General features: G+C 39.5%; 1 non-coding gene across 1 annotated transcript; it reads right to left on the minus strand.

Moving 5' to 3' along the window:
- Positions 1-20,898: 20,898 nt before the first annotated feature.
- On the minus strand, positions 20,899-21,006 carry LOC112798737 (small nucleolar RNA R71). The gene has a single exon (XR_003200334.1). It is a non-coding gene; the product is annotated as a small nucleolar RNA R71 (small nucleolar RNA).
- Between the last annotated feature and the right edge of the window lie 51,083 nt (positions 21,007-72,089).

Raw genomic sequence — 72,089 nt, forward strand, 5'->3', positions numbered from 1 at the left:
TCCCTCGTCACCGGAGGGTGATGGTACCTGCAAGAGACTCCGATGCTTAAGTTAGCAAGGGTATTAAGCAGGTTTTTTATTAGAATCAGAGTATGAGTTATACCTGGGTGCTCCAATGTATTTATAATGGTGTGGGGTGATCTTCATTTGGGATAAGATAGTTATCTTATCTTATCTTCTGAGTGAAGTCATCCTATCTTTCAGGGAATCGTCCTTATCTCTCTAGGCTTGGGCTGCCTTTGGACTTGGGTCGTGTTCCTCTGTTTGGGCCCTTTTTGGGCTTCTGTAGCGGTTTGGCCGAGCTCTTTGAGAAGAGGTCAGATAATCCTGACCTAAAGAGGTCGGTCGATTTGTGGTCACTCAGCCCGCGTCATAGAGCTCGACTCAGGGCATGAACAGTGCCCCTGCTTGAGCGTGGTCTTCCTCTTGAGGTTGTGTCCTTTCAGACTTCCGACCTCTTCTTGAGAAGCCGAGCTTGAGCATTTTTTGTTGGGTTTGTTTGTAGAACTTCGATTTAGTAGCTTTAAATGCGGACCATTTCTCTTTGTAGCGCGTATTTTTTGCACTTCCTTGGGAACGTGCGAGGGTTTTAAATACCCATTAACTTCCCCCTTCGCCGTTTCCTTTGCTTCCCTACTTTTTTTTCTTCTTTTCAAATTTTTCAAGGAGTCCCTCTTCTCCGTTTCTCCTCTTCTTGCTTCACTGTAACTTCTCTTTCTTGCATTCCCTCTCTTGCTTTTAAAGAGGCAATCGTTACTATTTTTGTTGCTTCCAATCTTTGATCAGTTTATCGATCCTTCTCTACTGTAGGTTGGTCTTCTCTGTTTCTCTTTTCTTCTTTCTACGTCGTTCCTTTTTAACTCTGATTTTATGGAAAGTTTTTATCTTTTGCTTGGAAAAAGTTTGAATCTGCATTAGTTGTGTCTGACTACCGTTGCGTGTTCTGGGAGTTTCTTCCACTTGTATGAGCCTTTTCTAGTTTCCTGCTAGTTAGGGTATTGTTACTATCTCTGATTGTATCTTCTTGATTTGGAACTTTGAAACGATGAACATATTTAATTCTAAGAAAGGTTACGCCTTTGATGATTTCCCTTTTTCATGCTTGATGTTTTGATAGTTCGCCTATTTTGTATGGCCTATTTGATGTTGATGTTGATGACTTTTAGATCAGAAAAACTCTCCGCTGATAAACCGTGAAAAGGTCGTAGCTTTTGATGACTTTGTTGTCAATTTGTATCTTTTCTTATGGAGTGTCTGTTCTGAGGGTTACCTGAAACTGTAGGTAGATCTCGGACGAGATCTTCTGTACTGGTCAGAGCGGTTGCGTCTGACTTGTTGGACTTGGTGGTGGTGCTGATCCTTCGTCACCGGAGAGTGAGGGTACCTGCAAGGGACTCCGATGCTTAAGTTAGCAAAGGTATTAAGCAGGTTTTTAGTAAATCAGAATATGAGTTATACCTGGGTGCTCCAGTGTATTTAGAATAGTATGGAGTGACCTTCTTTAGATAAGATAAGTTAGTTATCTTATCTCATCTTTATCTTTGAGCGAGGTCATCTTATCCTTAAGGGAACCGCCTCTATCCCCATAGGCTTGGGCTGCCCTTGGATTCAGGTCGTGTTCCTCTGTTTGGGCCCTTTAATGGGCTTTCCTGGTAGTTGGGACGAGCTCTCAGAGGAGAGGTCAGATTGTCCTGACCTGAAGAGGTCGGTCGCTTTGTCGGTAGAACATCCCGGGTCGGACAGCTCGACCCAGGGTATGAACAGTGCCCTTGCTCGAGCTCGGCCTTTATTTGGAGGTCGAATCTTAGTTTTAGGACTTCGAACCTTCTCGGGTGAAGCCAAACTCGAGCATTTTGTCGATCTTATCTTTGTAGAGTTCCTTTTTGAATGCGGAACGTTTCTGTTTCATTTTCTCTGAAAGCGCGTGCTTTTACATTAGTGTCCTGGCCTTGGGAATGCGCGAGGGTTTTTAATGCTTGCATTAATTGGTCTTCAATGCCCCATTTCTCTTGCTTCTTTTATTTTGAACTTTACACACAGAAACGGTTTTTTCTCTTCTCTGTAACTTCCCCTTTTCTTTCTCACTTTTGTTGTTTTCGTCTGTCGTCTGCTCCTTCGCGTTTCTCTTTGTGACATTGCTTGGCGATCGTGGGTGCTCCTTTTGCTTTCGACGGCAATTCCTAATCTCTTCGTCTTCGCTCTCCGCATGCTTCTCCTTTTTTAGGTTGGTTCATCTTCTCTTTTTTGCTTGCATTATTCTATTTCCTAGCACAGTAGGGTTTTTGTTTAAGTGTATATTTAGAAAGTTTGAACTTTTTCGCCTTTCTGTATTTTTGTTGCTGTGATTTTTGGCTTTTTCTTCTCTGATGTTCCCTTGGCAGTTGAAGCTTCCTAAGGCTTTTGCATGTTGTTGCCTGTTTCTGTATGAGTAGTGGTTTGTTTGATTTTGAAGAAAATATTGTGCCTTTATCTGTTTTTCCATTTGGCATGTTCTTGCTGTTAGGTAGAATGAGCTTGTAATTTCTATCAACACTTATTTTGATGACTTTATTTGGTTTTGTGACCTCTCCGAGTGTCATTCTTGTAGAAATAGATGCTTTTTGTTGGGACATGTAAAGATGTAGGCTTGTAGGCTTCCCTGAGTCTTTATTTTGCCTCCAAAGGATGCCCCTGGAACCTTTTGGATTGGGTCCTGGGGTTTTCTTTTATTGCTTTACATGGCTTCTTTGACACCTATATGCTTTAGTTTTTCGAGTTGTCTCCGCTTATGCCCGAGTTGTTTAATTAGTGTTCCAAGGTATTTTTTGAGTAATCCAATCTTATTTTCTTCTTGTAGGACTAGTTAACCATGCCTTCTCGCAAAAATATTGTTGAGACGTCTTCCCAGGTCCTTGAGGGCATGGCCGGTTGGGTGGATTCTATGGTCCTCTTATGCGTCTCGTTGGTTGACTCTAAGTTTTGTCAGCAACTTAGGCAGTTTCATAGGATTTATAGCAACAATAGTGATGAGAAGAATTATGAGCTCGTATCTCCAACTTCTGACGAAAGGGTTTGCATTTCTACCCGGATTGCTGGAGAGCGCCCCTTTTTCTATGCATATGAAACCAACCTGTTATGGTCCTGTAATGTAGCTCCATCCCAACTTCACCCCAATTCCTGGGGTTTTATAAAAATATTTCCGCTGCTGTGCCGTGAGTTTGGCATCCCTGCTTCGCAATCTCTCTTATTTTATCTTTTTGTTTTGACAAAGCCTGGTGTAGTGAAGAAGAAAGCCACTTAGGTTTCTTTCCGAGCTTCACAGGGGAAAAATATTTTCTCCATGTTTGATGAGTCTTTTTGCGACTTCAAAAATTACCTTTTTAGGGTTCGAGCTGTTGAAGGAGCTCAGCCCTTTTTTCTGGATGAGAATGATGAGTCCACCTTTTCTTTAGAGTGGTAAAAGAATGTAGTGGTATCAAGATACTCGTGGGAGATGTTAGATGAGGCTGAACAAGCTTTTGTGATTGTGCTGGAAGAAAACTGCGTGGAGCCTCCTCATCTTGACACAAAGAAATTTTTAGCTAACCCCTTTCTCCTTCGAGCTGAGCTGGGTAGTGGTCAATTTTTTCTATTGGTTTGCTTGTCGTGTTTGTCTCTTGTGAGATCTTTTTTTGACTCGTAGTTTGGTTTCCTGTTTGTGATGTTTGTTTGCAGAGATGATTAAGAACAATGAATCCATGAAGGCCTTTAAGAGGGCAAGGAAGGCTACTGCAGCTCAAAATGCTTTGGCCAAGGCGGTCGGGGAGGGAACTTCTCAGGTTTCGTCTAAGCCTTTGGTTACAAGTTCTCTTGGGCCAAGGAAGGTTATCCCCACTCCTCGAGTTTATTTGATTGATCCTTCACAATCTTCTGCTGGTACTTCCTCTCCTTCTGCCACCCCTCCTCCAAAAAGACCTCAGACTGTCGAGTCTTTTAATCTTGGTGCTCCCGACTTTGATGCAGTTGGGTTTGTAGATCAAAAGATTGCTCCCTATGGTGTCATGCCTATCGACGATGTATCCATTCTTCGTCATTTAGACTTTATTACTCGGAGTGGTATTACACTGGCACACATGGGAGCGGCTTTATACCGGACTGCTCAAGATCTTCCTATCCATGCTACCAAGGCCTTTATGGAGGAGGCGAAATTGGAGTTTGACCGAATTAAGGGTTTGAAGGAGGAGCTCCAGGTGAAAGTGGCCGAGCTGGAAAAGGAGCTGAAGGGGAAAAAGGCTCGGGCTGTTGGTCTGGCGGCTGCTGCGCAACTGGCCGAGGATACGGCGATAAAGCATAAGGACAGCTATGTTACTACTTATAGAGAGATGATGGAGCTCAGGAGTAGCTTGGAATCTGTTCAGGCCGATTATACCGAACTTCAAAGTCATCTTGTAGGTAGTGTTACTGCTGCTTATGAGAATCTGAAAGAGCAATTCCGAGTTCTTGCGCCAGATCTCGACCTTTCCCTTATTAGCCTGGACAATATTGTTAAGGATGGTAAGATTCTCCCTACGATCCTGATGATGATGATGATGATCGTCCTTCACTGCCTGCTACCAAAACTTCTGCTGTGCCGACTTCTCCAACTTCTATTGCTGGGATCAATCGCCCAGGGGGGAACCGGATTGCCAAATCTTAAACTAGGATGACGGGACGGTGGATGCGGTGCCTCTTCAGACTCGTCCTCCCTCACTCCGAGTTGATGCTACTGAGAAGACTTTGAATGTTAGCTGAATTTCCTTCTTGCTTTGTTGTAGATTGCCCGGCTTGTGGGATTTGTTTTTAGAACTTTTTATGATGTTTTGACGCTTTTCTAGTTGCTTGTTTAGCAACTTTATTTTGATAAACAAAATAGTTTCCAGGCTTTGCGGGCTGAACCTGGTGGCCTCTGAAGCTAGCTATCATTATAACTTTGTTTTCATATCATACTTGTCTGCGTTTGTCTTGATATCTTCGTAGTCTTTTCACATGATCGGCTTGAATCCCTTGTCTAATGCTGCTTTCAACAGTTCTGACTTTGTTCATGTCTTCGTTAGGAATTATAATGTCGATTTCTTCAACTCGGGTTGAGTTGTTTGTATGTGACCCTCTTTTTTGGACTTTATTTTAGGTCTCTTTCACGGGTAGCTTTATCGTGTCGGATCTTGTCGAGTTAATTGGTGATCCTCTTTCTTGGACCTTGTGCAGGTCTCTTTCAGGGATTTCCTTTGTAACTTTTATGTTTTGGGCCGACTTTATCATGTCAGGCCCTTATAAGTTATTTTTTGTAATCCTCTTTCTTGGACCTTGTGCAGGTCTCTTTCAGGGATTACTTCTATAACTTTACGTTTTGGGCCGACTTCATCATGTCGGGCCCTTCTAAGTTATTTTTGTAATCCTCTTTCTTGGACCTTGTGCAGGTCTCTTTCAGGGATTACTTCTATAACTCTATGTTTTGGGCCGACTTCATCATGTCGGGCCTTTCTAAGTTATTTTTGTAATCCTCTTTCTTGGACCTTCTGCAGGTCTCTTTCAAGGATTACTTCTATAACTTTATGTTTTGGGCCGACTTCATCATGTCGGGCCCTTCTAAGTTAAAGTAATCCTCTTTTATAGGGTTGGCCAGACCTCTTTCCAGGGTTTACTTGTAACTTTGGTTGACTTGGTCCGACATCTTAGCGTCGGCCAGTCTTTTAAGTTATTATTTAGCAATCCATTAGAACCTCGTCAGGTCCTTTCTTTGGATCTCTTTCGATAACTTCTTGCATTATCCTATTTTCATCTTTGCCAATTTGTAGAAGGTGGGTTAAATCCTCGTGTAGTCGACCTTTAGATGAATTTGGTTTTCATCTCTGTTGGTCTTTATCGTGATTGCGCAGTGAATTTGTTTTTCACTTTCTGCCAATCTGTTGCTTTATAATCAGAGATGAATGTTTTAGATTAATGCGTCTTGAAAACTTGTAGAATTGTCTAATATATTTTATTTAAAAGACAGTGAAAAATATGTACACAGTGATTTTTTTTTCCTTTTGAGTCAGATAGTTTTTGGATCTCAGCATGGTGCCTCATTAAAAAACTTTTTTAGTAAAAAGAGTGCATTTCATGCTGGTATCCTACCTTCTTAGGTTGCAGGCGTGCCATGATCTAGGGAGCTCTCGCCCGTTGAGTTCGGATAGTGTGTAGTAGCCCTTCCCAAGTACTTCTATGACTCGGTAGGGTCCTTTCCAATTTACTGCCAGCTTTCCTTCTCCGGGTCGACTTGTTTCGATGTCATTTCGGATTAGGATGATATCATTCTTAGCAAAACCTCTCGGCACTACTTTTTGATTATATCTGGAAGCCATTCAACATTTTAGTGCTTCTTCCCTGATCCGAGCTCTTTCTTGGATCTTAGGAAGTAGGTCGAGTTATTCTCTTTGAAGTTGGAAGTTGGCTTCTTCATTATAATAGACCACTCTAAGCGACCCTTCCTCGATCTCTATTGGAATCATTGCCTCTGTTCTGTATGCTAATCGGAAGGGTGATTCCTTTGTGGTGGAATGTGGTGTTGTTCGATATGCCCAGAGGACTTGTGGAAGTTCTTCGGCCCAAGCTCCCTTTGCGTCTTGTAATCTCCGTTTTAGCCCGGCTAATATGACTTTGTTGGCTGCTTCGGCTTGTCCATTGGCTTGGGGATGTTTCACAGAGGTGAATCGATGTTTTATGTTCAAGTCGGCTACTAACTCTTGGAAGCCTGCGTCTGTGAATTGGGTGCCATTGTCCATGGTGATGGAGTACGGAACCCCAAATCTTGTGACAATGTTCCTATATAGGAATTTTTGACTTCTTTGAGCAGTGGCATTAGCTAGTGGTTCTGCCTCGATCCATTTTGTGAAATAGTCTACCCTTACTTTGAGGAATTTAACTTGTCCCAATACCTGGGGAAAAGGTCCGAGAAAATCGAGTCCCCATTTTGCACATGGCCAAGGTAGGTTACAATGATGAGCTCTTCCGGTGGGGCGATGTGAAAATTGGCATGTTTTTGGCATGGTGGACATGTCTTTACGAACTCTGTGGCCTCCTTTTGTAGAGTTGGCCAATAAAATCCTACCCAAAGTACTTTTTTGGTGAGTGCTTGTGCTCCGAGATGATTACCACAGATGCCACTATGTATTTCTTCTAGAACTTCCTTCGTGTTTGAAGTCGGTACACATTTTAGCAATGGCATTGAAATTCCTCTTTTGTATAGAGTATTGTTTATAATAGTGTAGTATTGTGCCTCCCATTTTAACCTTTTTGCCTCCTTCTCATCTTTAGGAAGTGTTTCTATTTTGAGGTAGTTAATTATGGGAGCCATCCATCCTTGAGCTAGACCTGTTATGGCTAGGATTTTTTTCTCTTCCGACATTGATGGGTTCTGCAGTATTTCCTGGATGAGGCTTCTATTGTTGCCCCCTAGTTTGGTGCTGGCTAGCTTTGAGAGTGCATCAGCTCTGGCATTTTGTTCGCGGGGTATGTGGCAGATCTCGTATTCCCTGAGTTGTCTGAGCTGCTCCTTGGTTTTACAAATACTTTTTCATGGTAGGATCCTTGGCTTGATAACTCCTTGTTATTTGTGAGGTGACCACCTGTGAGTCACTGAAGACGATGAGTTTTTGAGCTCCAACCTCTTTAGCCAGCTTCAAACCAGCTAGTAATGCCTCATATTCCGCCTGGTTATTTGAAGCAGGGAACCCAAATTTGAGGAAAAGTTCAATTTGGGTTCCTTGGTTGCTTTCGATTATCACACCTGTGCCGCTTCCAGTTTTATTTGAGGAATCATCCACGTAAAGATTCCATTCTGTGGGGGTTTCTAGGGTGTCTGTAAATTCTACAATGAAGTTGGCTAAGTATTGTGATTTGATGGCTGTCCGAGCTTCGTATTGAAGGTCGAATTCGGACAACTCGACTGCCCATTGTAGGATTCTACCTGCCATATCTGTTTTTTGCAATATCCCTTTTTTGGGCTGGTTGGTCCGAACCTTAATGGTGTGAGCTTGGAAGTATGGGCAAAGTCATCAAGACATTAGTCTGAGTGCATAGGCAAATTTTTCTATTTTTTGGTAGTTCAGCTCGGACCCCTGTAGTGCTTTACTAATGAAGTATACAGGTTGTTGCCCCTTGTCGTCATCTCGAACTAGTGCTGAGGCTATTGCCCGACTTCCTACTACGAGGTATAATATGAGTGGTTCTTCCTCTCGTGGTCGAGTTAGGATAGGTGGTTGTCCAAGGAAACTTTTGAAATCTTGGAAGGTTTTTTCGCACTCTGTTGTCCATTCAAACTTTTTTCCTTTCCTTAGAGTGGCGTAGAAAGGGAGAGACTTTATTGCTGATCCCGCTAGAAATCTAGACAGGGCTGCCAACTTCCCATTAAGTTGTTGTACCTTTTTGAGACAAGTTGGGCTCTTCATGTCGAGTATGGCCCGATGATGAGCGGATAATTTATACGCTTTTTGGCATTGTTTTTAGGTAGTTTTTAGTAAGTTTAAGCTACTTTTAGGGATGTTTTCATTAGTTTTTAGGCAAAAATCATATTTCTGGACTTTACTATGAGTGTGTATATTTTTTTGTGATTTCAGGTATTTTCTGGCTGAAATTGAGGGAGTTGAGCAAAAATCTGACTTAGGCTGAAAAAGGACTGTTGATGCTGTTGGATCCTGACCTCTCTGCACTCGGAATGGATTTTCTGGAGCTACAGGAATCCAATTAGCGCGCTCTCAACGGCGTTGGAAATTAGACATCCAGGGCTTTCCAGCAATATATAATAGTCCATACTTTGCGCGAAGATAGACGACGTAACTTGGCGTTGAACGCCAAGTTCATGCTGCTGTCTGAAGTTAAACGCCAGAAAAACGTCATGATCCGGAGTTGAACGCCCAAAACACGTCATAACTTGGAGTTTAACGCCAAGAAAGGCCTCTACTCGTGGATGGCTTTAGTCTCAGCCCCAGCACACACCAAGTGGGCCCCAAAAGTGGATTTCTGCACCAATTATCTTAGTTTACTCATTTTCTGTAAACCTAGGTTACTAGTTTACTATTTAAACAACTTTTAGAGACTTATCTTGTACCTCATGACATTTTCAGATCTGAATTACATACTTTTTGACGGCATGAGTCTCTAAACTCCATTGTTGGGGGTAAGGAGCTCTGCAGCGTCTCGATGAATTAATGCAATTGTTTCTATTTCTCCATTCAAACGTGTGTGTTCCTATCTAAGATGTTCATTCGCGCTTAATTATGAAGGAGGTGATGATCCGTGACACTCATCACCTTCCTCAATCCATGAACGTGTGCCTGACAACCACCTCCGTTCTACATCAGATTGAATGAGCTTCTCTTAGATTCTTTAATCAGAATCTTCGTGGTATAAGCTAGATTGATGGCGGCATTCATGAGAATCCGGAAAGTCTAAACCTTGTCCGTGGTATTCCGAGTAGGATTCCGGGATTGAATGACTGTGACGAGCTTCAAACTCCTGAAGGCTGGGCGTTAGTGACAGATGCAAAAGAATCAATAGATTCTATTCCAACCTGATTGAGAACCGACAGATGATTAGCCGTGCTGTGACAGAGCATAGGAACGTTTTCACTGAGAGGATGGGAAGTAGCCATTGACAACGGTGACACCCTACATACAGCTTGCCATGGAGGGAACTTTGCACTTTTCCATGGATGGAATATTACATTACAGGAATAAATCAGACAAAGCATCTCCAAAACTCCAACACGTTCTCCATTACTGAATAACAAGTATTTATTTTATGCCCTTTTTCCTTTCTTCACTGAACTTGAAAAACACTGTTGTTTGTATCCTAACTAGGATTAATAAAATAAACATAGATTGTTTCAAACCAATAATCTCCGTGGGATCGACCCTTACTCACGTAAGGTATTACTACTTGGACGACCCAGTGCACTTGCTGGTTAGTTGTACGGATCACAAATTCGTGCACCAAGTTTTTGGCGCCGTTGCCGGGGATTATTGAGTTTGAACAATTGAAGGCATATTTTATTTCTTAGATTAGGAATAATTTGTTTTTATAGAGTCATTAAATTCTGATAGGATAGTTTCTTTTCAAAAAAAAATTATTTTTCTTAATTAATTGTTAATTTTTCGTGAGTTTAGTGTCTTATTTTAAGTTTGGTGGTAATTGCATATTTGATATTTTTCTTTAAATTTTCGAACTTGTGTTCTTTGTTCTTCATTGATCTTCAAGTTGTTCTTGGTTATTTTTCTTGTTTGATCTTGAGTTTTTCTTGTTTTGTGTCTTTTCTTGTTTTTCTTGTGCTTTTTCAAAACATTAACCTTCAAAAATTATACTTTTATCCACAAAAATAATACATTTTTAAAATACATTACATTTTTAACTCAGTTGGTTATAGCGTTGGCTTATGTTCTTGGCAATTGGGCACCAGTTCTTTTGAAAATCTTTTTCAAAAATAATTTTTCTTGATTTAATCTGTGCCAAACTTTAAGTTTGGTGTTTTCTTGTTAATCTTTTTATAATTTTCGAAAATTTTATTAAAGTTTCCTAAAAATTTTAAGTTTGGTATTCCTTGTTTTGTTCTTGGTGTTCTTGTGAATCTTCAAGGTGTTCTTGAGTTTTCTTGTTTCTTGATCTTAAAATTTTTAAGTTTGGTGTTCCTTGGTGTTTTCCCTCCAAAAATTTTCGAAAATAAGGAGCACTAGATCTAAAAATTTTAAGTCTTGTGTCTTTTGTGTGTTTTTCTCTTTCATCATAAAATTCAAAATTCAAAAAAAAAAATTTTCTATTTTCTAATTAATTTTGAACTACTTTTTCGAAATTTTTTTTTACAAAATTCAGATTTCAATTTCAAATTATTTTTCAATTGCTTTTGTTTCGTTTTTATTTTATTTTATAAAAATTAATTTTTTTTAGACAATAGCAACATACATACCATCTCTTTTATTCCATTATGGAATTAAGGGGGAATGATCAGTCTAGGAGGACTCTGGGGTCATATGCTAACCCCACTACTGCTTCATATGGGGGTAGTATCTGTATACCCTCCATTGGAGTTAGTAGCTTTGAGTTGAATCCTCAGCTCATTATCATGGTGCAGCAAAACTGCCAGTATTCTGGTCTTCCACATGAAGAGCCTACAGAGTTTCTGGCACAATTTTTACAATTTGCTGACACAGTACATGATAAAGAAGTGGATCAGGATGTCTACAGATTATTACTGTTTCCATTTGCTGTAAAAGATCAAGCTAAAAGGTGGTTAAATAACCAACCTAAGAACAGCATAAAAACATGGAAACAGCTGTCAGAAAAATTCCTGAATCACTACTTCCCTCCAAAACGGATGACACAGCTAAGGCTAAGCATCCAAGGCTTCAAACAAGGAGATAATGAATCCCTTTATGATGCCTGGGAGAGATACAGAGAGATGCTAAGAAAATGCCCCTCTGAAATGTTTTCAGAGTGGGTGCAATTAGACATCTTCTACTATGGGCTTACAGAAAAAGCTCAGATTTCTCTAGACCACTCAGCTGGTGGATCTATACATATGAGAAAAACAATTGAAGAAGCTCAAGAGCTTATTGATACAGTTGCCAGAAATCAGCATCTGTACCTAAGCAGTGAATCTTCCATGAAAGAAGAAGCTAAAACAGTAACTGCTGAACTCAGTCCTGTAGATCAGGCTAATGAATTCAATCAGCAATTAGACTTTCTAACTCAACAGCTAGCCGAATTCAAGGAAATACTACAGGAAACAAGAATGGCTAACAGGAATATGGAAGTACAGTTAAGGCAAACAGAAAAGCAACTGTCAAAACAAATAGCAGAAGAATGCCAAGCAGTTCAATTAAGAAGTGGGAAAACATTAAATACCTCACTTCAAAATAGCAGGAAGCCAAAAAATGAACAGATGGCTACTCAAAATCCCTCTGAGGACAATCAGAGCCCAGAGAGGAATAATGTTGGCGCTAAACGCCCAGACCATGCTCATTCCTGGCGTTCAACGCCAGAAACAAGCATGAATTCGGCGTTGAACGCCCAAGGGAAGCATAGTTCTGGCGTTCAGACGCCAGTAACAAATAAGGAGTTGGCGTTTAACGTCACTCCAGCTTCCACCCCTGGCATTCAAACGCCAGTGGGAAATCAGTCACATACAAGTGCTGATAGCAACCCTTCTAAAAAGGCTTCCCAACCCACTTCTACAGGCAATCAACCTGCAGCAACTAAGGTTGAGGAATACAAAGCCAAAATGCCTTATCCTCAAAAACTCCGCCAAGCGGAACAGGATAAACAATTTGCCCGCTTTGCAGACTATCTCAGGACTCTTGAAATAAAGATTCCGTTTGCAGAAGCACTTGAGCAAATACCCTCTTATGCTAAGTTCATGAAAGAGATCTTAAGTCATAAGAAGGATTGGAGGGAGACTGAAAAAGTTTACCTCACTGAAGAATGCAGTGCAGTCATTCTGAAAAGCTTACCTGAGAAGCTTAAAGATCCTGGGAGCTTCATGATACCATGCACATTAAAGGGTAACTGCACCAGGACAGCTCTATGTGATCTTGGGGCAAGCATCAACCTAATCCCTGCATCCACTATCAGAAAGCTTGGCTTGACTGAAGAGGTCAAACCAACCCGGATCTATCTTCAACTTGCTGATGGCTCCATTAAATACCCATCAGGCATAATTGAGGACATGATTATCAAGGTTGGGCCATTTGCCTTCCCTACTGACTTTGTAGTGCTGGAAATGGAGGAGCACAAGAGTGCAACTCTCATTTTAGGAAGACCATTCCTAGCAACTGGACGAACCCTCATTGACGTCCAAAAAGGGGAGATAACCCTGAGAGTCAATGAGGATGAGTTTAAGTTGAATGTTGTCAAAGCTATGCAACATCCAGACACATTAGACGACTGCCTGGGCGTTGATATTATTGACTCCCTGGTGGAAGAGGTCTATATGACTGAGAGTCTCGAATCAGAGCTAGAGGACATTTTTAAAGATGTTCAGCCTGATCTGGAGGAACCAGAGGAAATAAAAGAACCTCTGAAAACTCCTCAGGAAGAGGAGAAACCTCCTAAACCCGAGCTCAAACCACTACCACCATCCCTGAAATATGCATTTCTGGGTGAAGGTGACACTTTTCCTGTAATCATAAGCTCTGCTTTAGGGCCACAGGAAGAGAAAGCATTAATTCAAGTGCTAAGGACACACAAGACAGCTCTTGGGTGGTCCATCAGTGATTTCAAGGGCATTAGCCCAGCCAGATGCATGCACAAGATTTTACTGGAGGGTGACGCCAAGCCAGTGGTTCAACCACAAAGGCGGCTGAATCCAGCCATGAAGGAAGTTGTGCAGAAAGAGGTCACTAAGTTACTAGAGGCTGGGATTATTTATCCTATTTCTGATAGCCCCTGGGTAAGCCCTGTCCAAGTCGTCCCTAAGAAAGGTGGCATGACAGTGGTTCATAATGAAAAAAATGAACTGGTTCCTACAAGAACAGTTACAGGGTGGCGTATGTGTATTGATTATAGAAGGCTCAATACAGCCACCCGAAAGGATCATTTTCCTTTACCATTCATAGATCAGATGCTAGAAAGACTAGCAGGTCATGAATACTACTGCTTCCTGGATGGATATTTAGGTTATAATCAAATTGCAGTAGATCCCCAGGATCAAGAGAAAACGGCATTCACATGTCCATCTGGAGTATTTGCATACAGAAGGATGCCATTTGGCTTGTGCAATGCACCTGCAACCTTTCAAAGGTGCATGCTCTCCATCTTCTCTGATATGGTGGAGAAGTTTCTGGAAGTCTTCATGGATGACTTTTTAGTATTTGGAGACTCATTCAGCTCCTGCCTTAACCATTTAGCACTTGTTCTGAAAAGATGCCAAGAGACCAACCTAGTTTTAAACTGGGAAAAATGTCACTTTATGGTGACTGAAGGGATTGTCCTTGGGCACAAAATTTCAAACAAGGGAATAGAGGTGGATCAAGCTAAGGTAGAGGTAATTGAAAAATTACCACCACCTGCCAATGTTAAGGCAATCAGAAGCTTTCTGGGGCATGCAGGATTCTATAGGAGGTTTATAAAGGATTTTTCAAAAATCGCCAAACCTCTGAGCAATCTGCTAGCTGCAGACACGCCATTTGTGTTTGACACAAAGTGTTTGCAGGCGTTTGAGACCTTGAAAGCTAAGCTGGTCACAGCACCAGTTATTTCTGCACCAGACTGGACATTACCCTTTGAACTAATGTGTGATGCTAGTGACCATACCATCGGTGCAGTATTGGGACAGAGGCATAACAAGCTTCTGCATGTCATTTATTATGCTAGCAGTGTTTTAAATGATGCCCAGAAAAATTACACAACCACAGAAAAAGAATTACTTGCAGTGGTTTATGCCATTGACAAGTTTAGATCCTACTTAGTAGGATCAAAAGTGATTGTGTACACTGACCATGCTGCTCTTAAATATCTACTCACAAAGCAGGATTCAAAGCCCAGGCTTATAAGATGGGTGTTGCTTCTGCAAGAGTTTGATATAGAAATAAGAGACAGAAAAGGAACAGAAAATCAAGTAGCTGATCACCTGTCCCGGATAGAACCAATAGCAGGAGCATCCCTCCCTCCTACTGAGATCTCTGAAACCTTTCCGGATGAGCAATTGTTTGCTGTTCAGGAAGCTCTGTGGTTTGCAGACATTACAAACTATAAGACACAAGGTTCTCCTTTTGTAACCATGGAGAGGAAGCATGAAGAGCTTCTCTCAGTTCAGAGTCAAGAAGAGCCCACACAGTCAAACTCTAAGTTTGGTGTTGTGAGGCCACAACCAAACTCTAAGTTTGGTGTTAAGACACCATATCCAAACTCTAACTTTGGTGTTGGCAACTATACAACATTGACCTGATCACCTTGTGGCTCCATGAGAGCCACTGTCAAGCTATTGACATTAAAGAAGCGCTTGTTGGGAGGCAACCCAATTTTATTTATCTAATTTTTATTTTATTGTTATTTTGTGTTTTATTAGGTACATGATCATGAGGAGTCACGAAAAAAATCAAAAAAATTAAAAACAGAGTCAAAAATAGAAGAAAAAAATTTTTCACCCTGGAGGACGCACGGGCTGGTGTTCAACGCCAGTAAGGTGCATCTGGCCGGCGTTCAACGCCAGAACAGAGCACCATTCTGGCGCTGAACGCCAGAAACAAGCAACATCCTGGCGCTGAACGCCAGGAATGTGCCCAGAGAGGAAAAACTGGCGCTGAACGCCAGTAACAAGCATGAAACTGGCGTTCAACGCCAGAAACATGCTTTACATGGGCGTTGAACACCCAGAACGTGCACCAATGGGCGTTTAAACGCCAGAATGGTGTGCCAAGGCAATTTACATGCCTATTTGGTGCAGGGATGGAATTCCTTGACACCTCAGGATCTGTGGACCTCACAGGATCCCCACCTACCTCGCCCTCTCTCTTTCCATTCATGGTCATTCCTTCTATTTTTCATTCACCACCTACATCTATCCATTCTTCCCCATACACCCCACCTACCTTTACAATTCAACTTCTCTTTCCCACCCAATCCCACCCATATAGCCGAATCCATCTCCCCTCACTCACCTCCATTTTCTTCTTCTTCTTCTTCCTCTCTTCTTTCTTCTCTTGCTCGAGGGCGAGCAATATTTTAAGTTTGGTGTGGTAAAAGCATAGCTTTTTTTGCTTTTCCATTACCATTAATGGCACCTAAGGCCAGAGAAACCTCAAAGGGAAGACAAAAGCTTCCACCTCTGAGTCTTGGGAGATGGAAAGACTATAAGCCGTCATAGCTCAGTGGTAGAACATGTGGCTGCAAATCAAGAGATCCCTGAGATACCTCAGGGAATAAGTTATCCTCCACACAAATATTGGAAGCAACTAAGGGTAGAAACACCAAAATTACTAGGAATCATTCAACAGAAGCAAGGAAGAGACATAGAGGAGCTCAAAAAGCACCATTGGACCTTCAAGAAGGCGCCACCCTCACTCAGGTGGATTCATTCCTTGTTCTTTATTTCTTTCTGTTTTCGGTTTTTAATATTGTGTTTATCTATGTTTTGTGTCTCTACTTCATGATCATTAGTATGTAACCATGCCTTAAAGCTATGAATAAATCCATTAATCCTTCACCTCTCTTAAATGAAAAATGTTTTAATTCAAAAGAACAAGAAGTACATGAATTTTGAATTTATCCTTGAATTTAATTTAATTATATTGATGTGGTGGCAATACTTTTTGTTTTCTGAATGAATGATTGAACAGTGCATATGTCTTTTGATATTGTTGTTTATGAGTGTTAAAATTGTTGGCTCTTGAAAGAATGATGAACAAAGAGAAATGTTATTGATGATCTGAAAAAAATCATGAAATTGACTCTTGAAGCAAGAAAAAGCAGTGAAAAAGCAAAAGCTTACAAAAAAAAATTGGCGAAAATAGAAAGAAAAAGAAGGAGCAGTAGAAAAAGCCAATAGCCCTTAAAACCAAAAGGCAAGGGTAAAAAGGATCCAAGGCTTTGAGCATCAATGGATAGGAGGGCCCAAGGAAATAAAATCCAGGCCTAAGCGGCTAAATCAAGCTGTCCCTAACCATGTGCTTGTGTCATAAAGGTCCAAGTGAAAAGCTTGAGACTGAGTGGTTAAAGTCGTGATCCAAAGCAAAAGAGTGTGCTTAAGAGCTCTAGACACCTCTAACTGGGGACTCTAGCAAAGCTGAGTCACAATCTGAAAAGGTTCACCCAGTTATGTGTCTGTGGCATTTGTGTATCCGGTGGTAATACTGGAAAACAAAATGCTTAGGGCCACGGCCAAGACTCATAAGTAGCTGTGTTCAAGAATCAACATGCTTAACTAGGGAAGTCAATAACACTATCCGAAATTCTAAGTTCCCAGAGAAGCCAATCATTCTGAACTTCAAAGGAAAAAGTGAGATGCCAAAACTGTTCAGAAGCAAAAAGCTACAAGTCCCGCTCATCTAATTATAATTAATATTCATTGATATTTTGAAATTTATAGTATATTCTCTTCTTTTTATCCTAATTGATTTTCAGTTGCTTGGGGACAAGCAACAATTTAAGTTTGGTGTTGTGATGAGCGGATAATTTATACGCTTTTTGGCATTGTTTTTAGGTAGTTTTTAGTAAGTTTAAGCTACTTTTAGGGATGTTTTCATTAGTTTTTACGCAAAAATCATATTTCTGGACTTTACTATGAGTGTGTGTATTTTTCTGTGATTTCAGGTATTTTCTGGCTGAAATTGAGGGAGTTGAGCAAAAATCTGACTTAGGCTGAAAAAGGACTGCTGATGCTGTTGGATCCTGACCTCCCTGCACTCGGAATGGATTTTCTGGAGCTACAGAAGTCCAATTGGCGCGCTCTCAACGGCGTTGGAAAGTAGACATCCAGGGCTCTCCAGCAATATATAATAGTCCATACTTTGCGCGAAGATAGACGACGTAACTTGGCATTGAACGCCAAGTTCATGCTGCTGTCTGGAGTTAAACGCCAGAAAAACGTCATGATCCGGAGTTGAACGCCCAAAACACGTCATAACTTGGAGTTTAACGCCAAGAAAGGCCTCTACTCGTGGATGGCTTTAGTCTCAGCCCCAGCACACACCAAGTGGGCCCCAGAAGTGGATTTCTGCACCAATTATCTTAGTTTACTCATTTTTTGTAAACCTAGGTTACTAGTTTACTATTTAAACAACTTTTAGAGACTTATCTTGTACCTCATGACATTTTCAGATCTGAATTACATACTTTTTGACGGCATGAGTCTCTAAACTCCATTGTTGGGGGTAAGGAGCTCTGCAGCGTCTCGATGAATTAATGTAATTGTTTCTATTTCTCCATTCAAACGTGTGTGTTCCTATCTAAGATGTTCATTCGCGCTTAATTATGAAGGAGGTGATGATCTGTGACACTCATCACCTTCCTCAATCCATGAACGTGTGCCTGACAACCACCTCCGTTCTACATCAGATTGAATGAGCTTCTCTTAGATTCTTTAATCAGAATATTCGTGGTATAAGCTAGATTGATGGCGGCATTCATGAGAATCCGGAAAGTCTAAACCTTGTCCGTGGTATTCCGAGTAGGATCCCGGGATTGAATGACTGTGACGAGCTTCAAACTCCTGAAGGCTGGGCGTTAGTGACAGATGCAAAAGAATCAATGGATTCTATTCCAACCTGATTGAGAACCGACAGATGATTAGCCGTGCTGTGACAGAGCATAGGAACGTTTTCACTGAGAGGATGGGAAGTAGCCATTGACAACGGTGACACCCTACATACAGCTTGCCATGGAGGGAACTTTGCACTTTTCCATGGATGGAATATTACATTACAGGAATAAATCAGACAAAGCATCTCCAAAACTCCAACACGTTCTCCATTACTGCATAACAAGTATTTATTTTATGCCCTTTTTCCTTTCTTCACTGAACTTGAAAAACACTGTTGTTAGTATCCTAACTAGGATTAATAAAATAAACATAGATTGCTTCAAACCAATAATCTCCGTGGGATCGACCCTTACTCACGTAAGGTATTACTTGGACGACCCAGTGCACCTGCTGGTTAGTTGTACGGATCACAAATTCGTGCACCACACACCTACGTTAAGAGTCACGTTAGCTATACTAACGTGGACTCTAACGTAGGAACAAAGAGGCACTAAGCAACGTTAATGGGAAAGTGATTCCCATTAACGTTCGTAAAAGGGGTACAAGCCAACGTTATTGGGAAAAGTGAGTCCCAATAACGTTGGCCAAAATTTGAGAAAGCAACGTTAGTGGTCACGTTAAGACCACTAACGTTGGATTTAACGTGGATATATCAAGGTGGAACGTTAGTGGAAAAAGTTAATGCCACTAACGTTCTCGAACACAAAGTGGCAATCAACATTAAATCTTACCAAATACCCAAAGCCTAAATCATATTTCTCTACAAGTTGGGCCCACTAAAGATGAGAACTGCTTCAACTCAAGATCCAAAGCCCACATCCAAGACTTGAACAACTCACTAGAAGATCAAGAGGAGTAGTATATATAGGAATAGTTTTGAACTATAGAGAAGCTTGGCAATTTTGGGAACTACTCTCTATAGATTTACTTTTCTGCACTTTTAGCATGGATTCTTCTTTTATACCATTTTTCATTTCTAGACCTATGAACAACTAAACCCGTTTCATTGGGTTAGGGAGCTCTGTTGTAATTTGATGGATCAATTATAGTTTTCATTCTTCTTCTTCTTTCTTTTCTCTTGATCTTACTAGAAAGCTTTCGATGTTAATTCAATTGGTTAGTTGTCTAGGAAAAGAAACTCTCCATAATTGGATCTCCTTTGAGCCTTGGAAAAGGGATAAGAAGATCATGCTAGAAATTCTTTCTCATGTTGGACCAAATTGGGCTTTGGGCGGATATAGTGACATGCAATCCTCCCAACACTTTGATTTGGAAATACATGTGGTATAATCAGTGACCACAGTTCATCTCTTCCCATGAGCAATTAAATCAAGGAATTGGGCAATTGTTCAAGCTTAGAGAGATTGGATTGCCAATGAATTGGGATCCAATCACTTAAGATTGCCAATGAGATCAATGAATGCATTGATTGAGGAAGAGATGAGAATGAACTTGATCCGGAGAATGCAACATCTCCTGAACCCAATGATTTCCCCATTTCTGATCTTACCCATTCTCTTTACTTTCTGCCATTTATTTTCATGCTCATTACCCCAAATCCCCATTTAAGATTCTGCACTTTAATTTCTGTTATTTACTTTCTGGCCATTTAAATTTCTACATCTCAATCTAAATTCTGTTTAACTCAACTAGCATATTCTTCTAACTAAAGTTGCTTGACCAATCAATCCTTGTAGGATTCGACCTCACTCTATTGTGAGTTTTACTTGACGACAATTCGGTATACTTGCCGAAGGGAAATTTGTTGAGAGACAAGTTTTCATGCATCAACTTTATGGCGCCGTTGCCGGGGATTGATTTTGAATCAACAATGATTAAGTTTGAAGATTACTAGATTGAGCATTTTTTTTTTGTTTAGTTTATTCAGTTAATTTCTTTTAGTTTATTTTAATTTCTTCCTCACCCCCTGCACCCTCTTTTATTTTTTTCGTTCCTTCTTTCTTTGATTACAATTCTGCTCACTAACCCACTAACTGTTTGATAATTTGCATCACTCACACTAACAATTACTCTAACTAGAATAGTTTCTTCATCGTATCTCTTGTTGTGTAATCTGTCTGTGTATGACAGGGAGAAGAGAAGGAGTTTCAGCATCCTTTGATTCAGAACCTGAAAGAACCCTTTGGAGACTAAGAAGGAAAGCAAGAGGGAAAAGGATTATTGGTGCTGAGGAAGAAGAGGAAGAGTATTTTGAACCCAACATGGAAGAGAATTTGGAGAACAATCATGAAGAAGAAGCCCATAATCATGTCAGAGAAGGCCATGCAAACCGTGCTGGGCAAGAAAGGAGAGTTTTAGGATCCTATATCAATCCTAATCCAGGAAACTGTGGAAGCAGCATTCAGATGCCCACCATTCATGCCAACAATTTTGAGCTAAAACCCCAGCTCATCAGTCTTGTGCAAAATAATTGCTCATTTGGAGGAGGTGCTCAAGAAGATCCTAATCAATATTTAACCACCTTCCTGAGGATTTGTGACACTGTGAAGTCTAATGGAGTCCATCCAGATGTATATAGGTTGCTCTTGTTCCCTTTTTCACTCAGTGACAAGGCATCCAAATGGCTTGAATCCTTCCCAAAGGAAAGCTTAACTAATTGGGAAGAAGTGGTGAACAAGTTTTTGGCAAGATTTTACCCTCCTCAAAGGATCAATAGGCTAAGAACTGAGGTGCAAACTTTTAGACAACAAGATGGCGAGACACTTTATGAAGCATGGGAGAGATTCAAAGACCTAACAAGAAGATGCCCACCAGAGATGTTTAATGAGTGGGTCCAACTTCACATCTTCTATGAAGGTCTTTCCTATGAGTCAAAGAAGGTTGTGGATCATTCATTAGAGGCTCTCTAAACTAGAAGAAAACCATTGAAGAAGCCATTGATGTCATTGAAACAGTTGCTGAAAATGACTACTTCTATGCCTCCGAAAGAAGTAACACCAGAGGAGTAATGGAGCTGAACCACATGGATACATTGTTAGCTCAAAACAAGATGATCACCAAGCAGCTAGCAGACTTTACTAAGAAGGTGGAGGAGAACCAAGTTGCAGCAGCCATCACCTCATCATCAGCTCAAGAAGGAGTAAACATAGGAGAAGAAGGTAACTGGGAGCAAGCCAACTATGTTGGAAACTCACTTAGACAAGTCCATGATCCATACTCCAAAACTTACAACTCTGGATGGAGAAATCATCCCAACTTTGGATGGGGAAACCCACAAGACCAAGGGCAAGATCAGAGACGCCACAACCTCAACTCCAACAACAATGCAACTCATCAAAACACCTCACAGAGATATTACCAACATCCATCTAACCAACCTTCTCAACCACCTAATCTCAACCCACCATCATTAACAAATGATAGGCTCTCAAAGATTGAGGCTCTACTTGAAAACTTATGCAAGGAAATTCAATATAGTAAGGCTTTCCAGGAAGAAGTGAAATCCAACATGCAGAATCAAGATGCTGCCATCAAGAAACTGGAAACACAAATTGAGTTCTTATTTAAGCAAGTCCCTGGACACAACAATTGTAGCAATATTAACTCAATACCAAAGGAGGAATGTCAAGCTATCACCCTCAGAAGTGGGAAGGAATTGAAGGAGACCCACAAGAAACCACCAGAGAAGAAATTGGATGAAGAAAATAAAGGACATGAAGAAGCTCAACCCTCAGACCCTAAGCCACATCAAGAAGGAGAAGCACTCAAACCATGCTTCTCAAAGGCTCCATACCCTCAGCAGCTGCAATTAAAAAAAAGGGGAGAGGACAACCAATTCTCAAGATTCTTGAAAATCTTCAAGAAACTACAAATAAACATACCCTTTGCTGAAGCAATAGAGCAAATGCCACTCTATGCCAAGTTCTTGAAAGAATTGATGACCAAAAAGAGAAGCTGGAAGAATAATGAGACCGTGGTGCTCACGGAATAATGCAACGCCATCATCCAACACAAATTGCCCCATAAATTGAAGGATCCTGGGAGTTTCCAAATCACTTGTATCATTGGGGAAATCACTGTGGAAAAGGCTTTATGTGATCTAGGAGCCAGCATAAACCTAATGTCTCTAGCAATGATGAAAAAAATGAAGATTAAGGAAGCCAAACCAATAAGAATGGCGCTGCAACTAGCAGACAGATCATTCAAATTTCCCCATGGGATAGTAGAAGATCTGCTGGTGAAGGTGGGAGACTTCATCTTTCCAGTAGATTTCGTGGTATTAGACATGGAGGAAGGAGCTAAGACTTCCATCATCTTGGGAAGACCATTCTTAGCCACTGCTGGAGCCATTATTGATGTCCAAAAGGGTGAACTTGTCCTTAGATTACATGAGGAGAATATGACATTCAATGTGTTTAAGGGCATGAGTTACCCACACAACTTATTGGGAGAATGTATGAGGTTGGACTCCGTAGAGGCTTTGGTACAAGAAACTCTTAAAGAAGAACTTGAAGCATCAATAGAAGAAGAATAAGCAGCAAGCGAAGAAGCTGCAGCCGCTGAAATACATGTTCAAGGAATGCTAGAAGAAAAGGAGGAAGGAAAAGAAGTGCCCAAACAGGAGCTTAAAGCACTGCTAACCACTCTTAAATATTCATACTTGGGAGAAAATAAAAGTTATCCAGTGATCATAAATTCAGCCCTCAGCCAAGAACAAGAGGAAGAGTTGCTTCAAGTCTTGTGAAAGCATAAGGATGCCATTGGATGGACACTTGCTGACTTGAAAGGAATCAGTTCAGCCATATGCATGCATAAGATACTCCTGGAAGAAGGTGCCAAACCGTCCATTCAGCCCCAAAGAAGGTTGAATCCATCAATGCAGGAAGTAGTGCAGAAAGAAGTTATGAAATTGTGGCAGGGTGGAGTAATCTATCAAATTTCTGATAGCCAATGGGTCAGTCCAGTTCAAGTGGTTCCCAAGAAAGGAGGAATCACTGTGGTGCCCAATGAAAGGAATGAGCTAATACCTACAAGAACCATCACAGGCTGGAGAATGTGTATTGACTATAGGAAGCTCAATGAAGCCACAAGAACAGATCGTTTTCCACTTCCCTTCATGGATCAAATGTTGGAAAGACTTGCGGGACATGCATATTATTATTTTCTAGATGGTTATTCGGGATATAACCAAATAGTGGTTGATCCAAGAGACCAAGAGAAAACATCATTCACATGCCCATATGGAGTGTTTGCCTATAGGCGCATGCCATTTGTGCTATGTAATGCACCAGCAAATTTTCAATGCTCCGTGCTCTCTATTTTTTCAGATATGATAAAGAAGTTCATTGAAGTTTTCATGGATGACTTCTCAGTATTTGGAGATTCCTTCCCTAATTGCTTAAACCATCTTGCCTTGGTATTGAAAAGATGTCAAGAAACCAATTTAGTCTTGAACTGGGAAAAATGTCATTTCATGGTGACAGAGGGAATAGTTATTGGCCATAAAGTTTCTAATCAAGGCATTGAGGTAGACAGAGCTAAGGTGGAGCTAATTGAAAAGTTACCTCCACCAAATGATGTCAAGGCGATTAGGAGCTTTTTGGGACATATTGGCTTCTACAGAAGGTTTATTAAAGATTTTTAAAAGATAACCAAGCCCTTAAGCAATCTCCTAATGTCTGATACACCATTTATTTTTTATGAGAAATGCATGCTAGCATTTGAAAACTTGAAAAAGAGGCTATCCTCAGCTCCTATCATCACCCCTCCTGATTGGAATTTACCATTCGAACTGATGTGTGATGCATCTGATTTCACAGTTGGGGCAGTGTTAGGACAGAGAAAAGAAAGTTTGGTGCATGTGATATACTATGCCAGCAAGGTCCTTAATGATACTCAAAAGAATTATACCACTATAGAAAAGGAATTGCTGGCAATAGTTTTTGCATTTGACAAATTTATATCATATCTTATTGGCTCTAAAGTTATTATTTTCACTGATCACACAGCACTCAAATATCTATTTACCAAACAAGAGTCAAAACCAAGACTAATCAGATGGATCTTATTGTTGCAGGAGTTCAACATTAAAATTAGAAACAAAAAGGGTGTGGAGAACAAAGTGGCAGACTATCTATCCAGAATCCCTTGTGAGAAGGATGATGCCCATGATACAAGTGTAAATGAATTCTTCCCAGATGAGCAACTAATGATGATTCATAAAGCACCATGGTTTGCGAATATTGCCAATTTTAAAGCAGCCGATGACTTACCCCCTGGAATCAATAAATATCAAAGAAGGAAACTCATCAATGATGCCAAATATTTCATTTGGGATGAACCCTATCTCTTTAAGAAATGCTCAGATGGAATCCTTAGGAGGTGCATCTCAGAAGAAGAATAACGAAGGGTCCTGTGGAGTTGCCATAGTGCTAGTTTGGGGGTCACTTTAGAGGAGAAAGAACTGCCACAAAAGTGTTGCAATGTGGGTTCTTTTGGCCCACTATCTTCAAAGATGCTAAGGAATTGGTGAGAAGCTGCAACGAATGCCAAAGGGCTGGCAACCTACCCAAGAGAAATGAGATGCCACATCAATACATTCTAGAACTTGAACTGTTCGATGTATGGCGAATCAATTTCATGGGACCATTCCCACCCTCATATTCAAACAAGTTTATCTTGGTGGCAGTAGACTATGTATCTAAGTGGGTGGAGGTAGTGGCGACCCCAACTAATGACAACAAGGTGGTCATAAACTTTCTTCGAAGGAATATCTTCACCAGGTTTGGAGTCCCACGAGCCCTCATCAGTAATGGACGGAGCCATTTCTGCAATAGACCATTGGAAGCCCTACTCCTGCGATATGGGGTGAAGCATAAGGTTGCCACACCTTATCATCCCCAAACAAGTGGGCAAACAGAGATATCTAATTGAGAGTTGAAAAGGATTTTAGAAAAGACTGTAGGGATATCAAGAAAGGACTGGGCGAAGAAGCTAGATGATGCTCTTTGGGCATACAGGACAGCCTTCAAAACACCAATTGGGATGTCCCCATATCAACTGGTGTATGGTAAGGCTTGTCACTTGCCGTTAGAGCTGGAGCACAAGGCCTCCTGGGCCCTTAAAACATTAAACCTAGATAGCACTGCTGCTGGTGAAAAAAGGGTTCTGCAGCTTCAAGAATTGGAAGAATTTAGATCTCAAGCCTATGAAAATACCAAGATCTATAAGGAAAAAGCAAAAAGGAGACATGACCTCAATTTGGTACCTAGAAGTTTCGAAGAAGGGCAACATGTGCTTCTCTACAACTCTAGACTGAAACTCTTTCCTGGGAAACTCAAATCAAAATGGTCGAGACCCTTCCTAGTCACAAAATTCTCACCTTATGGACACATAAAAATAATGGAAGAAGTCTCAAAGAGAAGATTCACTGTGAATGGACAAAGACTCAAACACTACTTGGGCAGCATGGGGGAGACCCCCAAACAGAAGTACAACCTCAACTAAGAAAAGAATCGTCGAGCTGGCGATGCTAAAAAAGCGCTTTGTTGGGAGGCAACCCAACCTGAGGTATTTCTCTTTTCATAAGTCTTTTAATAAAAACAATTTTAGGGGTTTGTACTTGTGACAAACAATTTTTTGTATGAAAGGATTGTTTGTTGGTTTAGAAACTATACTTGCAACGAGAATTTATTGTGAAATTCTAAACCATCAATTGTCCATTCATCAAAATGGCGCCGTTGCCGGGGATTTGCAATGGTGTTGTGTTATTGGTTATTGTACATATGTGAATATTGTGAATAGCTTGCTTTTTGGATTGCTTGTTAGTTTTTACTAGTTTTAGGACTTTGTTTCATTCTTTCTTATTAGCTTTTGTTTCTATTTTCTCTTTTCATTATAAATTCTCACTTTGGCTATGAGTTTGGTTCTAACTATGTTATAGGAAATGAGAACTACAATGAAGATATGCACCAAGGATGGGACAATCAAAGGTAGGAGGAGCCATATGCATGTGATCAATCCTCATGGCAATAACCCCCACCAATGCACTATGAGCAAGAGCCATTCTATGATGCATAACAATCCAATGGCTATGGTGAATTATGCGACTTTCAAGAACCACCACCATATGCCTATGGGTCACATCCTCAACCTAACCCTCAACCATACTCACAAGCCTCTTTTCACCAACCACCTCTATATGACCCTAATCCTTACCCACCATTCCAACAACCATATGAGCCATATGAACCATACATAGAGCCACCACCATCCCAACATCACCACTTCCAAGAGCCACCCCTCCATACCATTACCAAGATGAACCACCTACAATGTATGAAAGTTTTCAACCACAAGATGAATTCTACCTTCCACCACAACCTTCCATGGAGGAATACTCATGTCCATCGATCCAAGAGCCACATGATCCTAATCATGTTATCCAAGTGGAACAAGAGTCAAGGGATCATCTCAAGAAAGCATTGGATTAATTTCAAGCAACCATGGAGCGTGTTGTACAACAAGTAGAAAGAGTGGAGAGTGTTGAACCGTCACAACCCTACCAAGAAGAACCACCTTCCTATTATAAACCCTTTCTCCAAGACAATGAATTCTCTTATCCACCCCAATCCTCAATGGATGAAATCCTTGGCCTTATACTTCAAGGGCAAGGAGAAATGTAGGGGGAGGTACTAGAATTCACGGCCACCTTGGCCGAGGTACTAAACCGATTAGCCTTCCAATGCTTGGACACTCAAGGAACTCCCATGGCAACATGTGGAGAATCAAATGAAGAGTGATGGGTGAAAATTAGATTTCCACATAAACTCACCGGTAAGTGTATCGTGTCACATCAAGTAGTAATAATTCACAAGAGTGAGGTCGATCCCACAAGGATTGATAGATTGAGCAATTTTAGTTAGGTGATGAATTTAGTTAAGCGAATAGTTAATGATTTGAGTAATTTTTTATTAACAGAAGCTAAATTGCAAGTAAATGAAAGGGAAAGGGGAAATTAACAGAATATTAGAGTGCAGAATAAGTAAATTTACAAAACTTAAAGTGCAAGAAAGTAAAAGAGTTAAAACTTAAAGTGCAAGAAATATAAATTACTAAAACTTAAAGTGCAAAAAATATAAATTGTTGAATCTAAATTGCTGAGGAATGTAAAATTCTTGAAGAATAAAAGGAATTGGGTGCTGGGATTCAGAATTCAACAAGAAAATGCAAGTTAAAGTATATCAGAGAGCTATGAGATGCAAGAATTCAGATCTGGATCTTAGTAGCAAGAACAGAAATGGAAAATTGCTTTAAGAGACAAATAGCGAGAAAGCTTAACTCAGTTGTGAAATTCTAAAAGAGAAATTGAAGATCGAAGAAGAGCAATGAGATTAGAAGGCAGATCTAGATCTCAATTGGTCCTTCGATCAAACAGAAAAGAAATTGCAAAAGAAATGAAAATGAAAACAGCAAAGGAGATTTAGATCCAATTCTTAGAACAATTGAGAAGAAAAGCAAAAGGTGATTCTCAGAGTTAGAATCAATAGAGATCTTCAATCTCAATTCAAAACACAAAAATAGAAAGTAGAAGTTGCAAAAGAAAAGAAAATGAAAACAGAAAGCTAAACCCAATTCCCAATCCCAAATTCAAAGACAAATGAAAATTAAAAGTGAAAACTAAAAAAATGAGCTAAAGGTCAAACTAGAAAATAAGCAAAAGGTCCTATACAAAATCAAATCTACTCCTATTTATACACCTTCTATTTTAGTTACAAAGCATTTGGAATAGGCTTTTGGCTTTGGATTTGAAGAAGCAATCGATCCGGATGGCATTTCATTGAAAATGGGTTGGAGGCATGGTCCAGTGGAGCGCTCCATTGGCTTTTGTGAATGTTAAGTTCACTTAGCATTGTGTGCCCTGTCATGTGCTAATCCTCCTTGCCCATAGCTCCTTGTACATAGCGTTCACTCTTTGAATGCTACGTTCAAATTGTGAAAACTACACTTGATTGCTTGCTTTCCTTGGCTTAGAGGCACGAAAAAGGTGAAGATAGGGAGCACTACGTTGCCTTTTTCCAATGCTTCCTCTTGGTGAGTCTTCCTCCCAAGGCTTGAAGCACAAAAAATTTGTCTCATGAATGCTACGTTGCCTTTTCCAAACGCTGCTTCCTTGGCTAGTAAATTTGGTGCCCATGGGGTAGCTCTAGTATAGTGCTCCGTTCCTTCCTTTGAACGCTACCTAGCTCCCTTGGTTTGATGCTTAGCCTTGCTTCCTTGACAAAAAGCCACGAGAAAGGGAGGAAATGTGAGCGTAGAGTTCACTTCTATTGAGCACTACCTAGCTTAATTGAGCCCCCCCTTCGAGTCTTGGTGTGAGCACTTAGTGAGTTATTGAGTATGGTTTTTGGGCCTTAAAAATGCCTATCACTTGTGCTTCAATTTTATGCCAAATATAGATTGCTATATATCGTTAGAAATCTCTGAATGTTAGCTTTTCAACGCAACTAGAAGTGCGTCAATTGAAACTCTATAGCTTAAGTTATGGCCCTTTGAAGAAGGCATGCTCGCACTATTTTGGATGCCGAAAATTTTCAATTTAGTGAACGCTGGCTGTCTGGAGGCCAAAGTTTGCGCCAGCTTCCGAGGCCCAAACCTGATGTTCATTGATGAGCGGATAATTTGTACGCTTTTTGGCATTGTTTTTAGTATGTTTTTAGTGTAATCTAGTTAGTTTTTAGTATATTTTTATTAGTTTTTAGCTAAAATTCACTTTTCTGGACTTTACTATGAGTTTGTGTATTTTTCTGTAATTTCAGGTATTTTCTGGCTGAAATTGAGGGTCCTGAGCAAAAATCTGATTCCGAGACCAAAAAGGACTGCAGATGCTGTTGGATTCTGACCTCCCTGCACTCGAAATGGATTTTCTGGAGCTACAGAAGCCCAATTGGCACGCTCTCAACGGCATTGAAAAGTAGACATCCTGGGCTTTCCAGCAATATATGATAGTCCATACTTTGCCCAAAATTTGATGGCCCAAACCGGCGTGGCAAATCAGCCTCAGAAATTCCAGCGTTAAACGCCGGAACTGGCATAAAACTTGGAGTTAAACGCCCAAACTGGCATGAAAGCTGGCGTTTAACTCCAGAAAAGGTCTCTACACGAAAATGCTTCATTGCTCAGCCCAAGCACACACCAAGTGGACCCAGAAGTGGATTTTTACGTCATTTACTCATTTCTATACACCCTAGGCTACTAGTTTACTATTAATAGGATCTTTTGACATTGTATCAGACCTTATGACCTCATGACACTTTACACCTTTCTCATTGTATCTTCCACAGCATGAGTCTCTAAACCCCATGGTTGGGGGTGAGGAGCTCTGCTGTGTCTTGATGGATTAATGCAATTACTACTGTTTCTCATTCAATCATGCTTGCTTCCATTCTAAGATAATACTTGTTCTTAATCCGGATGAATGTGATGATCCGTGACAATCATCATCATTCTCAACTATGAACGCGTGCCTGACAACCACCTCCATTCTACCTTAGATTAAGTAGTTATCTCTTGGGTTCTTTAACTGGAATCTTCGTGGTATAAGCTAGAATTAATGGCGGCATTCAAGAGAATCCGGAAGATCTAAACCTTGTCTGTGGTATTCTGAGTAGGATTCAATGATTGAATGACTGTGACAGGCTTCAAACTCCTGAAGGAGGGGCGTTAGTGACAGACGCAAAAGAATCACTGGATTCTATTCCGGCCTGATTGAGAACCGACAGATGAATTCCGCTATGCTGTGACAGAGCATATGCAATCGCTTTCACTGAGAGGATGGGAGGTAGCCATTGACAACGGTGAAACCCTACATATAGCTTGCCATGGAAGGAGACTTGCGTGTTTGAAGAAGAAGACAGTAGGAAAGCAGAGATTCAGAAGATGGAGCATCTCCAAACCTCAACCTATTCTCCATTACTGCAAAACAAGTAATCATTTCATGTTCTTTTGCTTTTCACAATCAATCCTGATAATTTCTGATATCCTGACTAAGATTTACAAGATAACCATAGCTTGCTTCAAGCCGACAATCTCTGTGGGATCGACCCTTGCTCACGCAAGGTATTACTTGAACGACCCAGTACACTTGCTGGTTAGTTGTGCGGGATTGCAAAAGTGTGATTGCAATTTTGTGCACCAAGTTTTTGGCGCCGTTGCCGGGGATTGTTGAGTTTGGACAACTGACGGCTTATCTTGTTGCTTAGATTAGGACTGTTTTATTTTTGTTGGTTTAGAGTCTTTTAGTTGAGTCTAGTTTCATATTCTAAGTTTGGTGTCAATTGGATGCTTTTGTTTTTCTTTTAATTTTCGATTTTTGCATGTTCTTAGTCCCTTTTTGATTTATAAAAATTCTAAGTTTGGTGTCCTCTTTGTGTTTTTCCCTTAAAAATTTTCGAAAACTGTGTGTTTGATTTTCTAAAAATTTTAAGTTTGGTGTCTTTTTGTGTTTTTCTCTTTCCTCTTTTCAAAATCAAATCTTTTTCATAAAATTTTTCAATCATATCTTTCTAATTGCTATTTTCAAAATCTTTTTAATTAACTCATTGATTCAGTTTTCAATTTGCTTTGATCTTGTTTTCTTTTTCATTTTCGAATTTTTATTTTAATTTTATTGTTTTATTCTATTTTTTTTCTTTTCTTTTTTCGTTAATTCAAAAAAAAAAAAACAAACAAAATTTATCTCTTTGCAATCATTATCATTTCCCTTTTGTCCATTATGGACTTAAGTGGGATTAATCAGTCCAAAAGGACTCTGGGGTCATATGCCAACCCCATTACAGCTGCATATGGGAGTAGCATCTGTACACCTCCCATCAAAGCAAGCAGCTTTGAACTAAATCCTCAACTCATTATCATAGTGCAGCAAAATTGCCAGTATTCCGGGCTTCCACAGGAAGAACCTACTGAGTTTCTGGCACAGTTTTTACAAATTGCTGACAAAGTACATGATAAAGAGGTAGATCAGGATGTCTACAGACTATTACTGTTTCCATTTGCTGTAAAAGATCAAGCTAAAAGGTGGTTGAATAACCAACCTACAGCAAGCATAAAGACATGGAAACAGTTGTCAGACAAATTCCTGAATCATTTTTACCCTCCAAAAAGGATGACACAGTTAAGACTGGACATCCAAGGCTTTAAACAAGAGGATAATGAATCCCTTTATAATGCCTGGGAGAGGTATAGAGGTATGCTGAGGAAATGTCCCTCTGAAATGTTTTCAGAGTGGGTACAGTTAGACATTTTCTACTATGGGCTTACAGAAAAAGCTCAGATGTCTTTAGACCACTCAGCTGGTGGATCTATACACATGAGGAAGACAATTGAAGAAGCTCAAGAGCTTATAGACACTGTTGCTAGAAACCAATATTTGTACTCTAGCAATGAGTTCTCTCCAAAGGAGGAAGCCATGGCAGTAGTCACTGACCCTAGTCCTCAAGAACAAATAATTGAGCTTAATCAACAATTGCTCCTGATGACAGAACAGTTAGCAGACTTTAAAGAGATGCTCCATGAAACTAAAGTTGCTAACAAGAGAATAGAACTGCAGTTGAAGCAAGCAAAACAGCAAATATCCAAACAGATAACAGAGGAATGTCAAGCAGTTCAACTGAGGAGTGGGAAGACACTAAATAACACTGCTCAGAAGAGCAAAAAGCCAAACAAGGAACAATTGACAGAGGACAACCAAACCACTTTTCAAAATCCCTCTGAGGACAGTAAGAGCCCAGAGAGGAATGTTGTTGGCGTTCAAACGCCAGAAAGGGAAGGAAAGCTGGCGTTAAACGCCCATTCCTTGCCCAGTTCTGGTGTTCAAACGCCAGAAAAGGGGGAAAAGTTGGCGTTAAACGCCCAATTTCCTCCCAATCCTGGCGTTCAGACGCCTAGGGAGAATCAGACACCTGAGAGTGCTGACAGTAATCCCTCTAACAAGGCTTCTTCAACCACTTCTGTAAGGAATAAACCTGCAGCATCTAAGGTTGAAGAATATAAAGCCAAGATGCCTTATCCTCAAAAACTCCGCCAAGCGGAACAGGATAAGCAATTTGCCCGCTTTGCAGACTATCTAAGGACTCTTGAAATAAAGATTCCGTTTGCAGAAGCACTTGAGCAAATACCTCCTTATGCTAAGTTCATGAAAGAAATCTTAAGCCATAAGAAGGATTGGAGAGAAACTGAAAAAGTGTTTCTCACTGAAGAATGCAGTGCAGTCATATTAAAAAGCTTACCAGAAAAGCTTCAAGATCCAGGAAGCTTTATGATACCATGCACATTAGAAGGTGCCTGCACCAAGACAGCCCTATGTGATCTTGGAGCAAGCATCAATCTAATACCTGCATCCACTATCAGAAAGCTTGGGTTGACTGGAGAAGTCAAACCAACCCGGATATGCCTCCAACTTGCTGATGGCTCCATTAAATACCCATCAGGCATAATTGAGGACATGATTGTCAAGGTTGGGCCATTCGCCTTTCCAACTGACTTTGTGGTGCTGGAAATGGAGGAGCACAAGAGTGAAACCCTCATTCTAGGAAGACCCTTCCTAGCAACTGGACGAACTCTCATTGATGTACACAAAGGGGAAGTAACCCTAAGAGTCAATGAGGATGAGTTTAAGTTGAATGCTGTAAAAGCTATGCAGCATCCAGACACACCAAATGACTGCATGGGCGCTGACATTATTGACTCTCTGGTAGAAGAGATCAATATGGCTGAAAGCCTAGAATCAGAGCTTGAAGACATCTTCAAAGATGCTCAACCTGATCAAGAAGAACTAGAGGAGGCAAAGGAATTTTCGAAAATTCCTCAGGAGGAGGATAAGCCTCCCAAGTCTGAACTCAAACCACTACCACCATCCCTGAAATATGCATTTCTGGGAGAGGGTGACACTTTTCCAGTGATTATAAGCTCTGCTTTAAATTCATAGGAAGAGGAAGCACTGATTCAAGTGCTAAGGACACACAAGACAGCTCTTGGGTGGTCCATAAGTGATCTTAAGGGCATTAGCCCAGCTAGATGCATGCACAAGATCCTATTGGAGGATAATGCCAAACCAGTGGTCCAACCACAGAGGAGGCTAAATCCTGCCATGAAGGAGGTGGTGCAGAAAGAGGTCACTAAATTACTAGAGGCTGGGATTATTTATCCTATTTCTGATAGCCCCTGGGTGAGCCCTGTCCAAGTTGTTCCCAAAAAGGGAGGCATGACAGTGGTTCATAATGAAAAAAATGAACTGGTTCCTACAAGGACAGTCACAGGGTGGCGCATGTGTATTGACTACAGAAGGCTCAATACAGCCACCAGAAAGGATCATTTTCCTTTACCATTCATAGACCAAATGCTAGAAAGACTAGCTGGCCATGATTATTACTGCTTTTTGGATGGCTATTCAGGCTACAACCAAATTGCAGTAGATCCTCAAGACCAAGAGAAAACAGCATTCACTTGCCCTTCTGGTGTGTTTGCCTACAGGAGGATGCCTTTTGGTCTGTGCAATGCACCTGCAACCTTTCAAAGGTGCATGCTCTCTATCTTTTCAGATATGGTAGAGAAATTTCTGGAAGTCTTCATGGATGACTTTTCAGTATATGGAGACTCATTTAGCTCCTGTCTTAATCACCTAGCACTTGTCCTGAAAAGGTGCCAAGAGACTAACCTGGTTTTAAACTGGGAGAAATGTCACTTTATGGTGACTGAAGGAATTGTCCTTGGACACAAAATTTCAAGCAAGGGAATAGAGGTGGATAAGGCAAAGGTAGAGGTAATTGAAAAATTACCACCACCTGCCAATGTTAAGGCAATCAGAAGCTTTCTGGGGCATGCAGGATTCTACAGAAGGTTTATAAAGGATTTTTCGAAAATTGCAAAACCTCTGAGTAACCTGTTAGCTGCTGACACACCATTTGTGTTTGACACACAGTGTCTGCAGGCATTTGAGACCCTGAAAGCTAAGCTGGTCACAGCACCAGTCATCTCTGCACCAGATTGGATATTGCCATTTGAACTAATGTGTGATGCCAGTGACCATGCCATTGGTGCAGTGTTGGGACAGAGGCATAACAAGCTTCTGCACGTCATTTACTATGCCAGCCGTGTTCTAAATGACGCACAGAAGAACTACACAACCACTGAAAAAGAGTTACTTGCAGTGGTCTATGCCATTGACAAGTTTAGATCCTATCTAGTGGGATCCAAAGTGGTTGTGTACACTGACCATGCTGCTCTTAAATATCTACTCACAAAGCAGGATTCAAAACCCAGGCTCATCAGATGGGTGTTGCTTCTGCAAGAGTTTGATATAGAAATAAGAGACAGAAAAGGGACAGAGAACCAAGTAGCTGATCATCTGTCCCGAATAGAACCAGTAGCTGGGGCGTCCCTCCCTTCTACTGAGATTTCTGAGACTTTCCCAGATGAGCAACTATTTGCCATTCAGGAAGCTCCATGGTTTACAGATATTGCAAATTTTAAAGCTGTGAGGTTCATTCCCAAAGAGTACAGCTACGTGCAGAGAAAGAAATTAATTTCAGATGCCAAGTACTACCTCTGGGATGAACCATATCTCTTTAAGAGATGTGCTGACGGAGTGATCCGCAGATGTGTACCCAGAGAAGAAGCACAAAGGATCCTATGGCATTGCCATGGATCACAGTATAGAGGACATTTTGGAAGTGAGCGAACAGCCACTAAAGTCCTCCAATGTGGCTTCTACTGGCCTACTCTCTATAAAGATTCCCGAGAGTTTGTGCGTAACTGTGACAGTTGCCAAAGAGCTGGCAACTTGCCTCATGGATATGCCATGCCTCAACAAGGGATATTAGAGATAGAATTGTTTGATGTATGGAGAATTGACTTCATGGGGCCATTCCCACCATCATACTCAAACACTTACATTCTGGTGGCAGTGGACTATGTATCTAAGTGGGTAGAAGCGATTGCTACACCCACTAATGATACCAAGACCGTACTGAAATTCCTCCAGAAAAACATTTTCAGCAGGTTTGGCGTTCCCAGAATACTAATCAGTGATGGGGGCACTCATTTCTGCAACAAACAGCTATACTCTGCTATGGTTAGATATGGAATTAGCCACAAAGTGGCAACTCCGTATCATCCACAGACAAATGGGCAAGCTGAAGTCTCTAACAGAGAGCTAAAGAGAATCCTGGAACGGACTGTGATAGCCCGAAGAAAGGATTGGGCAAAGAGCTTGGATGATGCTCTGTGGGCATACAGAACAGCATTCAAGACTCCTATAGGAACCTCTCCATACCAACTGGTGTATGGGAAGGCATGTCATTTGCCTGTGGAACTGGAACATAAAGCCTACTGGGCAACCAGATTCCTAAACATGGATGCACAGTTAGCTGGTGAAAAGAGACTGCTCCAGCTAAATGAGCTAGAGGAGTTCAGACTCAATGCCTTTGAAAATGCAAAAATTTATAAGGAAAAGGCAAAGAAATGGCATGACAAGAAGTTGTCAACCAGAGTCTTTGAGCCAGGACAAAAAGTTCTGCTCTTCAACTCTAGGCTCAGACTGTTTCCAGGAAAACTCAAATCCTGGTGGAGGGGTCCGTATGTGATTACAGGAGTGTCACCATATGGATATGTTGAGCTTCAGGATATTGATTCTAACAAAAAGTTCATTGTTAATGGATAGAGAATCAAACATTATCTTGAAGGCAATTTTGAGCAGGAATGCTCAAAACTGAGACTTGAGTGATTCTCAGTGAAAGTCCAGCTAAAGACAGTAAAGAAGCGCTTGCTGGGAGGCAACCCAGTCATTAGGAAGTTGTATGAATTGTTCTTACAGAGGCAAGTATCAAAAATGAAGGAATTCACAGAGTTACAGAAGGATTCAGCTCAAAAAGCAGAGAAAAAGAGCTTACTGGCGAAAAAACGCCAGTAAGGGGCATTTTGGGCGTTAAACGCCAGAATGGGTACCATTCTGGGCGTTTAACGCCAGGAATGGTGCCATTTTGGGCGTTAAACGCCAGAATGGGCACCATTCAGGGCGTTTAACGCCAGGTGTGCAGCATCCTGGGCGTTCAGAAAAACGCCCAGTGCTAAAGGATTTCTGGCGTTTAACGCCAGCCAGGGCACCTGGCTGGGCGTTAAACGCCCAAAAGGGGTGCCAATTGGGCGTTAAACGCCAGAATGAGTGCCATTCTGGGCGTTTAACGCCAGAAAGGTGGGGGGACCACAATTTTGTTTTCAACTCAGATTTTTTCAAACTTTCCTTTTCTTTCCCATATTTTTCTACAAAAACACATTTCAATCTCTCATCATTCACTTTCAAATTTTCAAAAATTTAAAATCATTCTTCAAATCTTCCAAATCATTCCCAAATTTTGTTCAAAAACTCACCCTTCTTTCAATTTCTTTCCATATCTCCTCAAATCTCCTTTCAAATTTTTCTTTTTTCGAAAATCTCTCCCCCCACTCTATAAATTCATGTTTGGCTCCCCCTTTCCACCACACCATTCGAATTTCCTCTTCCTCTCTCTCTCTCTTTTCTTTTCTTTTGCTTGAGGACAAGCAAACCTCTAAGTTTGGTGTGCTTTTCCGTGATCACTAAGCCAAGATTCATCAAAATCATGGCTCCTAAGGGAAAACAAACCAATTTAAGAGGAAAGAAAGAGACTAATCCAAAGAATCTTTGGAATCAAGAGAAGTTCTTAACCAAAGAACATGAAGACCATTATCACAAAATAATGGGTCTGAAGTCAGTGATCCCGGAAGTCAAATTTGATCTGAAAGAAGATGAATATCCGGGGATCCAAGAGCAAATTCGAAATAGAGGATGGGAAGTTCTAACCAATCTTGAAATAAAGGTTGGAAGGAACATGGTTCAGGAATTCTACTCAAATCTGTGGCTAACAGATAAGCAGAGAATGACTGGAACTGCTTACCATACCTACAGAACCATGGTCAGAGGGAAAGTTATGTACTTCCATCTGGACAAAATAAGAGAAATCTTCAAACTACCTCAACTGCAAGATGATCCTGATTCCTTTAATAGGAGGATGGTGAGAGTAGATAAAGGGTTGGATCAAGTTCTAGAGGACATATGCCTCCCTGGGACTAAGTGGATAACCAATTCAAAGGGTGTCCCAAACCAACTCAAGAGAGGAGACCTCAAACCAATTGCAAGAGGTTGGCTAGACTTTATTGGGCGTTCCATATTGCCCACTAGCAACCATTCTGAGGTCACCATCAAGAGAGCAGTGATGATTCATTGCATTATGCTTGGAAAAGAAGTGGAGGTCCATCATGTGATTGCTTGTGAGATCTACACAATTGCAAATAAGAATTCCACTGAAGCCAAATTGGCTTACCCAAGCTTGATCTCCTTGCTCTGTAAAGAGGCTGGGGTGAAGATGGGAGTAGATGAGTTCATACCCATTGAACACCCAATCACCAAGAAGTCAATGGAAGGACAAGTGCAAGACAACTCTATCAAGAGGAGGGCGCAGGAATTCCTCCCTGAATTCCTAAGAATTGACTACTGGACCAGCATAGAAGCATCTATCTCCAAGCTGCAAGAGACTATGGAGCAACTGAAGGAAGAACAGCAGAATCAGAACTGCATGCTCTGCAAATCGCTGAAGGAACAAGAGAAGCAGGGGCGTGAACTCCAAGAATTGAAACGCCAAAAGTTCTCCTCTCAAGCTGAGGGAGCATCCACTTCTCAAAATCAAGGTTGTTGAGTCCTAACTCTGTGAAAACCTCTATCATTAGAAGCCTATGTTTTTGCGTTTTCTTTTTCTTTTGTTTTGTTTTCTATTTTTATTTTTTAGTCTTATATCTATTTTTGAGTCTTGTTCTTAATTCATAATTAATAAAATTGAAATTTTATGCCTTAAAGATATAAATGTCCTATGAATCCATCACCTCTCTTAAATGAAAAATGCTTTAATCACAAAAGAACAAGAAGTACAGGATTTCGAAATTTATCATTGAAACTAGTTGAATTAGTTTGATGTGGTGACAATACTTTTTGCTTTCTGAATGAATGCTTGAACAGTGCATATGTCTCTTGAATTTGTTATTTTGAGAATGTTAAAATTGTTGGCTCTTGAAAGAATGAGGAAAAAGAGAACTGTTATTGAGGATCTAAAATCATTAGACTGATTCTTGAAGCAAGAAAAAGCAGTGGATACAAAAAAAAAATTTCGAAAAAAAAAGAGAGAAGAAGAAAAGAAAAAGAAAAATAAAGAAATAAAGTTGTGATCCAAGGCAACAAGAGTGTGCTTATGAACCCTGGACACCTCTAATTGGGGACTTTAGCAAAGCTGAGTCACAATCTGAAAAGGTTCACCCAATTATGTGTCTGTGGCATGTATGTATCCAGTGGTAATACTGGAAGACAGAGTGCTTTGGGCCACAGCCAAGACTCATACACTAGCTATGTTCAAGAATCATTATCCTCAATTAAGAGAATCAATAACACTATCTGAGTTCTGAGTTCTTATAGATGCCAATCATTCTAAACTTCAAGGGATAGAGCGAGATGCCAAAACTGTTCGGAGGCAAAAAGCTACTAGTCCCGCTCATCTAATTGGAGCTATGTTTCCTTGATATTTTGGAGTCTATAGTATATTCTCTTCTTTTTATCCTATTTTGATTTTCAGTTGCTTGGGGACAAGCAACAATTTAAGTTTGGTGTTGTGATGAGCGGATAATTTGTACGCTTTTTGGCATTGTTTTTAGTATGTTTTTAGTGTAATCTAGTTAGTTTTTAGTATATTTTTATTAGTTTTTAGCTAAAATTTACTTTTCTGGACTTTACTATGAGTTTGTGTGTTTTTCTGTAATTTCAGGTATTTTCTGGCTGAAATTGAGGGTCCTGAGCAAAAATCTGATTCCGAGACCAAAAAGGACTGCAGATGCTGTTGGATTCTGACCTCCCTGCACTCGAAATGGATTTTCTGGAGCTACAGAGACCCAATTGGCGCGCTCTCAACGGCATTGGAAAGTAGACATCCTGGGCTTTCCAGCAATATATGATAGTTCATACTTTGCCCAAGATTTGATGGCCCAAACCGGCGTGGAAAATCAGCCTCAGAAATTCCAGCGTTAAACGCCGGAACTGGCATAAAACTTGGAGTTAAACGCCCAAACTGGCATGAAAGCTGGCGTTTAACTCCAGAAAAGGTCTCTACACGAAAATGCTTCATTGCTCAGCCCAAGCACACACCAAGTGGACCCAGAAGTGGATTTTTATGTCATTTACTCATTTCTGTACACCCTAGGCTACTAGTTTACTATTAATAGGATCTTTTGACATTGTATCAGACCTTATGACCTCATGACACTTTACACCTTTCTCATTGTATCTTCCACAGCATGAGTCTCTAAACCCCATGGTTGGGGGTGAGGAGCTCTGCTGTGTCTTGATGGATTAATGCAATTACTACTGTTTCTCATTCAATCATGCTTGCTTCCATTCTAAGATAATACTTGTTCTTAATCCGGATGAATGTGATGATCCGTGACAATCATCATCATTCTCAACTATGAACGCGTGCCTGACAACCACCTCCGTTCTACCTTAGATTAAGTAGTTATCTCTTGGGTTCTTTAACCGGAATCTTCGTGGTATAAGCTAGAATTGATGGCGGCATTCAAGAGAATCCGGAAGGTCTAAACCTTGTCTGTGGTATTCTGAGTAGGATTCAATGATTGAATGACTGTGACAGGCTTCAAACTCCTGAAGGTGGGGCGTTAGTGACAAACGCAAAAGAATCACTGGATTCTATTCCGGCCTGATTGAGAACCGACAGATGAATTCCGCTATGCTGTGACAGAGCATATGCAATCGCTTTCACTGAGAGGATGGGAGGTAGCCATTGACAATGGTGAAACCCTACATATAGCTTGCCATGGAAGGAGACTTGCGTGTTTGAAGAAGAAGACAGTAGGAAAGCAGAGATTCAGAAGATGGAGCATCTCCAAACCTCAACCTATTCTCCATTACTGCAAAACAAGTAATCATTTCATGTTCTTTTGCTTTTCACAATCAATCCTGATAATTTCTGATATCCTGACTAAGATTTACAAGATAACCATAGCTTGCTTCAAGCCGACAATCTCTGTGGGATCGACCCTTGCTCACGCAAGGTATTACTTGGACGACCCAGTACACTTGCTGGTTAGTTGTGCGGGATTGCAAAAGTGTGATTGCAATTTCGTGCACCATTCATCCCATACTATTATATATCATTGAAAAGCTATAGATGTCTACTTTCCAATGCATTTGAGAGCGCCTCATTCCAAGCTCTACAGATCAAGTTATTCTCCTTGGAACGTGAAGAGGTCAACTGGCCTTACTGCAGGTTGATACTATGTTCGTCTTTGCACTTTCGGGGAAGGTTTTCTCCCTCAGATTTAGTGTCCACCATCCAGTGCCATATATGTTTGGAAAGCTCTAGATCTCTACTTTTCAATGTCGCTAGAATCACCTCATTTGGAAGTTTGTAGCTCGAGTTATTTTTGTTGGAGTGTAGAGAGGTCAGGGTTGCAAATCCTCTTTGCTCCTCCTTGAGTCTATTTCCGCTCTTTTGCCACCTTGGGTTTATGATTCTTCTTTTAGTGCTTTTATTCCTCCTTCTCCTTCATCTTTTTCACCTATCATCAACCAAACAAATACATCAAAGCCTTGGCATAATCATCAAATCTTGCATCATTCATATTATCAACTAAATCTTGCAAGAAATCTAATGAAAATGCATAAAACTACCAATGTTTGATTGAATCAAGCCAAACATGAAATTCTCACTCAAACACTTACTTATTGCCTAAAAATGCATGAAAACCAAGTGAAAACTAATGAAATAGGCTTGTGAAACTAGTCTAAGATGACTTGTCATCAAAGAGCAAAGCATGAAGGAAGAAGTGGTTGAAGACTTAGGAGATGCAGAATCTCCATTAGAATCTAAGGTCATGGAAGATCCCTCCAACAAGATCGAAGTTGATGTTGAGGAGGAAAGCGCACATCCTCCAAAGCATATTCCAAATGAAGACTTAGAGAGAATGGAGCAAGAATTGAGTTCCCTTGGTGATGAAGATCATGCATCCAATCTTCTTGGTGTTGAATTCTTTGAACTTGAAGAACCTTCTCCCAATGAGATAGAAAGTAATATGGAGGTAGATTTCTCTAATCCTCCCATCTATGACTTGAATGATGGAGAAGAGTTAGATGAAATTGACGAACAAATGATTGAAATTGAAGAAGTTTGTAAAGAGGTGGAGGTAATTAAGGAAAAACACAAGGAAATAGAGCTTGCAAGGACATTGGAAATACCTCTCCCCAAGCCATCACCATCCATTCTTTCATTCAAGTGGGTAAATTCCTTATACTTAAGCTTCATTATTCCACTTGAATATGGTTTGCTTGAGACGAATGGTCATCTTAGAAAATTTTGTGGCTTTAAGAGCAAAAGGGAGATGGTTAGTGGGTGGCAATGTAAATCAAAGCACATGATGGCTACATGGTTAAGGCTTAATTGCAAGGGTTGGTGTATAACTAGATTACTTGGGTCTAGGATGATGTTTGGTTGCTTGATTGAGAATTCATCTTCCATGCCACCTGGATAGAATAGTAATGATCAACTTCAAGATGGGTGTGAAAATAAAGTGTGGGATCCCAGATTACAAGAAGAGGATCGACTTTGGGAGCCCAAACTTGTGAAGAACTCCATCAATACATGGTGCACCTCATGAGAAATCTTGGGGCATAATGGAGAACCAAGCATTGGTGGGAATTCCAAAAAGAATTTAAGCACATGCCACCTTGATAAGGAGCTCCCCATAAGTCCATGGTAAAGTCTTTTCATTATTCTCTTTTGTAAATATTGGTAAAAGTAGTTTAAATTCATGTTTTGTTTGGTTTGTTGAGTTTATTTGGTAGTTTACTATGTTGAATAAGATTTTATGGTGTTTTGGTAGCTGTTTGGGAGGTTTGGAATGCTTGGTTTGGTGCAAAAACATGAAAAATCTTGAAAAATAGAGCACCAACCCACGCGTACGCATCACCTATGCGTACGCGTGCCCAAAGCATTTTTGCCATCCACGCGCACGTGTGCTATACGCGTACACGTGGATCGAGAGGCTTCACCCCTCCATACATTGACCCGAGAGTTGCGCCTGCACTGCGCGAACATTGTGCCTCTAGCACAAACGAACCGTGTACGCGTACACCACACGCACGCATTGCTTCTCTCTGGCACAGCCCACGCGTATGCGTACTCTATGCGTACGCATCACCTCCATTTCGCCACCACCCACGCACATGTGTAACGTACGCGTACGCATGGATCACTTCTTTTCTCATCCTCTTTCCATTTTTTTCCTTCTACTCTCTTCTTCTCTGCCTTCTCCACCCTTTAGCCATCATCCAACACTATCAAATACCATCTGTAACCATTTCTTTTAGTTAGTTAGTTAACTAATCGGTTAGTTAGTTAAATTTTCATTCCATTTCCTCTTTTAGCAAGATACTCTATTGCTAGAGTAAGGTTATGGTTAGTAAAAACAAAATCACAAACAATTAGTGTGCTTAGCAAAAACAAAAGAAAATGCATAATCTAGATTATCACCTTACTTAATCATTGTTAATATAATCAATCCCCGGCAACGGCATCAAAAACTTGTTTGATGTGAAAAACGATTCCTACACAAACTCACCGGCAAGTATACCGAGTCGCATCAAGTAGTAATAACTCACAAGAGTGAGGTCGATCCCACAGGGATTAATGGATCAAGCAATTTTAGTATGGTGGTGAATTTAGTTAAGCTAACAAGTAAAATTTTGATTGGTTTGTGATTAACAGAAAGTAAAGTGCAAGAAATTGAAATACTGGAAGTAAAATAGCAGAAAACTTAAATGGCAAGAAATGTAAATTGCTGAAGCTTAAATTACAAGAAAGTAAAAGAACTGAATCTTAGATTGCAAGAAATAAAAGTGTAGAAATATTAAATATCAAGGAAACTTATATTTCATGAATAATAAAAGGATTTGGGTGATGGGAATCAAAACAGATCTAGTAAGTATAAAGTGCAGCAAGTGCAGAGAGATCAAAGTGAAGGAAATTCAAAGAAAAATGATTCATCAGGGATTGGAGATATTGTAATCCTTCATGAATCAATTGTGTCTCAATTTTTTCTTCAATCATATGCATAGATCTATGGTGGATTGAAATTGATTGGATCCTAATTTCTTGGAAATCCAATCTTTCTAATCACAATCAATCTTGCCAATTCCTTGATCTAATTGTCATGAGAAGAATTAGAGCACATTTCTCTCGTCCATAAGCCATACTAACTCTCAAGATCTCAATTCCTCCTGAATAGTGTTGATCAAGAGACTAGTGAAGGATATAGCTTTAGTTCTACTGAAGGTGATTCCCTTTCCGAGGCTCACATCCACATTCAATTGAGTTAAACCCCCTTCCAGAGTGAATAGTTCATAATCAAAGTGGAAGATACTCAATAGCTACACAATTGAATTGAGAAGAAGAAGAATTTCATTGATTAATTGGAATTACAATAGAGTTCCTCCCCCTAATGAAATTGGGGTTTAGTTCATCATTGCTCTAGTACAAAAATAAAGAAAAGAAAAGTAGCAGAAAATGAAGAACAGAGAGAAAAATAAACCCATATCTAAAATTCTAAAAAGAACTCAAAGAAAAAGTGAAGAAAAAGATATCCTGTAGAGATCAAAAGTCCCTCAACCCCCAAAAGTTCCTCATGAAATCAAATTTTCTTCTTTTTCTACACTTTCAAATTCAGACATCAAGTACTTGGATTGGGATTTTGGCCTCAGATGAAGTGGGTCAGATTGGGTCCTCTGCTGGTGTAGTTGGGAGCTTGCTTCAATAGAACGTAGCATTCTCAAAGTGAACGCTGCGTTCATTCACCGACGCATGTGCGTCCTATGTGCGTACGCGTCCCTTGCACTATTGCAACATCGACGCGTACGCGTACTGCATGCGTACGCATCGATACGATCTTCAGCTTCAACCATGCTTGTGCTTACCATGCGTGCGTGCGCGTACTTGGTAGCGTTCATTAAATGAATGCTACTTTCGCGCCATGAATGCTCTTCATGCGTGCACGCCCTGTGCGCGTGTGCGTGGATGATAAAGTGTCACTTCTGTTTTCTAGCGTCATGTACGCGTTCGCGCCAACCACCAATAATGTCACATCGATGCGTGCGCGTCATGCACGCGTGCACGTCGATGACCAAATTCAAATTCCAAGTCTAAAAGTGTTGCAGGCGTTCACTCAGAGTGAATGTTGCGTTCTTGCCTTGCACGCGTACGCATGGATCTCCAAACCTACTTCCCCACGTGGAAGCGTCTTCTACGCATGCGCGTCACCTATGAACGTAACGTTCATCAAATGAACGCAGCGTTTGTCTGCACCTTGTATTTCTCTGCTTTTCTTTCTTCATCTTTTTACCTGCCATCAACCAAACAAGCAATCAAAGCCTAGCCAAAATCAAGAGGTTTTGCATTATTCATAATAATCAACTAAATTGTGCATAAATCATATGATTTTGCATAAAATCAACAGTGTTTGGTTGAGTCAAGACAATCATGAAATTCCACACCAATCACTTACTTATTGTGCAAGAAAGTGCATAAACCCCTATTAAAAATAAGTAAAAATGCTAGTAAAACTAGCCCTAGATGACTTGTCATCACAATACCAAACTTAAATCTTGCTTGCCCCTAAGCAAGCACCAAATCATGAGAAAAAGGAATGAAGACAGATAAGCATATATATCTTTATTACAAGTAATTGAATGTGGATCATGGGGTTTTATGCAGACAGAGTGTATAGCTCAATTATTATTAACTTCCAGATATGAAATGTCTCTCTCAATGCCAACTAGAGTTACTAATGTGAATCTTTTTATTTACTGATCCTTGTTAGATTTTTCTTTTCTTCCTTTTTGCTTCAGAAACTTATTCTTCAATTGTTGCTCAGTGTCATGTGTTGTGGTAACTTTTTTAGCTCAATTTTCAATCAACACATCTTTACTACAGACACTTGGCTCATAATTCTTCTTAAGACATTGGTGCCCAACACCTTTTTGGGTCACTAACTGTCTTGTAACTTGGTTGCTCTTGATAGTGGACTTTTGGTTGATAATCCTGGGTTAGTTAACCCAAGTTACCAAGTGTTAAAACATTCCTTAGAACCTGATCATCCAAGCAGATCCCAGTACATAGACAACACAGGCATGTGTCTTAAGGTCCAAGCTATTGGTGTCTAGCTTTATTTGTTTCTTTCCTTTGTTTTTTTTTTCAATTCTAGGCTTTTCTTTCTTTCTTACTTTTCTTCTCATTCAACAATACTCATTTATCAAAGATTCACAGTAGCACCTAAGTTAACACTAAAAAGAGATATTCTTTATCCTACAACTTTATTTTTGAACTTGTTAGTCTAGTCAAGCACATACCACCACTGATCCCTATTCTAGTTCCTACCACATTGGACTTTTACTTTGTATTTCAAACATTTCTCTTATTCTAGCAAAAGGGTACAAGTCATATATTTAAGTTGAGAAAGATGAAAACAGCCATACTTATTTGACAATTAAAGGAAACAAACCATAGAACGCAGACTACTCAATGTTAAAATGAGAACACGTTCTTTCTTTTTGATAGACAAAGAGTAACACCACCTTTTAATCTTCTGGTTGCTTCCCTTTGCCTTTTGCATCTTACTTATTCTTCTTTCTTCTTTCTTCTAACTCCTTTGTAGTCCTAAATCTCTCCTCATTCCACAGTCTAACATCCACCAATTGTTGCTTCATTCTTTCCTGATTGCTTTTTGCTTTGGCCATTTGCACCTCCTATAATTCAGTACATTCCGAATATGCTTTGATTTTTTCGTTCATCAGTGGTATGCCGCGGGTGAGATAGTCTAGACTTGCTTGAGTGTTTACATCATATTCCACTCTATCCATGTTCTTAGCCTCCCCAGCTGTATGATACAAATTCTTCCATTGCACCAAATCTTGGAGATGTGCCTGAAGCAGATCTTGTCGCTCTATCACTTTTAGCTGCCAGCCCTCTTGCTGCTCTGGAGCTCTCATATATTGCTCGTGTTGAGCATTTAGGAATTTCTCATATCGCTGCTCTGGAGCCCTTGGATATTGCTGGGACATTTCTACAATGGCACTCTGAATTTGGCTTAAATCCATTGTCCTAGGAGCTTATCCATCTTCCATTTGTGGCCCAGAGGCATGCCCTTCTTCTATTTGTGGTCTCCTTCTTCTTTCCTGAGGTCTTTTCTCACTCTGTTCATTAGTAGCACCTTCTATTCTCTACCTGGTGAGTGCCCTTCCATCTTGTACCCAATCTGTGTCTGAATCTTCAAAAAGTACCCCTGCTCTATTGCATAAACGCAATATGGTACTTGGATGACCAAGTCTGGCTGACTTGCTGTTGCTTTCAGTCATCTCTTGGATGCTATCTGTAATTAGTTAAGGGATATTTATTTCTCCTCCTTTTAGTATGTAATGTACCATGATTGCTCTTCTTATGGTAACTTCCGAGAGGTTTCCAGTGGGGAGGATTGATCTCCTCACTATTTTGTACCAACCTTTGGCCTCAGGTGAGAGATCCAACCTTTTTAGGTGGCATGGATTCCCGTTCAAATCCCTCACCCAATCCTTGCCATCCAAACATATATCATTTATGAGCTCATTTGGGTCATTCTCACCATTTGTTCTTTCATCAAAATTGGGCTCTCTGAAAGGTATTGTTCTTATTTGCAGAACTCGCATGATTGTGGCTGGGTTGAAATCCACTTCAACTCCCCTCACATAACTTTTGTAAGGGGGTTTAGTTTTGCTTTATTTCATTGCATTTGCATAGAACTTCCTTATCATAGTTGCACTTATGTTTGTGAGGGATTCACAGAGGAGTTCACATCTTCTCTTTTCAATGATTTCCCTCATCATGGGATACTCACCCTCCTTCATTCTAAATCTGACCTTTGGGATTATTTTCTTTTCCTCCATCCAACCATGATATTGGCACTCATGAAAATGAGATTTAAATCTCCTGTTCTCAAAAGTGGGTGGTTCGGCTTCAACTAGTTACTTTCCTTTCCTTCTTCTAAAACTTGAAGAAGCCATTTGAATGGAAAAGGAGTAACACATGATACTTTAGGTTAGAGCATCGTTCAGGGGGTAAAGATGGAGAAATATGGGTACCGTGTGATGTTTTAGGTTGGAAGAAGATTGTTGTAGCTTATATGAAAGGGTTATACGAATAAGGCAAAGGTTTGTGGCCTCAAGAGGTGTTGTTGGCCAATTTATAGTAAGGACATGAATTATTGCAACAAAACAATGGATTTGTGGTTCAGTTAAGGTGCAATAAAGGATGAAGATCGAGCAAGTCTTTATGAAGATCATGGAATAAACGGTTTGCATGTAGAGGTGGATGAGGACAAGGACCACCTCTTCATTAGGCATATGGTTTGGTCTCCTAGGTGCTGAACCTTGCAGATTTGTGCTTCCCAACCATGCACATGTGACTTACTTTTTCTCCTTGGGACAACCGTACCTGACATGGTTTTGTCTTTTCCTCAATCTTCTTTATACCTATCCATTTGAACAAAGCAACAAAATTGAATTCTAAAGAAATGGCGTAAGTGAGTAAAAATTAATAACAAATAGAAGGAAACATTCTTGGTCACATGATCCCTGTACATGACTACTAACTGTGCTAAGTGTGAGCCAACATAGTTTTGGTGGACACCAAACTTGTTTCTCATTAATTCATATGAAATCTTTGCTTCTTGTCACTGTTAGTTTAATCATCCTAAGGAACAGTTTATTTTCTATTTAAATAAAATAAATTCACTTAATTGATGCAAGACATGGTTTATCCCATCATGAACTTGAGCCCTTTAGAGCATATGTGACTTTCTTGAAACTCATAGCCCATGTAGAACACCAGACTTAAGGTTAGTCTATATTGCCTCAATAAAATGAATGAGTGCATGTCCTAAGATGGTTATATGATCATTATGTTTGGAGAGCCACGTTGGAGTGCCGTTAGGCACAACAAACGTAGGAATCAAACATATGCCTTAAGATGATGTTTACAGCCATTAAATCTACCCATGAAAGCTCAAACTCATGCTAGAAGAACCATTAATTATTAAAATAAGAGAAAGAGTATTAAATTAAAAGGCTACCTCCCTTGGAGCACTCTTTTATTGTCACTAGCTTGACATTGGTTCCCTATTAAGGTGGTTGATGATCATAATGCCTCAGCTTGTCTCTTCTCACTGTGAGCCTTCTTCCTGTGCTTTGATGAGCAATCTCTATGTGCTTCAATGAGAGTACTTTGCTTACAGTGTAATAATCATCAGATTATGGAGACGTATCCCACTGTTGGTAGATTAGCTTCACTTTGTTTCCCTCTGAGAACCCTTCAGTTGGGATTTTCTTGTTTCTCCACCCTTTTGGATCTTTTTTTCCTGTTCTTCTTCCCTTTCGTTTGCAACAATTTCTTCCTATCATCAGGCTTTATATCAGGAGCCTTCTTCAAATGTGTAGACTCTTTTTGCAATCTTTCCTCAGCTTCTTCATCTTCATGATTCTTTTGTTTTTCTTCAATGTCTTAATTCTGTACTACGGGTAAGCTAATGAATGATTCATTGGGCTTTTCCTTCCGGTTTAAGTTTTCCTCCTCAATTCTCATGCAGCCTCTCTTTTCATTAGGAGGTTGCATCTCCGTAAAGACATGTAAGGTGATCTACTCATCATGTACCCTCATGGTCAGTTCTCTTTTCTCCACATCAATAATGGCTTTTTCTATGGCTAAGAAGGGTCTTCCTAATATGATAGAATCACTTCCCTCTTCATCTAGATCTAGTATTACAAAATCCGCTTGAAATATGAACTTGCCCACTTTGACTAAAAGATTTTCAACCACTCCATTGCAGATTACCATTGATCTATCAGCAAGTTGCAGGGACATCCTTGTGGGCTTGACTTCTTCTATAGACATCCTTCTCATCATAGATAAAGGCATCAGATTGATACTTGATTCTAAATCACACAGTGCCTTATCAATGGACATGTTACCAGTAGTGTAAGGCAAAAAGAAGCTCCCATGATCTTTAAGTTTTGGTGGGAGACCTTTTTGAATTAATGCACTACACTTTTAGGTTAAGACCACTGTCTCCTTTTCATTCCAGCTTCTCTTCTTATTAATGAGTTCTTTGAGGAATTTTTCATATAGAGGCATCTACTCTAATGCTTCAACAAGTGGGATATTGATTTCCAACTTCTTAAAGACTTATAGGAACTTAGGAAATTTTTTATCCTTGAGCTCTCTTTGTAGCCTTTGAGGATATAGCAGAGGAGGGATGTAAGGTTTCACCACCTTCCTATGCTCTTGTGGATGCTCTTCCATAACTTGCTTTCTCTTGTTTGAAGCTTGTGGCTCTTCCTCCTTCTTCTTAGAACTCTCATTGTCATGCTTGTCCTCTTCTACTCGCTTCTTGCCAGCACCTTTGTCACTCTCCAAAGTTTTTCCACTCCTTAGTTGAATTGCCTTGCATTCTTCCTTGGGGTTGGGAATGGTGTCACTTGATAGTGCATTGCTTAGTCTTTTAGCCACTGTTTGCTTGGACAATTGCCTAATTGGTCTTTCCAGGTTCCTTAGTGAAGCTTCATGGTTCTTCTTAGCCAATTCTTGGTGCTTTATCATTTTCTCCATCATCATCTCCAAATTAGAGATTCTTTGAGATTCTTGGGGTGGTTGTGATTGATTGTGGGATGTAGATGGTGGATGATAATTATTGTGGTTGGCTGAGGGGTTATTGGATGGATAGTAGTTGGATGGTGGTTGATTGTTTTGTGGTTTTCTATATGGATTTTGGTTAATATTTTGATGGTTCTGGTGGTTTGTTATTCTGGAGTTGTTTTGTTTTGAGTTTCTTTACCAAGGTTGCTAGTTTTGGTTATCTCCCCACCTCAAATTGGGGTGGTTCCTCCAAGATGAGTTATAGGTGTCTCCATAGAAATCATTTGATCTAGCTCCTTGATTATGCATGTATTGCACTAGTTCAGGCTATTGCTCTTCATAGCTCCCTTCTTGTTGTCCCCACACCACTGGTGGTTGATTTGTGGTGCTCACTGCTGTAAGTTATAACCCATCCATCCTCTTTGACATCATTTTAATTTGTTATTGGAGTTGCTGATGCATAATCTTGTTTTGAGCCAAGATTGTGTCAACTCCTTCAAGGTAAAATACACCTTTCCTGGGAGATGTTACTTGTCTCTCAGAAGAGTAAAAATACTCATTGTTGGTCACCATATCTTTAAGATCACGTGCCTCTTGAGCAGTCTTCATCATTTGTAGAGATCCTCTTGAAGAATAGTGTAAGGCTTTCCTTTAAATCATGGTCAAGCCCTCATAAAGGTTTTGCATTTCCACCCATTCATTAAACATTCCCTCTGGACGCCTTCTGATTAAAGCCTTATACCTCTCCCATGCTTCAAACAATGATTCTCCTTCTAATTGCCTGAAGTTTTGCACATCAATTTTAAGCTTAATGACTCTTTGAGGGGGTAGAATTTGGCTAGAAATTTGCTAACTAGATCATCCCAATTGGTGATGCTCTCTTTAGGGAAGGTTTCTAACCAGTGTGTGGCTTTGTCTCTCAGTCAAAATGAGAATAATAAGACCTTATAGATGTCAGGGTGTATTCCATTGGTTTTGACAGTGTCACAAATCCTTAAGAACACAGAGAGGTGTTAGTTTGGATCTTCAGCAGCACTTCCTCCATATTGATAATTATTCTGGTCCAGGGTGATTGGTATACGAAATCATGATACATAACTTCGTGCAGCTGACCAGCAAGTGCACTGGGTCATCCAAGAAATATATTACGTGAGTAAAGGTCAATCCCACGGAGATTGTCGGCTTGAAGCAAGCTATAGTCATCTTGTAAATCTCAGTCATGCAGATTCAAATGGTTATGGGGTTTTAATAACTAAAAGATAAATAAAACATAAAATAGGATAGAAATACTTATTCAATTCATTGGTGGGAATTTCAGATAAGCATATGAAGATGCTTTGTTCCCTCTGAGCCTCTGCTTTCCTATTGCCTTCATCCAATCATTCATACTCCTTTCCATGGCAAGCTGTGTGTAGGTGGATCATCGTCATTAATGGCTACCATCCATCCTCTCAGTGAAAATGGTCCTCTACGGTTTCCCACATGACTAATCATCTGTCGGTTCACGATTATGTCGGAATAAGATCAGTTGATGCTTTTACGCACTGTCACTGCACCCAACACTCGTGAGTTTGAAACTCGTCATAGTCATCCCATCCGAGATCCTACTCGGAATACCACAAACAAGGTTAAGACTTCCGGATCTCAAGAATGCTGCCCATGTGATTCTAGTTTATACCACGAAGACTCTGATTGCACAGAATGGAAGCTCTGTTGTCAGGAGAGGCAACCATGCATCTTGGACCAGTAGGCCAGGAGATACACACTCAAGCTTTCGCATATAGAACAGAGGTGATTGTGAGGCACACGTTCATTAGGGAGAATAATGATGAGTGTCACGGATCATCACATCCACCAGGTTGAAGTACAAGTGAATATCTTAGAACAAGAATAAGCTTGAATTGAATAAAAAATAGTAGTAATTGCATTGATTCATGAGGAACAGCAGAGCTCAACACCGTAATCTATGGTGTGTAGAAACTCCACCGTTGATAATATATAGGCCATGCCTCCCAAATAGCATAAAACAAATGAAAAAGGGTTCAAAGACCTGATCCCATGATCAAAGATGATCAAAAGATCATAGATGATCAAAAGATAAAAATACAATAGTAAAAGGTCCTATTTATAATGAACTAGTGACCTAGGGTTTACAGAAATAAGTAAATAATGCAAAAATCTACTTACGAGTCCCACTTGGTGTGTTCTTGGGTTAAGCATTAAAGCTGTTCCTGGAGTTAAACGCCAGCTTTGGTGCCAGTTTGGGCGTTTAACTCCAATTCTGGTGCCAGTTTGGGCGTTTTACGCCAGAATTTTTATACTGACTTGAAACGCATATTTGGGCCATTAAATCTCAGGAAAAGTATGAACTATTATACATTTCTGGAAAGCCCAAGATGTCTACTTTCCAACTCAATTGAGAGCGCGCCAATTGGGCTTCTGTATCTCTAAAAAACTACATCGAGTGCAGGGAGGTCAGAATCCAACAGCATCTTCAGTCCTTTTTCTGCCTCTGAATCAGATTTTTGCTCAGGTCCCTCAATTTCAGATAGAAAATACCTAAAATCACAAAAAACACACAAACTCATAGTAAAGTCCAGAAATGTAATTTTTGCATAAAAACTAATAAAAATATACGAAAAACTAACTAAATCATACTAAAAACTACCTAAAAACAATGCCAAAAAGCGTATAAATTATCCACTCATCAGTGATCAATTGAGGCTTGAGTTCGAAGTTATTTACATGGACATTAGGGGTTATGATACTACTCCCACAAGTCCTTGGGTTGGGGATAGTGTAAGAGGATAAAGCTCTTCTCTGAAGTTGGCCATTGTTGTTGGCCACATCCTCAGGTGGATTAGGATGGTTATCCACCATCTCTTTATCTTCTTCTTCTGATTCTTCTCCAATAACTCCCTTCCCTCGTGCCTCTCTTCTCAATCGTAAGAACGTTCTCTTCAGTTTAGAATCAAAAGAAGTAGATTCACCTCTTCTCCCACTTGGCATACAAACACAGACAAAGCAAAAACACAAAAGCAAGGTACTCTATTGCTAGAGTAAGGTTATGGTTAGTAAAAACAAAATCACAAACAGTTAGTGTGCTTAGAAAAAGCAAAAGAAAATGCTTAATCTATATTATCACCTTACTTAATCATTGTTAATCTAAATCAATCCTCAGCAACGACACCAAAAACTTGATGGATGTGAAAAACGATTCCCACACAAACTCACCGGCAAGTATACCGGGTCGCATCAAGTAGTAATAACTCACAAGAGTGAGGTCGATCCCACAGGGATTGATGGATCAAGCAATTTTAGTCTGGTGATAAATTTAGTTAAGCAAACATGTAAAATTTTGATTGGTTTGTGATTAATAGAAAGTAAAGTGCAAGAAATTTAAATACTGGAAGTAAAATAGCAGAAACTTAAATGGCAAAAATGTAAATTATTAAAGCTTAAATTGCAAGAAAGTAAAAGAACTGAATCTTAGGTTGCAAGAAATAAAAGTGCAGAAATATTAAATAGCAAGAAAACTTAAATTGCATGAATAATAAAAGGATTTGGGTGATGTGATTCAAAACAGAACTAGTAAGTATAAAATGCAGCAAGTGCAGAGAGATCAAAGTGAAAGAAGTTCAAAGAAAAATGATTCATCAGGGATTGGAGATAATGTAATCCTTCATGAATCAATTAGGTCTCAATTTCTTCTTCAATCATATACATAGATTTATGGTGGATTGAAATTGATTGGATCCCAATTCCTTAGAAATCCAATCTATCTAATCACAATCAATCTTGCCAATTCCTTGATCTAATTGTCATGAGAAGAGTTAGAGCACATTTCTCTCAAAAGATATCCTATAGAGATTCCCTCAACCCCAAAAAGTTAATCATGAAATAAAATTCTTTATATACTTTCCAATTCAGGCATCAAGTACTTGGAGTGGGCTTTTCGCCTTTGATGAAGTAGGTCAGATTGGGTCCTCAGTTGGTGTGGTTGGCAGCTTGCTTCAGGAGAACACAGTGTTCTCAATGTGAACGCTGCGTTCATTCACTGACACGTGCACGTCCTATGTGCGTGCGCGTCCATTGCACTGTTGCACCATCGACGCGTACACGTACTGCATGCGTGCACATCGATACGATCTTTAGATTCAACCATGCTTACGCGTATCATGCGTGTGTGCGCGTCCGTGGTAGCGTTCATTAACTGAACGCTACATTCATGCCATGAACGCTCTTTACGCATGTGTGCCCTATGCGCGTGCGCGTGGATGGTAAAGTGTCACTTCTGTGTTCCAGCGTCATGTACGCGTTCGTGCCAACCACCAATGATGTCACATTAACGCGTGCGCATCATGCACGCGTGCACGTCGATGACCAAATTCAAATTCCAAGTCTGAAAGTGTTGCAGGCGTTCATTCAAAGTGAATGTTGTGTTCTTGGCTTGTGAACACTAATCCCTCATCACCACGTGCGCGCCTTGCACGTGTACGTGTGGATCTCCAAACATGCTTCCCCACGCTGAAGCGTCTTGTACGCGTGTGCGTCGCCTATGAACGTAATGTTCATCAAATGAACACAGTGTTTGTCTGCACCTTATATTTCTCTGCTTTTCTTTCTTCATCTTTTTACCTGCCATCAACAAAATAAGCAATCAAAGCCTAGCCAAAATCAAGCGGTTTTGCATCATTCATAATAATCAACGAAATTGTGCATAAATCTCATGAAATTCTACTCCAATCACTTACTTACTGTGCAAGAAAGTGCATAAACCCTAATAAAAACAAGTAAAAATGCTAGTAAAAATAGCCCTAGATGACTTGTCATCACAAATCATTGATAAGATGTTATTTTAACTTCATTGTTGTTAATATCCATTGCTGGATTCCTTTGTTGAGGTTATCTTTTGTTACTTGATTTTGCATTTTTCATGTTTCATATCTTTTCATACCAAGTGAATGAGAATTGCCTTCAAGCATGTTAAATCTTTTGAATTGCATGATTTGGCCACCATGTAATTTGAATCTTATTCTTTGATTAGGCAATTTCTCGATGGATGTTGTGCATTTACTTAATGCATTGTGCTTCTTATTTATATGCATCCATATATTTTTAGCATGAATGCTTTCATGCTTCTTTATAAGTTTAAAGTATTTCAAGCACACTAGAATGAATAAAGTGCATTCTTCTTTTGTGTAAATTGTGACAAAGCTTTTTATGCTAGTGTGCGTGTGTCCTTTGCCACGCGCAATTTAGGACCCACACACCTATTGTTCATTAATGTCACACTGATTCACTCGCTTAATTCTAGTGATTATTACCTCATCCCAGCAATGTATGCTTCCTTGCTTTTGCATTTACCCTTCTCACTATCCTGCCTTCTATTTTCAGGATGAGTCACTCTAAGAAAAAATGGAAGCGAGACAAAGAACACGCAACAACCGGTTGATCTACCAGCTGAAGGTAGCAACTCGGAGAGTCGCTGTACCCCCTTGCTCATCTTTGGATGCGCCGAGGATGGTGCAAACTTTTAAGTGTGGGGAGGTCATCCGACCGGTCGGTGATTTTGGGTGATAAATTTCTAATCCCAACACTTTTGCATTTCATTTTTAGGCATTTCATTTCAAGGTCTTTTAGAATTTTGTGCATTTTCTTATTTTGCATATATATACACAATAAGCTTAGTCAAAATAATGAAATTTTTCAAGATTTCTATCTATAGGGCATTGACATCCCAATTCATTTGAGTGAAAACTTTTCATGGGACTTGCTTGAATTATATATATATATATATATATATATATATATATATATATATATATATATCGTGGATCATGTTTTTGTGCTAAGAACACACAACCTTGTGCGTTTTGAGCCTAATGGTGTAGTTACATCTTATAACCACTTATTTTCCTTCTTGTGTGCATTGTTCTCTTCCTATGATTGTGATTTTTGATTTGTTTGATTCTTTATGTCCATTATTTTGTGTATTCATGCATTTATATTATTGAGGCCATCATTTCATTAGCTCACTTACCCAAATAACCTTACCTTTTATCAACCTTTGTTAGCCAACTTTGAGCCTACAATTAACCCACTTGTTCTCAATTTAGCACATTACAAGCCGTAAAGCGGAAAACAATAAATGTCCTTTATTTGGATCTTTGATTAGCTTAGGCTAGTAATGTGTGTATCATTCAAGTGTGGGGAAACTTGGGACATTGGTTGGGATAAAAGGGTGTTTTTTTTTTTTGTAAATATGGGAAATTGGGTACATACTCATGTATTAATCAAATGTTAGACCTTATGTCTTCATGTTCTTGTATATAGTTTGAAAGAAATATATATATATATATATATATGAGAAAAACAAAAGAAAAAGTGGAAAAGAAAAACAAATTGGAAAAAGAAAGAAAAAGAAGAAAAACAATAAAAAAGGGGACAAAATGCCCCAAAGTAAAGCTCAATAACGATCAATGCATAGGTGTTGTGAAATGACAAGAGAATGCATGAGTATGTGAAAAAGTGAAGAATGGGTAGTTAGGTTAGTACTTAATTGTATAGGTTGTCATAGGTTAGATGGGAAGTCTAAGCTTATCAAAGATTCAAATTTCAAGTCCACTTGACCAAATATGCATGCATATAATAATTGTTGATTGTTAGAAGAAGAACAAATCTTGGAAAGCATGATTAGGGGAGAGTTGAGTGAATCAACCCTAAACACTTGAGCGACTATAGTGCAAACACATCCGATGAGGGTTCGATTACTCAACTACATGTCTCCGCCTACACTCATCACTTTTCTTGCAAGTTTGTAAAAATATTTAATAACTCAATTCAATCGTGGATTTGATTTGATTGCTATCGCTTTAGCCCTTAAGCTTATATATATTCTCTTGGGAATTGATTTATTTTGACCAAGTAATTGCATCCATATAGATAGTTGCATGTAGATAGATTTTAGCATGAGGACATGCTATGGTTTAAGTGTGGGGAGGTTGATAAACCCCATTTTTAGGGTTTATCTTGTTCTTAATTTGAAAGATTTTATGACCTTTTACATATATTTATCCAAGGAAATAGCATGGTTTCATGGTTGTCTCCTAAATTGTGCTTAAGTGTGAAAATATACTTTTTAGGCACTTAATTGCTAATTTTGATTCACCTTTGATTCCACTAGATGTATTGATATGTTTGTTAGTTAATTCATATTGGAAAGGCTAGGAATGGATCAAAGGGATGAAGAGAAAAAGCATGCAAGTGGAGAACTCATGAAGAAACAAGGATTTGGGATGCTGAGATCGACGCGCATGTGCAGCAGACGCGCACGCGTGGATTGTGGAGTCGCATGGCGACGCGTACGCGTACATGACGGGTACGCGTGGATAGGAAACTGTCAAGCGATGCGTACGTGTACATGGCGCGTACACGTCGATGCTCACACGTGACTCACTTAAAGGTAAAATGCTGGGGGCGAATTTTGGGCTTCCCAAGCCCATATCCAACTCATCTCTGATGCTATTTAAGTCATAATTCAGAGGGGAATCACACATTACATCACATTAGTTTAGTTTACTTTAGTTTTGGAGGGAAAGTTAGTTTCTAGAGAGAGTAGCTCTTTCTTCTCTCTAGAATTAGGATTAGATTTTGTTTTTTGTTCTCTTCTTTTAGATCTAGATATACTTCTTCTCCTTCTTCAATTTTCCTTTTGCTTTATGAATTCTTATGTAGATTTCTATTTCTCTTTCAATGCAATTTATGATTTCCATGTCTTTTCATGTTTGATTTGGATTTCTATTATGGATCTCTTTCAATTGTAGTTAGATCTCTCTTTAATTCTTGCAATTCATGTTGTTACCTTTATTGCCTTTTATGTGTTTGATGAAATGCTTCTTTTAGATATGAGTTAGATTTTGTTCTTCTTGGCCTAGGTAGAGTAATTAGTGACACTTGAGTTATCAAACTCTCTTGTTGATTGATAATTAGAGATTGCTAATTGACTTGAATGCCACTAAGCTAGTCTTTCCTTAGGAGTTGGCTAGGACTTGTGGAATCAAGTTAATTCATCCACTTAACTTTTCTCTATGGTTAGAGGTTAACTAAGTGGGAGTAATAAACAATTCTCATCATAATTGATAAGGATAGCTAGGATAGGACTTCTAGTTCTCATACCTTGCCAAGAGCTTTCATAGTTATTAGTTTATTTCCTTTGCAATTTACAATTCTCGTCTCTTATTCCAAAAACCCCAAAACATACCTCTAACCAATAACAAGAACACTTTATTACAATTCCTAGGAAGAACGACCCGAGGTTTGAATACTTCGGTTATTAAGTTTAGGGGTTTGTACCTGTGACTAACATTTTCTTGTATGAAAGAATTATTTGATGGTTTAGAAACTATACTTACAACAAGAATTTATTGTGAAATTATAAACCATCAATTTTCCATTCCTCAGTTTATGGTGGTGGAAATGCATAATCAAAGTGAAATCTACCATATGCTTGGTTTAAGTATGCATATAAGGGATGGTTTTGCTCATTGTAGTATAGAGGAGGTTGCTCCTTCCAAAATCTATTTTCCAATCCCATGATGCCATCAAAAATTGAAGTTATCAAGCCTTACAAAATAATCATAACCAAACTCCAAACCAAGAGGGTGATAACTCAAAGAGAAAATAGAAAATAAAAACTAAAGACATCAATTAACAAAAGAAACAAAATCCTAATTAACAGCAAAAATAATCAAACAACCCAAAAAGTATCTATTCACACTATTCACATATTCACAATAACCAAAATATAGCACTCATTGCACTAGTTCCCCGGCAATGGCGCAAAACTTGATGAATAGGTTTTGTGCTGGTTTAGAATTTCACTCTAGAAAAGAGAACTTCTTCGTTGATAGCATAGTCCAAACCAACAATTAAATCCCATTAATCAGAGTTTAAAATTTCTAATTCAAATTAACCGAGAGTAATTAAACCTCGGGTTGTCTTTTCTAGGAACTAATGCCTAAGAGCGCACAATTTTGGTTGTAAAGGGTAAATGGGTGTTCTCAATAAAGAAGCAAACAATAAAGAGATAATAGAACGACCAAAATTGCAATTAATAAACTAATAAAGGAATAAAAGACCTATGTATGTAATATGAACAAGTAAGACTCCAAATTGATGTAAATGTGGTTCAAAATATAAATGGAACCTTTACTTGGAATGAGATACGGAATTCCTTCCTTGCCATAACCACAACTATGATAATTATGATGGATTAATCTCACTTAGTCTACCGTTAACATCGAAGAGTAAGTCAAGTGAGCATAATTATTATTAATCCACAAATCTTAACTATCTTACTAATTACCTTAGTAAGAAGCTAGCGTTAGTGGAAACAATAACAACTAACAACCCAAGAATTATCACTAAATGTCAGACATTATGACTCTAGTAATCCATATACTCGCTTCCCCCAAGTCAAGGGGTGGAAATCTACCCCATGATCAAAATTTGCATTTCATCAAACACATAATGGGCATAATCAATAAAGATGGAAAAATTGGGAAATTGATAAAAACCATGAACCATAAATGATCAAAATCAAAGCTAGCAACTCAAACAAACATATAATAACCATCAAACATTAAATTCATCAACTAAAACTCAAAATTGCAAAAGTAAATATGTATTGACAAAGTGACATAAAATATGTAGAACAAGTAGTATAATAAAAGAGGAAATTAAGGAAATAATTGCAATGGAAATAGCAAGAATCCAAAATCAAAATTGGGAATGAAAAATTGTAGATAAACCCTAATTATATCACAAGAAAAATTGAGAGAAAAACCTAAACTAAACTATCTGAAAACTTCCTAAGAGTATTGTATGATGTATGATAGTGTATGATATCAATTAGTGTTGCTTCCCCCTTCATATATGCTCCAAAGCCTTTAGAAATGGGCCAAAAATCCCCTTAAATCGCGAGCCACATGACTTTTTAATGAAGTCACGCGCAGGGACTTGTGCATATGCACAGGTATGTGCGTACGAACACATGCTGATTTTCTCCTTTGCATATGCACAGAAGTTGTGCATCGGCACACTTGCTGATTTCCATTCTGTGTAGATGCACAGGGCTGTGCATGGGTGGTGCACGAAATTGCAATCACACTTTTGCAATCCACACAACTAACCAGCAAGTGCACTGGGTCGTCCAAGTAATACCTTACGTGAGTAAGGGTCGATCCCACGGAGATTATTGGTTTGAAGCAAGCTATGTTTATCTTATTATTCTTAGTCAGGATATCAATTAAAATTATCAGTAGGAATTATTAGAAAAATAAAAGAGCGTGAAATAAATAATTGTTACTTTAATTATAGAGAATATGTTGGAGTTTTTGGAGATGCTTTGTCCTCTGAATTTCAACTCTTCCCTGAAATCCTTTTTCCACACGCAAGGCTCTTTCCATGGCAAGCTATATGTAGGGTGTCACCGTTGTCAATGGCTACTTCCCACCCTCTCAGTGAAAACGGTCCAAATGCTCTGTCACAACACGGCTAATCAGCTGTTGGTTCTCGATCATGTCGGAATAGAATCCATTGATTCTTTTGCGTTTGTCATCATGCCCAACAGTCATCCAATCCCAGAATCCTACTCGGAATACCACAGACAAGGTTTAGACTTTCCGAATTCTCATGAATGCCGCCATCAATTCCAGCTTATACCACGAAGATTCTGATTAAGGAATTTAAGAGATACTCATTCAATCTGATGTAGAACGGAGGTGGTTGTCAGGCACACGTTCATGGATTGAGGAAGGTGATGAGTGTCACGGATCATCACCTTCTTCATGTTTAAGCGCGAATGAACATCTTAGATAAGAACAAGCGTGTTTGAATGGAAAACAAAAAATAATTGCATTAATTCATCGAGACGCTGCAGAGCTCCTCACCCCCAACAATGGAGTTTAGAGACTCATGCTGCCAAGGAATATAAAATCCAGTTCTATAGACGTCATGAGATGCAAAGTAAATCTCTAAAAGTTATTTAAATAGTAAACTAGTAACCTAGGTTTACAGAATATGCATAAACTAAGATAATTGGTGCAGAAATCCACTTCTTGGGCCCACTAAGACTAAAGCTTCTCATGTGCTTGGGCTGTTTCTGGAGTTGAACGCCAGGTTGTGACGTGTTTTGGGCGCTGAACTCCAACTTGTAACCTGTTTCTGGCGCTGGACGCCAGATAGCAGCATGAAACTGGCGTTGAACGCCAGTGTAGGTCGTCTATCTTCGCGCAAAGTATAAACTATTATATATTGCGGAAAAGCCCTGGATGTCTACTTTCCAACCCAATTGAGAGCGCGTCAATTGGACTCCTGTAGCTCCAAAAAATCCATTCCGAGTGCAGGGAGGTCAGGATCCAACAGCATCAGCAATCCTTTTTCAGCCTAACTCAGATTTTTGCTCAGCTCCTTCAATTTTAGCCAGAAAATACATGAAATCACAGAAAAACACACAAACTCATAGTAAAGTCTAGAAATATGATTTTTTCCTAAAAACTATTAATATTATACTAAAAACTAATTAAAACATGCTAAAATCTACATGAAATTACCCCCAAAAAGCGTATAAAATATCCGCTCATCACAACACCAAACTTAAACTGTTGCTTGTCCCCAAGCAACTAGATGAACAAAAATAGGATAAAAAGAATTTAAGGAGTAATAAAATCTCCGAGTTTTAAGTGAAGCTCAGATTCTAATTTAGATGAGCGGGGCTAGTAGCTTTTTGTTTTTGAACAGTTTTGGCATCTCCCTTTATCCTTTGAAATTCAGAATGATTGGCATCCATAGGAACTCAGAATTTAGATAGTATTATTGATTCTCCTAGTGTAGTATGTTGATTCTTGAACACAGTTACTTTATGAGTCTTGGTCGTGGCCCTAAGCACTTTGTTTTCCAGTATTACCACCGGATACATAAATGCCACAGACACATGACTGGGTGAACCTTTTCAGATTGTGACTCAGCTTTGCTAAAGTCCTCAGTTAGAGGTGTCCAGAGCTCTTAAGTACACTCTTTTTGCTTTGGATCACGACTTTAACAATTCAGTCTGAAGCTTTTCACTTGGACCTGCATGCCACAAGCACATGGTTAGGGACAGCTTGATTTAGCCGCTTAGGCCTGGAATTACTTCCTTGGGCCCTCCTATCCACTGATGCTCAAAGCCTTGGATCATTTTCACCCTTGCCTTTTGGTTTTAAGGGCTATTGGTTTTTCTTTTTCTTGATCCAATGATTTCTTGTAAAAGTTTTTTTTTCACTGCTTTTTCTTGCTTCAAGAATCAAATTCATGATTTTTCAGATCATCAATAACATTTCTCTTTTTCATCATTCTTTCAAGAGCCAACAATTTTAACATTCATAAACAACAAGATCAAAAATATGCACTGTTCAAGCATTCATTCAGAAGACAAAAAGTATTGCCACCACATATAAATAATTAGAATTTTTATTATTAAGAACTCGAAAAAATTATTGCCTCTTTATTCTAAAAATCTACTATTTTATTCATGTTTCATGATGATGAGAAAAATAAATTATAACTTAATTGAAAATAAAATCAAAATAGATATGCTAATTACTACTACTCCTATATAACTTCTAAGGTAAAATCCTATAATAATACTATCACAGAGTTAAAGCTAGAATTAGAACTTAACAACCTGTATTTTGGAAAGTGGATGTTCCTCTAGTCTGTGGGATGCTTGGTCCTTCAAGAATTAATTTCTGACGCTTCAGTTCCTTCAGTTCACATCCTTGCTCTTCCTGTTCCCTTAGGTGCCATGATCTTAATGAGTTTTAGCTCAGTGATCATGGCAAATCACACCAAACTTAGAGGTTTGCTTGTCCTCAAGCCAAAGAAAGGAAAGGAGAAGAATAGAGGGAGAGGCAATTTCGAAATCCAAAAGATATGATGAGTTGAAAAAGATTTGAAAAAGATTTGGATTGGAAAAAGATTTGTGTTTATGAATTAAGATACATTTGACATTTTTGAAAAAGGAATTTTAGAAATTAGGATTAAAATTTTTGGAATTGAAGGATGATATTTTAAAACATGTTTATGCAAGAAATTATGAATTGAAACATAAAAATTAGAAAATTTGTGAAGAAAAACGAATTTTACCTCCTCCCCACCATTCTGGCGTTAAACGCCCAAATGCTGCTTGTTTTGGGCGTTTAACGCCCAATTGTTGCTTCTCCTGGGCGTTCAACACCCAGCTGTTGCTTCTTTCTGGCGTTGAACGCCAGGAAGTCCTTCAACGCCAGGAAGTCCTTTGTCACTGGGCGTTTTTCTAAACGCCCAGGATGCTCTAGTTCTGGCGTTAAACGCCCAGAAGGTGCTTCTTTCTGGCGTTCAACGCCCAGAAGATGCTCCTTTCTGGCGTTTAACGCCCAGATGGCTACCCTTACTGGCGTTGAACGCCCAGTGGGTGCTTCTTTTGGGCGTTCAACGCCCAAAATGTTTCTTACTGGCTTTTTCACGCCAGTGAGCTTCCAAATTCTGTTGTAACTCTGTGAATCCAATCAATTGCTATTTTACCTTGAAGATACTTTGACATATACCTGTAAAAATCAATTAATTAATCAAAACGAATAAAATTAAATTTTGTGATTGGCTGGGTTGCCTCCCAGCAAGCGCTTCTTTAATGTCGTTAGCTGGACTATTACTGAGCTTTAATTAAGTCTCAGTTTTGAGCATTCTTGCTCAAAATTGCTTTCAGGATAAAGTTTAACTCCCTGTCCATTAACAATGAACTTTTTGTTAGAGTCATTATCCTGAAGCTCTACGTATCCATATGGTGATACACTTGTAATTACATATGGACCTCTCCACCGGGATTTTAATTTCCCGGGGAATAATTTGAGCCTAGAATTAAATAGCAGAACTTTCTTCCCTGACTCAAAGACTCTGGATGACAATTTCTTATCATGCCATCTTTTTGCTTTCTCTTTATAAATTTTTGCATTCTCGAAAGCATTGAGTCTAAATTCCTCTAGCTCATTTAACTGAAGCAATCGTTTTTCTCCAGCTAACTTGGCATCAAGGTTCAGGAATCTGGTTGCCCAGTAGATCTTATGTTCCAGTTCCACTGGCAAGTGACATGCCTTTCCATACACAAGCTGGTATGGAGAGGTCCCTATAGGGGTCTTGAATACTGTTCTGTATGCCCACAGAGGATCATCTAAGCTTCTTGCCCAATCCCTTCTACGGTTAATTACAGTCCGTTCCAAGATTCTTTTAAGTTCTCTGTTAGAGACTTCAGCTTGCCCATTTGTCTATGGATGATATGGAGTGGCTACCCTGTGGCTAACTCCATAACGAACCAAAGCAGAGTAAAGCTGTTTATTGCAGAAATGAGTGCCCCTATCACTGATTAATACTCTAGGGGTACCAAATCTGCTGAAGATGTGTTTATGGAGGAATTTTAACACTGTTTTAGTGTCATTAGTAGGTGTTGCAATAGCTTCCACCCATTTGGATACATAATCCACTGCCACCAGAATATAAGTGTTTGAGTACGATGGTGGGAAAGGTCCCATGAAGTCAATGCCCCATACATCAAACAACTCAATCTCCAAGATCCCTTGTTGAGGCATGGCATAATTGTGAGGCAGATTGCCAGATCTTTGGCAACTATCACAATTAAGCACAAACGCTCGGGAATCTTTATAGAGAGTAGGCCAGTAGAAGCCACATTGGAGGACTCTTGTGGCTGTTCACTCACTTCCAAAATGTCCTCCATACTGGGATCCATGGCAGTGCCATAGGATCTTCTGCGCTTCTTCTTTAGGTACACATCTACAAATTACTCCGTCTGCACATCTCTTAAAGAGATACGGCTCATCCCAAAGATAATACTTTGCATCCATGATCAGCTTCTTTGATTGCTGCCTACTGTATTCTTTGGGTATGAATCTCACTGCCTTGTAGTTTGCAATGTCTGCAAACCATGGCACTTCCTGGATGACAAAGAGTTGCTCATCCGGAAAGTTTTCAGAGATCTCAATAAAAGGGAGGGACGCCCCTTCTACTGGTTCTATTAGGGATAGGTGATCTGGTACCTAATTCTCTGTCCCTTTTCTGTCTCTTATTTCTATATCAAACTCTTGCAGAAGCAACACCCATCTTATAAGTCTGGTTTTTGAATCCTGCTTTGTGAGTAGATATTTAAGAGCAGCATGATCAGTGTACACAATCACTTTTGATCCTACTAAATAGGATCTGAATTTGTCAATGGCGTAAACCACTGCAAGTAGCTCTTTTTCTGTGGTTGTGTAGTTCTTCTGTGCGTCATTTAGAACACTGCTGGCATAGTAAATGACGTGCAGAAGCTTGTCATGCCTTTTTCCTAACACTGCACCAATGGCATGGTCATTGGCATCACACATTAGTTCAAATGGCAATGTCCAGTTTGGTGCAGAGATGATTGGTGCTGTGACCAATTTAGCTTTCAGAGTCTCAAATGCCTGCAAACACTCCTTATCAAAGACAAATGGTGTGTCAGCAGCTAGCAGGTTACTCAGAGGATTGGCGATTTTTGAAAAATCCTTGATAAACCTCCTATAGAATCCTGCATGCCCCAGAAAGCTTCTGATTGCCTTAACATTGGCAGGTGGTGGTAATTTTTCAATTACCTCTACCTTAGCTTGATCCACCTCTATTCCCTTGTTCAAAATTTTGTGCCCAAGGACAATTCCTTCAGTCACCATAAAGTGACATTTTTCCCAGTTTAAAACCAGGTTAGTCTTTTGGCATCTCTTCAGAACAAGTGCTAAATGGTCAAGGCAGGAGCTGAATGAGTCTCCAAATATTGAAAAGTCATCCATGAAGACTTCCAGAAATTTTTCCACCATATTAGAGAAAATTGAGAGCATGCACATCTGAAAGGTTGCAGGTGCATTGCACAAGCCAAATGGCATCCTTTTGTATGCAAATACTCCAGATGGACATGTGAATGCCGTTTTCTCTTGATCTTGGGGATCTACTGTAATTTGATTATAACCTGAATATCTATCCAGTAAGCAGTATTATTCATGACCTGCTAGTCTTTCTAGCATCTGGTCTATGAATGGTAAAGGAAAATGATCCTTTCTGGTGGCTGTATTGAGCCTTCTATAATCAATACACATACGCCACCCTGTAACTGTTCTTGTAGGAACCAGTTTATTTTTTTCATTGTGAACCACTGTCATGCCTCCTTTCTTAGGGACGACTTGGACAGGGCTCACCCAGGGGCTGTCAGAAATAAGATAAATAATCCTAGCCTCTAGTAATTTAGTGACCTCCTTCTGCACCACTTCCTTCATGGCTGGATTCAGCTGCCTTTGTGGTTGAACCACTGGCTTGGCATCACCCTCCAATAGGATCTTGTGCATGCATCTGGCTGGGCTAATGCCCTTAAGATCACTGATGGACCACCCAAGAGCTGCCTTGTGTGTCCTTAGCACTTGAATTAGTGCTTCCTCTTCTTGTGGCTCTAGGGTGGAGCTTATGATCACAGGAAAGGTATCACCTTCTCCTAAAAATGCATATTTCAGAGATGGTGGTAAGGTTTGAGCTCGGGTTTGGGAGGTTTCTCCTCTTCCTGAGGGATTTTCAGAGGTTTTATTATTCTCTCTGATTTTTCCAAATCAGGCTGAACTTCTTTAAAGATGTCCTCTAACTCTGATTCGAGACTCTCAGCCATATTGACCTCTCTCACCAGAGAGTCAATAATATCAACACTCATGCAGTCATTTGGGGTGTCTGGATGTTGCATAGTTTTGACAACATTCAACTTGAACTCCTCCTCATTGACTCTCAGGGTTACTTCCCCTTTTTGAACGTCAATGAGGGTTCGGCCAGTTGCTAGGAAAGGTCTTCCTAGAATGAGAGTTGCACTCTTGTGCTCCTCCATTTCCAGCACCACAAAGTCAGTAGGAAAGGCAAATGGCCCAACCTTGACAATCATGTCTTCAATCACGCCTGATGGGTATTTAATGGAGCCATCAGCAAGTTGAAGACATATCCAGGTTGGTTTGACTTCTTCAGTCAAACTGAGCTTTGTGATAATAGATGCAGGTATTAGGTTGATACTTGCCCCAAGATCACATAGAGCTTGCTTGGTACAATTACCCTTAAATGTGCATGGTATCATAAAGCTCCCGGGGTCTTTAAGTTTCTCAGGTAAGCTTTTCAGAATGACTGCACTGCATTCTTCAGTGAGGTAAACTTTTTTGGTCTCCCTCCAATCCTTCTTATGACTTAAGATATCTTTCATGAACTTAGCATAAGAGGGTATTTGCTCAAGTGCTTCTGCAAACGGAATCTTTATTTCAAGAGTCCTGAGATAGTCTGCAAAGCGGGCAAATTGCTTATCCTGTTCCGCTTGGCGGAGTATTTGAGGATAAGGCATTTTGGCTTTGTATTCCTCAACCTTAGTTGTTGCAGGTTTATTACATGTAGAAGTGGGTTGGGAAGCCTTTTTAGAAGGGTTGTTATCAGTACTTTTATATGGTTGATCTCCCACTGGCGTTTGAATGCCAGGGGTGATAGCTGAAGTGGCGTTAGACGCCAACTCCTTATCTGTTACTGGCATCTGAACGCCAGAACTATGCTTCCCTTGGGCGTTCAACACCGGATTCATGCTTGTTTCTGGCGTTGAACGCTAGAAATGAGCCTGGTCTGGGCGTTCAGCGCCAGCCTTATTCCTCTCTGGGCTCTGATTGTCTTCAGAGGGATTTTGAGTAGCCATTTGTTCATTTCTTGGCTTTCTGCTGCTTTGAAGTGAGGTAATTAATGTTTTCCCACTTCTCAATTGAACTGCTTGGCATTCTTCTGCTATTTGTTTTGACAGTTGCCTTTCTGTTTGCTTTAACTGTACTTCCATATTCCTGTTAGCCATTCTTGTTTCCTGTAGTATTTCCTTGAATTCGGCTAGCTGTTGGGTTAGAAAGTCTAATTGCTGATTGAATTCATTAGCCTGATCCACAAGACTGAGTTCAGCAGTTATTGTTTTAGCTTCTTCTTTCATGGAAGATTCACTGCTTAGGTACATATGCTGATTTCTGGCAACTGTATCAATAAGCTCTTGGGCTTCTTCAATTGTTTTTCTCATATGTATAAATCCACCAGCTGAGTGGTCTAGAGAAATCTAAGCTTTTTCTGTAAGCCCATAGTAGAAGATGTCTAATTGCACCCACTCTGAAAACATTTTAGAGGGGCATTTTCTTAGCATCTCTCTGTATCTCTCCTAGGCATCATAAAGGGATTCGTTATCTCCTTGATTGAAGCCTTGGATGCTTAGCCTTAGCTGTGTCATCCATTTTGGAGGGAAATAGTGATTCAGGAATTTTTTTGACAGCTGTTTCCATGTTTTTATGCTGTCCTTAGGTTGGTTATTTAACCACCTCTTAGCTTGATCTTTTACAGCAAATGGAAACAGTAGTAATCTGTAGACATCCTGATCTATTTCCTTATCATGTACTGTGTCAGCAATTTGCAAAAATTGTGCCAGAAACTCTGTAGGTTCTTCCTGTGGAAGACCGGAATACTGGCAGCTTTGTTGCACCATGATAATGAGCTGAGGATTCAACTCAAAGCTACTAACTCCAACGGAGGGTATACAGATACTACTCCCATATGAAGCAGTAGTGGGGTTAGCATATGACCCCAGAGTCCTCCTGGACTGTTCATTTCCACTTAGTTCCATGATGGAATAAAGGAGATGGTATGTATGTTGATATTATTTATTTTATAAAAATAAAATAAAAATGGAATAAATAAAAACAGAATAAAATAAAAAAATTGAAAATATTTTGTGAAGATTTTCAAAAAATTTTGAAATTGAAATCTGAAATTTTTATATAAAAATTTTGAAATTATTGTTTAAAATTAGTTAGAAAAGATATTCTTTTGAATTTTGAATTTTATGATGAAAGAGAAAAACACACAGAAGACACAAGACTTAAAATTTTTAGATCTAATGCTCCTTATTTTCGAAAAGTTTGGAGGGAAAACACCAAGGAACACCAAACTTAAAAATTTTAAGATCAAAACACAAGAAAAACTCAAGAACACCTTGAAGATTCACAAGAACACAAGAACAAAAGAAAGAACACCAAACTTGAAATTTTTAGAAAACTTCACTAAATTTTCGAAAATTGAAGAAAAATTAACAATAAAACACCAAACTTAAAGTTTGGCACAAGATTAAATCAAGAAAAATTATTTTTAAAAGAAGTTTTGAAATAAAGATACCCAATTACCAAGAACATAGACCAACGCTCTAGCCAATTGGGCAGAAAATGTAACGATTGTTCTGAATAGGTATATTTCTTTTGGAAGACTAATGCTTTGGATTAGCACAAGAAAAACAAGAAAATACACAGAACAAGAAAAACTCAAGATCAAACAAGAAAAATAAACAAGAACAACTTAAAGATCAATGAAGAACAAAATAAAAAAACACAAATTTGAAAATTTAAAGGAAAAATATAAAATATGCAATTGACACCAAACTTAGAACAAGACACTAAACTCACGAAAAAGATTAAAATTGGTAAAGAAAAATAATATTTTTGAAAGATTTTTTTAAAAAGAATTTATCCTATCAGAATTTAATGACTCTATAACAACAAAAATAAACTATTCCTAATCTAAGAAATAAAATAAACCTTTAGTTGTTCAAACTCGAACATTCCCCGGCAACGGCGCCAAAAACTTGGTGCACGAAATTGCAATCACACTTTTGCAATCTGCACAACTAACCAGCAAGTGCACTGGGTTGTCCAAGTAATACCTTACGTGAGTAAGGGTCGATCCCATGGAGATTATTGGTTTGAAGCAAGCTATGTTTATCTTATTATTCTTAGTCAGGATATCAATTAAAATTATCAGTAGGAATTATTAGAAAAATAAAAGAGCGTGAAATAAATAATTGTTACTTTAATTATGGAGAATAAGTTGGAGTTTTTGGAGATGCTTTGTCCTCTGAATTTCAACTCTTCCTTGAAATCCTTTTTCCACACGCAAGGCTCCTTCCATGGCAAGCTATATGTAGGGTGTCACCGTTGTCAATGGCTACTTCCCATCCTCTCAGTGAAAATGGTCCAAATGCTCTGTCACAGCACGGCTAATCAGCTGTTGGTTCTCGATCATGTCGGAATAGAATCCATTGATTCTTTTGCGTTTGTCATCACGCCCAACACTCACGAGTTTGAAGCTCGTCACAGTCATCCAATCCCAGAATCCTACTCGGAATACCACAGACAAGGTTTAGACTTTCCGGATTCTCATGAATGCCGCCATCAATTCCAGCTTATACCATGAAGATTCTGATTAAGGAATTTAAGAGATACTCATTCAATCTGATGTAGAACGGAGGTGGTTGTCAGGCACACATTCATGGATTGAGGAAGGTGATGAGTGCCACGGATCATCACCTTTTTCATGTTTAAGCGCGAATGAACATCTTAGATAAGAACAAGCGTGTTTGAATGGAAAACAAAAAATAATTGCATTAATTCATCGAGACGCTGCAGAGCTCCTCACCCCCAACAATGGAGTTTAGAGACTCATGCTGCCAAGGAATATAAAATCCAGTTCTATAGACATCATGAGATGCAAAGTAAATCTCTAAAAGTTGTTTAAATAGTAAACTAGTAACCTAGGTTTACAAAATATGAGTAAACTAAGATAATTGGTGCAGAAATCCACTTCTGGGGCCCACTTGGTGTGTACTGGGGCTGAGACTAAAGCTTCTCACGTGCTTGGGCTGTTTCTGGAGTTGAACGCCAGGTTGTGACGTGTTTTGGGCGCTGAACTCCAACTTGTAACCTATTTCTGGCGCTGGACTCCAGACAGCAGCATGAAACTGGCGTTGAACGCCAGTTTACGTTGTCTATCTTCGCGAAAAGTATGGACTATTATATATTGCTGGAAAGCCCTGGATGTCCACTTTCCAACCCAATTGAGAGCGCGTCAATTGGACTCCTGTAGCTCTAAAAAATTCATTCCGAGTGCAGGGAGGTCAGGATCCAACACCATCAGCAGTCCTTTTTCAGCGTAACTCAGATTTTTTCTCAGCTCCTTCAATTTCAGCCAGAAAATACTTGAAATCACAGAAAAACACACAAACTCATAGTGAAGTCCAGAAATATGATTTTTGCCTAAAAACTAATAATATTATACTAAAAACTAATTAAAACATGCTAAAATCTACATGAAATTACCCCCAAAAAGCGTATAAAATATCCGCTCATCAATGGGCACAGGTGCTGATTTTGACCGTTGTGCGTAGGCAGAGAAAGTGTCTATGGGCACACTCTGAAATGCTTTTCTCCTTTGTTTTCTTCATGTTTTCTCCCAATTGCATGCTTCTCTTCCACTCTTATCAAGGCATTCCAACCTAATACACCTGAAATAACTCATCAAAATTATCAAGGCATCGAATAAAATTGTTTAAATTAAGCACAAATTAGCATATTTTCACAATTAGGCACAATTTAGAAAGAAAAAACAAAAGCATGCTATTTTGATAAATAAATGTGGGTTCATATGATGAAATCCACTCAAATCAATTCAAAATTTATCATCAAATATGGATTCATCAGTTCACATACTCTAGAGACAGGATCCGGTTCACTGTATGTGGAATGACTAGACTCTTAGTGAAGACAACTCTCATGCCCGGTGAGAGGCCTTCAGTGAGAATCTTCTTATCCCTCTAGCCTTTAGGTACCTTCTTCTTATTACCTTCTTCTTATCCCTCTACACTGAGAGTGAAAGCTGGAACACTATGTATTGCACAATGGTGCCTCCTTTCTTAGAGGGAGAACTTGAACAAGATACAATTCTCATGTAGTCTCAAGACTAGCTCTCCTCTTTCCACATTAATCAGAGCCTTAGCAATGGCTAGAAAAGGCCTTCCAAGGATGATGGAGTCATCTTTGTCCTCCCAAGTGTCTTGGATCAAAAAATCTGCAGGGATGTAAAGGTCTTCAACCTTCACAAGAAAATCTTCT

The sequence above is a fragment of the Arachis hypogaea genome, chromosome 4, assembly GCF_003086295.3.
Source record: "Arachis hypogaea cultivar Tifrunner chromosome 4, arahy.Tifrunner.gnm2.J5K5, whole genome shotgun sequence".
NCBI classification, from domain to species: domain Eukaryota; kingdom Viridiplantae; phylum Streptophyta; class Magnoliopsida; order Fabales; family Fabaceae; genus Arachis; species Arachis hypogaea.